This window comes from Castor canadensis, chromosome 5 (genome assembly GCF_047511655.1).
Source record: "Castor canadensis chromosome 5, mCasCan1.hap1v2, whole genome shotgun sequence".
Lineage (NCBI taxonomy): Eukaryota > Metazoa > Chordata > Mammalia > Rodentia > Castoridae > Castor > Castor canadensis.
Window position 1 is genome coordinate 139,123,450 of NC_133390.1, and position 61,374 is coordinate 139,184,823.

General features: G+C 43.3%; 1 protein-coding gene across 1 annotated transcript; it reads left to right on the plus strand.

Moving 5' to 3' along the window:
- Positions 1-21,357: 21,357 nt before the first annotated feature.
- Positions 21,358-56,079, plus strand: Ovol2 (ovo like zinc finger 2). Its single transcript, XM_074074276.1, has 6 exons — positions 21,358-21,600; positions 22,298-22,360; positions 22,598-23,134; positions 23,821-24,044; positions 39,288-39,477; positions 55,201-56,079. The coding sequence occupies exons 3-6, from the start codon at positions 23,035-23,037 to the stop codon at positions 55,515-55,517; spliced, it is 831 nt and encodes a 276-aa protein (XP_073930377.1). The 5' UTR covers positions 21,358-21,600; positions 22,298-22,360; positions 22,598-23,034; the 3' UTR covers positions 55,518-56,079.
- The last annotated feature ends 5,295 nt before the right edge of the window (positions 56,080-61,374 follow it).

The following is a 61,374-nucleotide window of genomic DNA, read 5'->3' on the forward strand; positions in this document are numbered from 1 at the left end:
CCAATCAGTTATTTTCCTGTTCTTTCACTATGGTCCTGCCTTACAAGGAATAGAACTTTGAAATGGCCAATCTGCTTTTTGGTTTTGTTTCTGTGTTCTTCAGCACTTTTCTGTCTATAAAACCAACCTCCACTGCTCGACCCACTGGAAAACTTATTCTGTTTTATGGAATGAAGTGTTGCCAAATTCATGATTCGAAAATAAAATCAATTAAGTTCTTTAAACTGAATTGTTGTATTTTGTCCTTTGACACTCTTAAAGACTACTTTAGGTGCTCTGAATCTTTATCCTCTATGGCTGAGTTCCTCTCTCCAAGTTCTTTACCTTGTACCCCTAACAAAATCTGCTCTCTCTGATAATCTACAGCAAGTCACTGTCATTTAGTCTGATAATAGCTAATATCAGAGATATTTGCATTTTAACTTGGGCGGGACAATACTGGCCTGGGTGGGGGGAGTATTATGTCTTAGTATTGGCAAGGTCATTGGTGGGTAGGAGTTAGTGGACTAGGAAAGTCCACAGTTTCCCTGAAGTCACTTTCAGGAAGCAGACTCTGTTTCATGTATATCTCAATTTATTATTTCGGAGCTCAGATTTCCCCAGAAGAGAAGCAGAGATCAGCCCCTACTCTTACTTGCAGTAGAAACCCAGGAGCTGTGGGCACTTTGTTTTGTTCTTATTTGAGTTCCCCTATGGCACTTCAGCTGAGCATACTGGCCACCCTCCCTCTTTCCCTTCAGGGACCAGAGCAGCCCATGTGGGTTTTCCTCCTATGCAAGCAGAGACCAATTGCCATTCTGTCTCTGTATGCACCTGGTTTGGCCCAGAGCCAAGGCAGGGAAACTTTTTCTTTCTCTTTCAAAAAGGAGACCCAGGGGGAAGGCCCCTTTCTCTTTCTGGTTTTATTGCATCCATTAGGAATCTTAGTCTCTCAAATTGGATTTAAACTAAAAAAAGAATGTCCTGGATCATTTAATTGAAAACTCTAGGGATAATTCTAGCTTGGAGCACAGTTTGATTCAGGGGTCAACCACTACCACAGGGCCTAGTGTCTCACTCAGTATCTAGCAATCCTGTCTGTTGGCTCCGTTTTAGATGGGCAAGAAAGTTGGCAGCAGCAAGCACAGCCTTCACCCTCCCAATATCACAGTGAGGAGGGCTACCTGCTTCTCGCAGCAAAAGTCTTCTTGCATCTTATTGGTTCTGTAAGAGTCACATGCTCCCCTTAAGCCAGTCCTGTGTCTGGTGAAAGATCAATGCTGATTCACTAGGTCTGATCCAAATGCTATACTCTGGAGCTGGAATGGAGCCACTTGGAAACATAAAGAGGGATCAGCAGGGAGGGATGTTTCAAGGAAATCAAACCCAGATGCTGGTACTGAGAGAGTGGGACTGGATGCATCTTAATGTAAGCTCCCCTAGAATCTGACCCTGAGTCAAGGACAGTTGTGTTTCATGTAACAACGGGGATACAGTCTGACAAATACATCCTTTTATGAGATTTGTCATTGTGCAAACATCATACATCATAGAGTGTAGTTTCATAAATCTAGATGGTGTAGCCTTCTACACACCTAAAGATAAAGATAGACTTTATGCTCTCTCTCTATCTATCTGTCTATCTACCTGTCTATCTCTCTATCTCTCTCTCTCTCTATCTAATGACCTATTTCTCCTAGGGCCATAATGAACAAAACTACACCAGATTAAGTCTGGCACAAGAGAAATGATGCCATCAGGGCTATGGATGTAGCTCAGTGGTAGAGTGCTTGCCTAGGATGTGCAAGGACCTGGGTTCAATTCCCAGCAACACGAGAAAACAAACAAACAAAAAACCCACAAAGGGATAGATAATATGGAATTCAGATTTCACATGACATTCTGTGCTTTACCCTATATTCCTAGTTACAGTTCAAGAACAGAGGCAGATAAACGAAGTGCTGGTAGTTCATGCCTGCAATCTCAGCTACTCAGGAGGCAGAAATCAGGAGGATCATGGTTTGAGGCCAGTCCAGACAAAATAGTTTAAGAGACTCTATCTCAAAAATACCCAACACGAAGAAGGGTTGGTGGAATGGTGCAAGTGGTAGAACACCTGCCTAGTAAGTGTGAGGCCCTGAGTTCAAACCCCAGTACCTCCACAAAAAAAAAAAAAAAAAGAACAGAGGCAGACATAGCAATTAAGGCACAATGATAACAACCCAGGCCAGTAGTAAGGAAGCCCTAAAACTAGTGTTTCATGGGGATTTTTTCCCTGACTAGCATGAGTGCAAATTCTCAAGAGGCCAGAATAATGAATATGAGAATTTGAAAAGCCATCACAGGCAATGAGAATAGGAGGAGGCTATGAGTCAAGGAAAGCCAGAAGCCTCTAAAATCTGGAAAAGGCAAGGATGTGGGTTTTCCCTTAGAGCATCCATAAAAAAACAGAGTCCAGCCCACTTGTACTCCCAGCACTTGGTAGCTGAGGAAGGATGATTGTGAGTTCAAAGCCAGCCTGGGCTTCATATAAATTCCAGGCAGTGTGGGCTACATAGTGAGACCTTGCTTCAAAAAGCCACAAGTCTGGAAAGTTGGCTTATCTCATCATACCCACAGCTAGGATGCTCTCTGTAATTAGAATTGTCCTGTTTTTACATGAATTAGAAGACAGCATCAGAGTGTCAGTGTTGGATTGTTTCCACCATCAAGTTCTTAAAATGTTTTGCTTCATAATATTAAAAAAAGTCAAGTTAGAGACCCTCTCCACATGAAAGGCTTACATATATTTATTTTTTTCTAATAAAGATCATCTATACAAAAGAAACAAAGCCACAAAAAAGAGAGAACGAAAAAGAAACATAGCCCCGATGACACCTTGATCTTAGCCCAGTGAGAACTGTGACCTCCAGAACTGTAAAAGAATAAGTTTGTATTGTTTTAACTACAGCATTTGTGGTGATTGGTCACATGATGGAAAACGAATACACAGCATATCTACATGATGTTTTGGACATCTTCTGAAGAGAACACTTGTCTTTTCTCAGTAATTTCTTCTGCTATTTAGAAAAGCTTATATTTTCATTCTGATAAATATATGTAACTTTACACTTTGGCTCAATTCTCAGTTCTTTTAGATGTTAGATTAGGAATTAGTTTCTTAATATGAACTGTGGTAAAATTAGTGTTTTTCCTCTACCTTTCAGAGGTAGTCAATAAAATTATCTTTCCTAGTTTTAACTTTACACTATAAAACATGCTATATTGGATTCAACTTATATGCCTTCCCAAATTCATCCTGTTGTCCATTCCAGGACCATTCCTAGAGCCACTGCCAATAATTACAGAGAATTCTGGCCTTACTTGTTCAGCAGCTGCCCCCCAGAAACTAGGTCAATAGTAACCCCAGGCTTTATCCTCAGCCTTGCTTTTCTTTAGAGCTAAGCAAGATCTCATTGCTCTGGCTCCTCCCACTGTTAATGGACTCTGATAAGCACAGTCTTGCAAGGCATAGGATCTGACTTCCCCACAAGAAGTCAGGGAGAGCTAGGAGTGCAGTTAATCCAAACAGAAGTTACCTGAAAGTTCCTTGCAAGGACTTTTGACAATAAGCTGTCTTGAAAGCATGAAATACTTTCAAAAACATACTCACAAACAAGTATGTACTCTTAAATAATTTCTCTAAGTTGGAAAAGAAAAATGGTATGAGTAAAGAGCTGTATAATTAAACCAGAGGCAAGGATGAGACTACATTAAGCCATCATTGCTCATAGCTGTGGGCTAGTGGGAAAGATACACAATCATATTTGGAGTTTTTAGTTCTTTAAAACTTTCTTCATTGTAATTAGCATCCTTTGCCTAGATCTTGTGAGCAGTGATAAGAATTGTTATACGGAGGATTTTAAAGGTATGATGGTTCAACTTACAAGTTTTTAACTTTATGCTGGTGCAAAAGCAGTATGCTTTCAGTAGAAACTGTCGTTTTATTGCCAGAGCTAAGAGGCTGGAGAGCTTTAAGAGACAGAGCACATTGAGATCTCATCTGGTGTTTCCAGGTTCTTTTAACTATCAGAGGAAGAATTCAGAGACCAGACAAAGTAAGGAATTAGGAGGAACTTGAATTACCGGGCAAAAGTGCACACTCAAAGAGTGAGTATGGGCTTTTCAAGAGACAGTCACATTGTGGAGATTTCGGATAGCTCATTTTATGGGCAAACTTTTGGAGGGGAGAATTATTCATGAATTAAGACATTGGGAGAGGAGGCAGGTAGAGAATTCCAGAAATGGGTGAGAATTTTCCCAGAATAGGGCTTATTCCCCTTTTCTGTCCTTAGGAGGGATTTTGTGGTGTGTCATGGTGTCAGATGTATGACAGCAAATTCTGTGAGGCTAATGGCAAGGAGGTGTCATTATAACAAAGCAAAGGACAGGTAGTGGTTGTCTCCATCTGCCTTGTTGGTCCTGGCCAGTTTTAGGTGGTCTTGTTTCTTTGCTGTATGAGCAGTCATGTGATGTCCTACTGTAATACAGCTCTGCAGTTGCATCAGCCTCTAGCCACCATGCAGTTTGCCTCTTTTTTCCCTATGCCTATCTAACCTCAGCTTGAATTTTGAATTTTAATCTTTTCCCAGGCCAGCAATATGCAATATGACACTCTCTTGGGATGCTGGACAGTGGCAGTGAGCCACAGCTCATAGTCAGATGTATGATCACACAAGGAACAATCGATATTCTATATTGTACTCTGTGGCTAAGATACAAATTCAGTACATTAGGTGTGTTCACCGTTTTGGTTTTAAACTTACAATCAGTCTATGGAGATAGAATTTTATCTTAAATCAAGGAGCATCTGCATTCCTAAATCCTTTCATATATAATTATTGGAGATCAGTCAGTATATTTTCTTTATCTCCTTTGTTTTTTTCCTTCCTTCCTGCCTTCCTTCCTTCCTTCCTTCCTGCCTGCCTTCTTTCCTTCCTTCCTTCCTTCCATTCTTTCCTTCCTTTCTTCCTTCCTTTCTCTCTCTCTCTCTCTCTCTCTCTCTCTCTCTCTCTCTCTTTCTTTCTCTCTCATCTTTCATCTGATGTTGGATTGAACCCAAGGGCTTTATGCATACTAGGAAAATACTGCACCACTGAACTACATCCCCCAATTCCAAAGAGTTTTGTAAATGTTTTGTTTTGCTTTGTTTTACTTGCTTTGTGTTAATAGAGAATAGGGAAGTGATGGAGTAGCTCTTGAAAAATCAGTGCCACCACTGAAAACAGACCATATTTTAAACAAAAACTTTGTTCAAAGACATTGGAAGGCTATAGAAGCAATCAAGATTAGAATGCTTAAGATTCTAAAGAGAAGAGAGCACAGAAAGGCAAGCTGTTATTCTGAAGCTGCCTTTTTTTCTCAGACATTTTTTGATTTGGAGCACAGGATAATAGGGAGATTCTGAGCCTTACATGGTTAGAGAGGCCTCTTTGGGATCCTAGAAGAACTTCAGTCTTTGGGATGCCAAGATTCAAGTGGAAGTGGAGGTAGAGAGAATTGAATCTGACACATGGCCAGTTTTTCTCAAGACAGCTGCCATGCTCTAATGCTGTTTGGAGTAAGAGTTTAAGAAGCCAAGCATCGAGTCTAAAAAGAAGAGGTTTTTTTGTTTTGTTATGTTTTGGGTTTTTTGCCAGTTTTCTGGTGCTGAGTAGACAAGATTAGAGTACAAGACCTGCCAGATTGATTAATGCACTAAACTCACAGTTGAATGTATTTGGAGTATATGCCTTTGTAACAAGGATAACCAAAGGAAAACTGAGCACTGCCAAAATAGTAACCCAACTTTGACTCAGCTTGTTTCCAGGAGAGATGAAGGGAATTATCCCTTACTCTATTTTTTAGTAAAGAAAAGAGCAAGTCCTCTTTAGAGAAATATACCCATCACAAGGAGCCTCTCATCTTTTGTACACAATGACTGCCAGTCAATCAAAACTTACTAGGTACTTCAACCTGAAAACAGAAGAATAAAGGAGCCAGTAGAACTACCCCAACAAATAATCTACATATCAGTGTTAGTACATAAAAGTTTGAGGAAAGTTGGATTGGGAGAGGAAGTACTGGCAACAGAGCTCAGGGCCTCATGTGTGCTAAGCTTGTTCTCTACCACTGAGTAAAATAAGTATGGTTGATATGTTCACTAATTAAGAGGGAAAGATGGAGACAACAAATGGTTGAGAATTTCAACAAAGAAGTGAAATCTATGACAAAATAATCAAATGGAAATCCTAGAACTGAAAAATGCAATAACTGAAACTAAAAGCCAATAGTTTTAGTAGCAAATTGAATTCAAAAGAGAAAATTAGTAAACTATAAAACATAAAACTATCTAACTTGAAACACAGAAATGAAAAGTAATGGAAAATGGTTTTTGGTGGGACTGGGATTTGAACTCAGAGTTTCATGCTCTAGTGCTTGAGCCACACCTCCAGTCCATTGCTCTCTGGTTATTTTGGAGATAGGGTCTTGTGAACCATTTACCCAAGTTGGCCTTGAACCACAATTTTCCAGATCTCAGTGTCTCAAATAGCTAGAATTACAGACATGAAGCACTGGCACCCAGATATTGGAAAATATTTTTTAAAGGCTCAAAAGAAATGTGAAAATGTTGAAAATTCTTCTAAGTGGAGTGTCAGAGAGAGAGAGAGAGAGAGAGAGAGAGAGAGAGAAGAGAAAGAGCAGAAACATTTGAAGAGATAATGACCCAAAACAGAAAACATCAACTCACAGATTCAAGAAGCCGCTCAAACAAAAGAAATATATAAAGAATTTATAAATCCATGGCATAGCACTTTCTAGTTTAACTATTTAAAACTAAAGAAAAAGACACACTCGTAAAATCAGCCAGAAGCACATGGAGATACTTTACCATTGAAGAAGCAGACTGACAGCTTACATCTTAGCAGAAGTAATAGAATATAGAAGATAGTGGAATGATATCTTTAGATAGCTAAAAGGAAAATAACTACAAAGTAGAATTCAATTTCCAGTAGACATATTTGTTTTTAAGTGTGGATAAAATATTTCCACACAATCAAAGCTGGAATTTGTTGCCAACATATGTGCAGGAAAAGAAAGGACTGAACTAAGTTATTTAAGCCTAGGGGAATAATACAAAAAAAGACCATTTTTAAAAAACCACAAGTATTTGGAAACTCAGCTTAACATACATAAATATGATCTAAGGAAAAGTTCACAAGAAAAATTAAAACTGAATATAGTGAAGATGTGACAGCACAATGTTGTAGAATGCAGCTAAAGAAATACTTAGAGGGAAATTTATAGTGTAAGTGAATATATTAGAAACAAAGAAAAGCTTCTGCCTCAAGAAATTATTTTAAAATAATATTTTTAAAAACCCAAAGAAAGTGGAAGACAGGCCATAATGAAGGAGAGGAGTGGTAGCAGCTGAATAGATGTTAGCAGGTTAGGGTCTAGATATCAGGAGAATCTGAAGAAACTCTACTAGATGTAGCCAATAGCCTTTGTCTTAGTCCATTTGTGCTGCTATAGCACATAGGGAACATAAATTTGTTGTTTACAATTCTAGAGGATGGGGAGCTTAAGGTCAGGTTGCCAGCATTGTTGTCTGTGAGGGCTGCTTTTTGCTGCCAAGTAGGCAACTTGATACTGTGTCCTCACATGGAAGAAGGTAGAATGGCAAGAAGGATGAACTATCTCTGTAGTGTCTTTTACAAGGTCATTAATCCACTCATGAGAGGGGATCCCTCATGACTTAATCACTACCCAAAAGACCCTACTTCTTAATACCACCAAAATTTCAACATCAAGTTTGGAAGGGACACCACATTCAAACCACAGCAACCTTGTTACACCCATCACCCTGTTGCAGAATTACCTTTTTAATACAGATTTGATCATCTACCCTCAGTTCAAAGCTTTTTGGATGGCTTTTCATTGCCCGGAGAATCAAGTCTGAATTTTTTTGCCTGTTGAAGGATCTTGAAATCCTTGTCTAGCCTAACTTCCTAGCTGTATTTCCTGACACACCCTTTATTATCTTTGTCAGAGGTGACTGGTGTTTTTTCCAAAACTTTGTGCTCATTATTACATAACGTGGAGTTGTCTTTTGAAGGTGACTTCTCATTCAGGGACTCCATTTCCCAGGCCTTCTTGCAATTGTGTGTATCTAGGTGACTAGTTCTTCATAATAGAATATAAGCAGGAGTCATATGTGTCATTTCTAGAATGGAGACTTTTAAATATTAGAAAAAAATCCTTTTTTTTTTTGCTCTTCTACTTGCTAAAAGCAAAGAATTCTGAAGTTCTAGTAACACAGAGCCATCAAGTACAAATATCCTGGGTCATGACATTGCATGAAGGAACGCTGTTTTGCTTGCCTCTGAGTTGGCTTCACTTTAAGTTTTGGTTTTCTTTCTGTGCATAGCCAAAAATAATCAGCAGCAGATTCAGGATTACAGTCTATTAGCTCATTAACTCCAACTGAAAGAGAGCTCCCAGTATCATTAGTTCTAACAAGTTATGGGCTTTGCTGTCATTTGGCTACCTTTGATCACATGCTAATCCCTAAGCCAGTCACTGTCTCTGAGGTTCTTTGGCTAGGCCTGGGTCATTAGTACACTTCTGAAACTGGAGTGTGGAATCAGCCCTAGCCAAAAACACTTGGCCAGGCATAGAGGAGAAATATTCCTCTCTGATGAGGAGGCAAAAAGGAAATACATCTATTCAGTACGGTCAGGACTTACAGGGAAATTTGTAGTCCTGAGGCTGCCTCAGGACTTCTATGCACAGAGGCTAAATATCTACATAATTACTCCAGAAAATGATTGTGGTTCCTTTCATCTCTGAATGAAGATGAGAGAATCATTATCCCATGACCATCTAGACTTTATCACTCCTTGTGCCATTTAGGAAGAACAATGTTGTCAGAGTCAGGTTGCTAAAGTTGTTGCTTTCCCCACCACCATTTCCTTTCCAAACATGTTTGTGGCCTGATGTTCCCACAAATGGCAGAAATTTCTGAGCTGGTGAATTGAGCTAGGACCCGAAAGATGACAAAGCAACAATGAGAAGACCATTAATAACAGAAGGCTTGAGATGAGAAGAAACTCGAGGTGTTGAAGAAACAGAAGAAGGCCAGTGTGACTGGATTGAGGTATGACTGGGAAGACAAGAATAAGATGGGCTTGAAGAGGTCTGATCATGCAAGACCTTGGTGAACTTAGATAAGGATCTGAATTATTTTCTACTCTTAGTGGAAAGTCATTGAAGGATTTTACGCATAGGAATTTAAAGTACTAATCTATTTTAACTTTCAGAAGTTCCCCTTTTCTTACTATGGAGAGAACGGATTGAAAGGTCAAGACTGGGAGTAAAGTGACCAATTGGGAGACCAGAGATGCTGGAGGCTGGGACAAGGATATTGGCAGAGCAGGTGAAGAGAGGTTGGAGCAGTTCGGTTAGAATGGACAGGATGTGGAGGGATGGTGGCAGAAAACAAAAATTAAGGTTGATTCTTTGGTTTTGTGTTGGAGTGGCTGAACAAGTGCCATTTCTTGAAATAGGGAAGTCTGAGTCCAAGACACGAGGAAGAGAAATTTAGGGGGAATGTCAACACTTTTTCAGACTTATTGGGATATTTATGAGACATTCAGATGGGGATACCAAATAAACAACTGGATCCAGAGGAATCCGGAACTCTAAGAAAAGTGTAGGTTGCATATATAACTTTGAAGATATTGGGATTTAACCCTGAAGAATGGGGGTAGATTTCCTTGGGAGAGAATGAAGACAGAGAAAAATAAAAGGGACCACGTCCAAGTTGTGAGGAAAGCTGAGCATAAAGGCCAGAATGGAGAGGGTTTCTTGGAAGAAAGAGTGAAAAAGTATAGGGAACATAACGTAAAATATTCATTGTGGTTCTCAAAAAATTATCATAATTACTGGCAGTCATGTAAAGCCCAAATGTCTGGACCCAGAGTTTCTTACTAAGTAGTACTTGGGGATGTGCATTTCTAACAAACTCCCAGCTGATGCTGATGAGAGCCACACATTGAGAAGCAGTGTCATAGTGAATACTTTCAATATATTTGTCTATGAATGGGGATTGGAGAGCTGGAAGGGAGTGGGCACACTGGAGGATTTTAAAAGATGAAAGATAATGGCATGTTTACTTGCTAAAGGAAGTGACCTGGTGGAGTGGAAGAGATGGATGATACAGACAGGAAAAGAAAGGGATAAGTGGAGGGTCCAAGTCACTGATAAGTCCCCAATACTTCAAAAAAGAGCTTGACCTGAAGCACCATGAAGGCTTTGGCTTCCAATAAGAAAATGTAAATTTTCTCCACAGAGATGAGCATGCAAAGGTTAGAGGATTAGAGGTGGGAAATTGAGGAAGCTTGCACCAGCAAGCTTCTATGTTCTCAACAAAGAATAGAGGGATAATCTAGGAGATTCTATATTCTTTATTCTCAAGGAAGAATGAAGGGAGGAGGGAGAAAATCATGGAAGAAATTTCAGGCAAGGGGCAAAGTTTATGAACTGGCTGTCTTGGGAAGCAGAAAGTTGTTTCCTAGACCAGCATGATAGAACTTTCTGTAATCATAAAGGCCTTTTAGGATTATAATGCCTAATACAGTAGCCACTAGTCACATGGGACCATTTATATTTAAATTAATTAAAATTAGATGAAAATAGAAATTTATTTCCTTAATCTCGCTAGTCACTTCTCAGCATCCTTAGAGAACATAGCTGGACGGGGGAGCTTGTGTTGAGCATGCATGATGTTTGGCACCAACCAGCCCTGGTACATACATTTCTTTCCAGCAATGTTCAGCAGCTTAGTGACAGGCCCAGAGAAGGCAAGTGATATGAATTTCTCAGGATGAGATTTTTCTAGACAGGTCAAAAAGAGAGAGAGAGGGCTACAGCATCCAAGGGTATTGGAGGAGGAAAAATTGTAATGCTGGGCTGGAAAATCTGTGTTGGAAAGAACAGTGAATGAGGGGTCTCAAATGTGTCCTATTTAAAAATGACCCTTCCAGAATAGTGCGTTTCTTACTTTTTCTATAAACTCCGTCTTAGGGATTAAATTGTTGATGAGGGGAAGTTTCTCTTCATATGAGTATTCCAGTTAATGAAAAAAGAATGATAAAATTAAAGTATCAACAGTCCCTAAGTCCTATAGGCAATGGTTATCAGCGGCTGCTAGAATCTCAAAAAAGAGGGAGAAGACATTTTGTTTCTCTTAGTGGTAGTATTCACACCCAAAAACATCAACCCTGAGTCTGATGAAGCTTCTAGATCTAACAAACAATCTTAGACAAAACAAAAGACAAAGGAACATGTTAGTACCAGGGATAGAAGATCAGGAAAATCCAGATTTCCAGACACTGGGAAATTCTACTACATAAACAACTTGATTTCTTTGAGAAAAAAATTGCAGGGAAAAATAGAGGTGGAGGGAGAACCCAAAAAAGATTTGTGACATTCCAACTATAATGGTATTGTGACATATTTTAGGAATATGTAGAAATAGTAATAGATGAAATTATATATCTAGATGTCTTTAAAGATAACGCCAGTGGTGGTGAGGGAGGTGTAAATGAAAGTAAAGGGAGCCATTCTATGGTTATTGTAGCTTGTGATGGGTATCCAGTGCTTCATTACGCTGCTCTACTTTACGTACACTTGAAAATTTTCTTAATGGAAAGGTTAAATAACACAGCTGGGTGCTGGTGGCTCATACCTGTTATCCTAGCTACTCAGAAGGCAGAAATCAGGAGGATCATAGTTCAAAGTCAGCCCCAGGCAAATAGTTTGTGAGACCCTATTTCAAACATATCCAACACAAAAAGGACTGGAAAAGTGGCTCAAGTTGTAGAGCAACTGCCTAGCAAGCATGAAGCCCTGAGTCAAACCCCAGTACTGCCAAAAGAATGTTTTTAAAAAAGTAGCACTGGATATTCTTTGCAGGTAGGTGTCTGCCACCCTCCTTCCTTTCATAGCCAACCATCTTGAAGGAATTATCTCTGCTGTTTTTTTCATGTCATTATCTTCCATTCATATTTCTAGCCACTATGGTCTTGCACCTGCCCATGTTCCTTCCCCAGATCTCTTCAGTCTAAGGTCCCTAGGAATGAGACTACCAACCCAGCTGTAGACAGCTGGTGGGCACTTTTCTACCCACCTCACTCCAATGCTACACCTTCCTTTTTAAACTCTCCACACTATCTGGAGTCAGAGAGTGAGGACTCACATCCAGGCTAATCATGTCCTGGCTTCATGTTCTTCCTGGTGAACCTCTAAGCCCGTATCATTCTCTCTCTAAAATAATGGTAGAAACTGTGTCTACCTGCCCTAGGAACCTATTAATGTATAACAACCCATCCCAAAACTTAGGATCCTAAGACACTATTATTATTCTGTTATGGTTCTGGGGGTTAATGGTCTCAGTTGGGCACCTGTCACTGGCCTCATGCAATTAGAGAGTGGCAGAGGCATGACAATGGCTTCCTCCAGAGTGAGCACGCAGAGAGACAAGTGGAAATTTCTTCTATTTACAACCTACATAACATCACTTCCACCATACTCTAATGGTTGAAGCATCACCGAACCTGCTAAGATTCCAAAGGAGGGGACTTAGTGAAGTACAAGGGAAGAAAGCCTTAAAGTCATTCCACTGTGAAAGAAACCTTACCCTCTAATATAAAATATTTTTCTCGATATTGATCTAATCTTAGTAATGCTTTAGAATCCAATGAGGTAGTGACCCTGGAGGTCATCTCTTCACACATACAGCCTGTTCTTTAAGAGATAGCACATATGTAATAATTAAAGAATTTGATGAAGGCTTTGAGCATCTTTGTGAGGAAATTCATGAATCTAGAAAGAAAATTTGGAGCTCCTCCAACTGTGACCCATCTTACTACTGTGTAATGCCAAAGCAAAATTCCTCCTGGTGATGGAAGAACAAGATCCAGAGTAGATGGAAAGGCAAATGGAAACTAGGACTCCATAGCTTCCAGCAGTCCAACTCAGTTGAAGAAAATTTTGCAAAAAGTTAAAGTGGTATATAGGCACCATGACAAAGCAAAGGAGGGTTTCACAGGCAAAGATGGTACCCAAAATGCTGCGGATGACAAAATCGAGAGTGAAATGGAGAAACTCAAGACACAAATACAGACCATAAGGAGAAAGCAAGAAGCAGCAAAGTGCCTCTGAGAGCAACACAGAATTGGGAAATAATGATTCAAGTTCTTGTAATATTGAGAATGAACTTGAATAATCCAGAAAGACCACAACAGGTACAAAGTTGAAATGAAGATTGGCTGCAATGGAGATGCTTCTAGCTCTCACATAATAGGTATTTTGGAGGGAAATGAAGCAAAAGCAAAAGAAATGTGTGCTCTGAGAGTGACTCAAGCTAGAGTTTCCCAGTTAGAGCAATCGCACTTCATCAGTAGTGAAAGGGTTTTGACAATTCCAGGTTTTCTTTTCTTTTTTTTTTTTTTTTTACTGCTTTGTGTGTGTTTGGCAAGCACTGTACCATTGACATAGGTCCCCCACCCTTGTTTTTTTGAGACAAGGTCTCACTATGCATCTCAGGCTGGCCTTGAACTCCTGATCCTCCTGATCATGCTGGGATTACAAGCATGCACCACTACTAATCATCTTAATTCACCTTGGCTTGTTCACATGACGGATGCAAGATAAAATACTGGAACTTTAAAGAAAAGTGTAAAAACGGTAGCATACTCATATTTAAACTTTTCTGGCATTTATGTACATGTGTAAAATAAATTACATATGAGGATAACTGATATATTAGAAGTTTGAAAGAAAAAAATCTCTCTCTGTTCCCTCCAGTATCATCTACATCAGGGTTAATCAAAAATTAATGTACGAGGTACTAATTTGGCTGCAAAAAGTAGCTCTGGCTTAAACAATACAAGGTATTTTTCTTTCAGTGTAAGAAATATGAAAACTGACAGTTACAGGCCTTGTTTCAGCAGCTCTAGGACACCCTCAAAGGACCAGCTCTTTATGCTGTGCCAACTCAAGCATCTGAATTTTCATCGTGCTGGTATTCTCATTGTTACAAGGTAGCTGCCACCGCACCTCCAGACATTCTGTCTGAGCAGAGTTCTACATTGCATGAAACAATGTCACCTGGCCTAACTGGAAGGGATGTTGGAAGAAAGAACTGGGCTGGATAAAATAGTATGCCAATTAAAATTACAGCTCCGTTTCTAAGAAAAAAGATGGGGAATGAATGTTTAATAAGTAAAATCTGCCTGCCACATTCTGTTAGCCACGTTGTATGTTCAGTGCTTGGTTGCTAGTAGGTATACAATGACATTTGAAGGATGGTGACCTTTGAAGATTGGCAAGTCAGGAATCACCACTTACTCTGAAATAGAATTAATAGCTACCTTCTCTGCCCAGCTTATGATTTTATCAAAACTCTCAGCAGACATTAAGACTTTTGGTTTTGGGCAGTGCTGGAATTTGAACTCAGGTCCTCATGCTTACTAAGCAAGAGCTCTATCACCTGCACCCTGCCTCCAGTTCTTTTTGCTTTAGTTATGTATCAGATAGAGTCTCATGCTTCTATCTGAGGACAACCTTGGACTGCAGTCCTCCTACCTATGCCTCCCGTATAGCTGGGATTACAGGTGTGAGCCACCATGCTTCTGCTGCAAGGCTTTTTAAAAACGTATGTCTGACTCCTAGACTGTGACTCTTGGAGGCTAGGGACTAGGATTTGTTCATCTTTGGGTCTCCATCACATAGCAGTTGAGGATGGGGAAATGAAGATGATATTGAGTTAAAATTATGGGGAAGGTTTGGGTAGTAGATGTTCTATGTCAGAAAAGCGAGGGAAACCAAACAAAATGGAAGAAACATCAGGGCAGTCATACAATTCTACTGATAAAGAGGCACCTAAGGAACATTGATTAATAAGTAAAGTTACTTTTGCTGATTCAGTAAGGAGGAGAGAAAAAAATATATAGAACATGATTAAAGAGAAAACAAAGAGGGGGGAGCACAAAAGGAACGGGGAAAACGTAGGGAGAGAGAAGTAGAAAGATACAATGGTTTTATTGATTTTGTATGGGTGCTATAAACTATGGTGACTTAAAACAACAGAAATTCATTCTCTCAGAGTCCTGGAGGTCAGAAGTCCAAAATCTGTGTCCCTGGACTGAAATCAAGGTGGCCACAAGGCCAGTCCCCCTAAAGAGGCTCTAGAGAAGAATCCATTCCTGCCACTTACAGGTTCCCATGGCATCCTTGGCTGTGGCCATATCATTCCAGTCTCTGACTCTGGTCACAAGGCCTCCTCCTCTTCTGTCTGTGCAATCTGCCTTTGTCTCTCTTATAACAACATTTATAATGTCATTTAGGGACCTCCCAGATAATCTGGAATAGTCTCATCTTGAAATCGTTAATTGCATCTGCAAGGACCCTTGTTCCAAATAAGGTTATAGTCATTTTCCAGGAATTGGGACATGCATATCTTTTTTTAGCCTACTATCGGCTAAAAGTGGTAGAGAACAAGGAGGAAGAGGAGAGGACATTGATATGTTAGCCTCTCCCACTTGAAAGGCCTCCTTCCTTCTGAACAGTCTTCCCACAAATCATTCTTTTTGATGTCCCCAGCAGGATTTTAGCTGTACGGAGGCACCACCCATTCAATCATAGGGTGGTCATGAGAATGTGCCACTCACAAGACTGGCCACAGGGAGTATGATGGACCTGGGGCCTCAGCCACTTCCCTTTGATGTCCATGTGCCATCACAGCCCTGAGGGTGAAGCCATGTTTCCCATGGCTACTCCAGCTAGCACTTGAGCTCCATTATTGCAACAAAATGCCTGAGGTGATCAACTTATAAAGAGGAAAGTTTTATGATTTCAGAGGTCTCAGTCCATGGTCACTTGGCTCTGTTGTTTTTGGACCTACGGTAGCACAGTACCTCATGGCAGGAGTATGTAGTAGAAGAGCTGCTAACCTCATGGCAGCCAAGAAGCAGAAAGAGTAGGCTCCCAATATCCCTTTCAAGGGCCTTCCCCCAATGACCTAACTTCCTCCCACTAGGCTCCACCTCCTAAAGGCTCTACCACTTCCCAATAATGCCATAGGCTCTGGACCAAGCCTTCAACACATGGGCCTTTGGGGGAATACTCAAGACTCAAATTATAGCAGTAGAGTACCAAGGTACCTATCATGACACTCCTCCAATGAATATGTGGTTGAGGACTCCCCAAAGGCCTTGATAAACTTCCTTAGAATTGTCTTGCTGCAAGAAGATTCCACCCAATCTCCCACTCCCACCCAATCTCCTTCCCTCCTACTGTCTGCTGAGCACTGGGAGCAGTCCTTAATACCAGCCTGACAGTTCTCCAAACTTCTCCCAACTCCCTCTCCATTTCTGCTCCTTAATAAACATCTTATTTAATCCTTTCTTGACATCTTCTTCTTAGACAACCTAGAATATTACCTACTTAGTACTTAACATTAAATAAATATATTTAAGAAGGAAATGTTATTTCACTACCAGAAATGGGAAGCCAATATCACTTTCCATAAGCAGAAGGAAAGCTGAAAAAAAACATAGATATAGACCACCAAGACAATATATTAAATCTTAGCCAGCTAAAATTTAGTCATTGCTTGCCTACTAGAGGACCAAAGTTTGAGGTTGGCTTGCTCTTGAACAGGAATTTGGCTAGTGTTAGAAAGGTGTTAAAGCCACCTGGCACCAAGTGCAGACTTTCTCCTGAATCTAATCAGAAGGATAAAAGATCAGAACTTTCTCATTTGACATTTCCATGTTAACATTTACCACTGTCTCATAAACACCCCTCAAACAGGCACGTCTCCATGCACATAGTGGAAAGGCAACAATAATTATTAATTATTGTTAATTATTGGGGGAAACCTTGAAGTGGAAAATTATCAAGACATTAACTTTTGTTTTGTTCTAGTAGCAAGTCTTCCTCACTTGGGCCAGAGTGGTAGCTCTTCCTTTTTGTTTTCTTGTCTCTGAGGAGGGCTGTATTGTGGGCTGCCATAGAGGCTCAAGTGGTAGAGTGCCTGCCTAGTAAGTGTGAGGTCCTGAGTTCAAACCTCAGTACTGCCAAAAAAAAAAGGAGGCTGTATTGAGAGGTTGAGAAGGCGAAGTATTTTGAAAGAACCTCTCTTGTAGTCTTTAAAGAGAGCCAAATTCAAGAGTGGGGAAGAGAGAGGTGTAGACACAGGTCCATGGAGAGAGAGAAGGAAGATTGTTCAAGCCTGGGAAGGGGACAGAGTTCCCAGGTCCAGAGAGCACTGAGACCCCTCACACCTGTCCCTAGGGACATGATCCAGAGGGGAGAGGGAAGAAGATAGTTTTGTGACAAACCTACCACAAAGGAAGGGACTACGGAGTCAGGTTGACGAAAAGAAAATCACGTGACATTACCTGCACAACTGAGTTTGTGGATCTGGATTCATACACACCTATAAGCCTCCTAAGCATATTGAATAATTCTTATGATGATAATCAAATCAGTCCCAAGCCATCTATTTTTACATTTTTTTGATGCCCCAAATGATGGAGATTTGTTGTTTCACATGCATAGCCTTCATTTACAGAACCAAACCCTCTTGCAGGAGGGTAAAAAGTCATTATGCCTCCATGGCCTTTGAAGAACTGGCTTGTAGTTCATTGGAAAAGTACATGTGGGCTTTCCCACGGGTCACTGGGAGGAAACAGAAAGAGGATCACAAATTCAAGACCAGTCTGAGCTACTCAGTAAAACCCTGTCCCAAAAAAACAGGGAGACCTGAGCACTGGGTGTGTTCATACCTGTAATCCTAGCTACTTGGGAGACTGAGATTGAGAGGGTCATCACAGTTTGAGGCCAGTAGGGCAAATAGTTCTTGAAACCCCATCTCCAAAATAACCAGAGCAAAATGGACTGGCAGTGTGGTTCAAGCAACAGAGCACCTGCTTTGCAAGCGTGAAGCCCTGAGTTCAAACCCAGATCCCACCAAACAAGCAAGCAAAAAAGCTGGGGAGGGAGGGATAAAAGAGAGAGGGGGAGGAGGAGGGAGAGGAAGATTATTCGACCACTTCATGAAGGATCCAGAACTATTATGAGGACTTAGTCTTGTGCTCTCCATCTCTTGTCTTTGCTCTGTTGGCATCATTATCAGGTGGCAAAGGTGGCTGCCTGCTTGATTGCATCCTCTCTTTACCCTCAGGGCAAGGGGAGTCTCCACTATTACTAATCCCACAGAGGTGGTTCTGTTTGGGTCTCATGTCTGCCCTTGAAGTAATCTCTGTGGTCAAGTTGACAGAAGGCACTAATTAGCTGGGTGAAATGCACACCTCCCCCAGGAGGGGTGGAGTCAGCCTGTCTAGAACTGTAGAAGCTAAGAGTGGAGAAGGAACAATTTTCTACAAAAATGAGACTGCAGTTACTGGTTGATTAGGGAATGAACGCCAGAGAGCAGGTGAAAACGCTAGGTGTCTTCCTCAGGTGAACTCCATGTAGGTAGACTCTTACTTTTCTGCCCTGCTCCAGTCTCAGAGCAGGTGTGTCTACATTCTGGGAAGGAGACATTGATCTTCTTTTTGAAAAATTCCAAGTGTGTTTACAGAGTGAGTAGACCTCAGATGAGGGGATCCCTGGCTGTGGAGTGGAGCCTGCTGGTTCCTGCTGAGTGCAGGCATCCTAGTGCATCCCTAATGAGGCCTTGGGAGACATCCATGCCCCACCGTTTTAATTTCTGTTGGCATTTGATCCATCAAGTCTATATACCTTCTCCTTCTTCAGGAATGTTTTGACATTCTTTAATATAAATTTTAGAACAAGTTTGTCACATCTCAAAAGGCCTCTCACCAGTGGGAATTTTTTTTTTTTTGGTGTGACTTGAATTTGAACTCAGAGTTTTGTGCTTGCAAAGGAGGCTCTTTACCGCTTGAGCCACATACCTCCAGTCCATTTTGGTGTGGTTATTTTGGAGACAGGGTCTTGTGAACTATTTGCCTGGGCTGGCCTCCCAATCTCAGCCTCCCAAGTAGCTAGAATTACAGGCATGAGCCACCAGTGCCCAAGTATTTTTAAGAATTGTATTAAGTCTAGAGATGAGGGTTGTAGTATAGTTCAGTGTTAGAGCATTTACCTAAAATGCATGCAGTCCTGGATTTGGTCCCCAGTATTGCAAAACTAACTAACTAAAAAGATAAATATTTTTAAAAATCTACAGAAGAACTTGGGGCTTTTTTTTTCTGAATCTTATAGTAAACTCATCAATATGATAAAACATCCCATTGATTAATGTCTTCTTTCGGGTATTCCAAAAAAAGTTTTCTAAATTTATCATAACAAGCTTATACAGTACTTTAAAAAGTTTATTTCAGGGAGCTTTGTATTTTCGTTGCTGCTGTAAGTCATTTTTCATTAGACTTTTTATTTTCCTGACTGTTAATGGCATTTAGAAATGCAATCAATACACACGTTTGAACACAGATTTTTCTATACCATTACCTTGTTGAGTTCTCTTATTAATTCTAGTAACTTATAAAAATAAATATTTTTATTTTTTTAGTTCTTTCTCATAGGCAATCATAATGACTACAAGTAATAATAATTTTGACTTTTTCCTGCAGAATCCTTATACCTTTATTTCTTCATTTTGTCTTATGACACCCGCAAGGAAGTCGATCCTACGTTGAGTGGCATGATGAGGGCTGTCTCGTCCTTGGGTGCTTCTTCCCCAGGCAGATTCCGTTTGTAAACACACACACACACACACACACACACACACACATACAGGTGTGGCAGTTCACATCTGTAAGCCCAACACTGGAGGTTGAGGCAGGAGAATTTCGAATTCCAGGCCAGCTTGGGCTACATAGCAACATTGTTGCAAATAAAAACAAAAAAAGGCAAAACAACAACAAAAACACCAAGCTGCATACTTCTGATTTGTCCACTTCTCTGATACTGTACTTCAACAAATTAGGACTACTTCCCTAACATTCTAATCTCCTTTTATAACTGTGCTCTAAGGATGTCACTGAGCAGGTTTGCTTCAGCCTGACTTTGCATTAGTGGAGATGAGTCACGAGAACACAGGAAAGGTGGTTCATGCCTCATTCTCCCAGCATTGGGGAGAATAAGGCAGGAGGATGGAGAGTTTGAGTCCAGCCTGGGCTACATAGCCCAGACAAAACAAAAACAAAGAACCCCAAACAAACAAGAATCCGACAGATCACTGTTGCTGCCACTAGCTTGAAGAACTCTAAGGGCAGAGGGGACTTAGAGGAAGGGGGCTCAGGGAAGATCTCAGCTCTCCCCAGGACAGAATGAGAGACAAGATGGAGCACAAGGAAGCAGAAGTCCACAAAGCAGAAAGAAAAACTTTCTAACATCAGTGTTTTCTCACCAGAGAACAGGATGCTATTTGAGATAGTGAGTTTCCCAGCTCTGGAAGCATCCAAACGAGCTGTATACACTCTACGGATGCCATACAGAACCTTCATCCCCCAAATTGGCCAGTTTGGTATGGACCAAATCATGTCTCTTCCAAATTCAAGCCTGAGGTTTTCAAAGAATTGGGTTCATTTTACATACTACTTTTGAGGCTGCAACAAAGGCAAAAAAGTTAGCTCTTTGCATATGTTAATAATATTGATAAGCACCTATCAAGTCTGATTAAAAAACAAAGGGGAATGAAAACACATTAGAAATCCTTTCTCCCTAGTTAAAACATCATAGGCACACATCCAACAATCATAGAATAAAAGTGTAACTGTCATTCTTCATTCTCAGACCCCTAAGATTGTGTTGTTTATGAGGCTGCTGAGCATATTTCACTCATTTAAAAGCGTTTCAAATAACAGAAATAGACAACAAAAATAGATCAAGTTTCAAAACCCCAGTACCGCCACAGAACAAAACAACAACAAAACCAAGTGATCCAGGCACTCTTTGATTTGAAATCCAGTAAAAATAATAATAGTGATGATGATTATGATGATAAAGTTGGCTGCTTCTTGTGAAAAAGAAGCAATTTTGAATGAAGTTTTGAAGATTTTTAAAGATGGGGGTAATTCTGACTCCATAGTTTTATTTTATTTTTACTCTTTCATTCAACCAAGCTCTTTCTTTCTAGCAAATCTCCACTTTGTTGGCAGATAAAAATACATCTCCTAGAAGCTGTGCCATTCAGCCTGGTAGCCAAGAACGACTTGTTTTATTGTGCGGCAATAGACATGTCTTCCTCCTCTGGTTCACCGGTATCAGAGGTTTTTTTTTTCACTCTTAGGTGGTTTCTCTCCGAGAAAATTTGGAGTTCATTGGTGAATGCAGCCAGGGCAAATCCTTTGCGGGCAGATCTGGAGCCTTGTCCCCTGCACAACCCCTACAGAGCTGCGCCCCCTCTCCGTGCGCCTTGGGAACACGCCAGCCAAGACGAGAAATCCGTTACCAGGCTGCTGTGTCCCCAAAGGCCATTCCAAGGCGGAAGAAGATCGGGAAAACCGCTGTGTTGATTCCCTGGCCGCGTGGGTTGGGCGTGCAGCGGGGTCAAGTTACAGACAGGTGAGGCAAGAGGTTTAGTGAGCTGCGGACGACAGGGCACCCCTGGCCGGTCGCGCCCCCACAGCCCACAGCAGCTGGCACACTTCAGATTACCTCCTAGATCCTGGCGCCCACGGCGATCCGGCTGTGCCCGTTGCCTGGAGCGCACCGGAACAGGGCGGCAGGAGGGGCCGCGCGGCCCCCAACGTGAGCGCAGCTGCCCTTAGAAACAGTATCTTTCTTTTACCAACCCCCCTTTCTTCCTCTCCCTCCTCTTTCCAGGAATAGAGATAGATAGGAGAAAATAAAAGACAAAAGTAAAAACAAAGCTTTTTATTTAGCTCCCCGGTAAGAGGAGGTGAGAGGTGTGCTTGCTTTCTGGAAAGGTATTTTCTAGACTCAGAATTTGGGGATGGGGTGGTTAGGGAGACAATAAAGGGAATGGCAAGGGCTTGCTTTGAACCTGCGTTTTCATAACCTGCACTTGGTTTTTGTTTCTATTGTGTGCTTATTTGGGGTGAAGAGTCTATTGGGGTGCAAGGTCCTGGGGTGGAACTTGCTTTGGAAGAGCCAGCCTTGTTTTTCTTAGCTTGTGTGGCACAAATGAGTAAAATAACGTGCCTTAACGATGCTAACTTTTAATTTTTATTACCGTATTTATTTGGGGGGCTGCTGTAGATGATGGGGAACTTAAACCTACAAATTCTCCCTTTACCAGACTCCCGGGGAGTCTCCCAGACGTCTCCCACTTCCGACCACCGAGATGCTCTGCAAGCCCTGGGTACGATCCACGAAGTCCAGAGGAATACAGCCATTTTTTTTTTTTTTTTTTTTGGCTTGCTTGTCAGAAACAAACCCACTTGGGGTGGAGGGGGAGGGACACAACTCGTGGGAGGCCCCAACTCTTGGGAGAGGTGCCTTGGGAAACAGACCTGCGGTTTACTTTAAAGCGTTCGTCCTGAGGTGCACGTTATGGGGGAAGGGGCAGGGGAGTTGATTTAAAATGTTCCTTTTTTAGAAAAAAAAAGAGGAGTGGGGACGAAGTAGACGTTAAATTCTTTTGCAAACATTCATGCCTAAGGAAGGGCTGGAACAGGCAGCCCCGGCCGCCGGAACCGGTCGGACAGGTAGCGAGCTTGTTGACACCGTTATGTTGCAGGGCGCATGCTCACTCCCAAGTTTCCTGGTGCCTTTTCTATTCCACCTTATGAAACTTTTTCCCCCGGCGTGGTCTCATCTGCGATTTAAGGAACAGGTGTCGCCAGCCCGGAGGCTGGGAGTCGCCGGGAGTGCGGGGGAGAGGCCTGGGTAGCGCCGCGGCGGGGGGTAGAGGAAGAGGGCAGGAGAGGCGGGAAGGTGGGCTCTGGACGCAGGGATCCAGGGACCCAGCCGCCGCCGCCCCTAGCGGGGAGCAGCTGAGAGTAGAGGGCCGCAATCGGGAGAGGGGACCCCATCATGCCCAAAGTCTTCTTGGTGAAGAGGAAGAGCCCGGGAGTCTCAGTCCGCAGTTGGGATGAACTCCCGGATGAGAAAAGGGCAGACACCTACATCCCAGGTGAGCGCCGCGCGGGGGCCGGGCCTGGGAGTGGGGCTCCCGGGGTGGGGGAAGGGGTGGTGGGGTCCTTTCTGCTTCTGGGCCAGGGTGGGGTTCCCCGGTTCATCTCCCTCTTCCGGTCGGGGACCCTGGGGTCTTTCAGGGGGAGGAAAGCGAGGAATGAGGTTGAGAAACCTGGGTCTCCCTCCCCCCCCCAGCGAGAGCCTCTAATTGCCCGGCGGCGGGACCGTTGGCTGCTGCGCGGGCCGAGGTGACCCAGGAAGCGGGCTACCCTCAATTCCGCGTCCTATTGGGAGTGCTTAAAGGTCCACCAACCCCCTCTCCATCTAGGTGGAAAGAGATCCGACTCCCCCACCCCCCTTCCCCGGGAGCAAGGGGAAACTTGGCGCGCTGGGTCCTCTGCCGCGCGTGGCCCTCAGTTGCTCGTGGGGCCTCGGGGTTAGGGCTAAACATCGGTCCCCAACACCCCAACTAGCTCAAGGGGCCAAGCCGGGGGCTTACTCGCCTACTCCCGCGACGTTGCCCACTTGGCGAGGTGCCCAGGGTCCAGGGCGGGGCGGCGGCGGCACCGCCCGCAGGTCAAACTGCCGCGGGCGCCCGGCCCTGACGCCGCGTGTGTGTGTGTGTGTGTGCGTGTGCGTGTGCGTGTGTGTGTGTTGGGTCATGGCCCGTCCCTCCCTCCGCAGTGGGCCTGGGCTGCCTGCTCCACGACCCCTCCGAGGACTGCCGCAGCGACGGTGGTAGCAGCAGCGGCGGCGGCAGCAGCAGCAGCACTGGAGAGCCTGGAGGCGCCGAGAGCAGCTCGTCTCCGCGCGCCCCCGAGCGCGAAACCCCTGAGCTCCACGACGCCGAGGGCCCACATGGACACCTGGCAGCTAAGCAGCGCCCGGTTGCCAGGTCAAAAATCAAGGTAGGGTGTCGACTCTGCCCCCGCCGCCACCTGCACCACGCCCTGGCGTCGGGCTCCCGGGGCTGTCGCCCCTCCCTGCCGCACCCACCCACGCACCCAGGCACCCGATCCCCAAGCGGGCAGGTCGCGCCACTCCTGCACCTGCCCCTGCCCCTGTCCCTGGGCGGCGGCAGGGCTTCTCCGCGCGTCCTTGTCTCCCGTGCGCCCCGGCGACTGGCTCCCTTAACGGACTCCGTAAGCCTGGGTGGCTCCGCCTGATGCCTAGGTTGGCCTCTGGGAATGCGGAGGATCGAGCACAACTCCCTCCCTTCATTCGATTCTGTGCGCAAATCCTGACTCAGAACCAGGCGGCCCGGAATACTGGAGTCGAAAAGGAGGGACCGGGATCCAAAGAAATATCCCCTCTGGAACGCAGTCCCTTGCGCCATGGTGTTCTGAGAGTTAAACATCCTCCTTTGTGTTCTGCCAGTGGGCAGCTTGGCACCCAGTGCCCCTCTCGCAACCACAGCTATTCCCAGCTATTCCAACATGGAGCGCCTGTTAGACGGGAGGCTTATGTCAGACACTTTGTAGATTTATCTTTTCTCTCAAATCTTTGTGAATTAAATTGATGGATAACAGGGTTTACCTGCAAATTTCTTTGGCGCCTGTAACCCAGTGGGTTGGAGTGTCTGTTCCCCTGTATTGTCGTGCTTCGGTGCTCCCTCAAGAATAATAGAATTGTAGGCAACATCTCATCTGGAGGCCCATCTGTGCTTTCTTGGGTAGAACTTCTATGACCACTTGCTGAAAAGGTATCCACTACCCCCAGAATTAAGGAATCCCTTTTCACTGAGTCTGCCAGATAAGGTAGGGGATAGTATTTAATTAATCAGATGTTCCCAGTTCCTAACCTGGTACGCTATAGTGCCACCTTGTATAACGTAGGTGATGGTTTTAGGACACTTCAGAGCGTCCCCTCTCTGCCCCTCTTCCTCCAGGCCTAGGTTGGGTTGGGGAAAATGTAGGCGTTGGCTGTGAGTTGAGAAAGTACCCAGTTACTTTTCAGGGGGAGGCCATTCCTTTCCTAAACACTTGCTTGGCTCCTGCTGCTTGGCCCAGGGGTGGGTAGGGTTGCATTTGCTTATGAATTCGATTTAAAGCTAAAGCTTTAGGACCTGAGGGTAGGACCTCTTTAAAGGATCTTACCAGCTACTCCTGCTACTTAGTTTAGAATGCTGCTGAGGTTCAAAGTCAGCTGGTCAGAGGCAAATCTGGGCCAGATGGGGTTAAGTGGGAGGGAGCAGCTTGCCTGAGGCTGGTAGCTGGTCCCTTAGGGAATTTGTACCAAGTGTCCCACTTGCATATTTATTAACAGACTAGAAAGACAATTGAAATGTTGTTTGGGGAGTGAGTGTAGCCAATCCGTCCCTTCACCCCCTTGCCTAGATGCTCCTGGAGAGAAATTGGCACAGATCCAGGTCCCTTAACCAACATTTTAGGAGATCCCTTTCCTGCCCCAGGCAAATGCCACCATTGGATCCCTGGATTAAGGGACTAAATTAACCTATCATTTCCAAGATCAGTCCCCTGTGTGTTGGGGAGGGGATGTGGTGCTATTTGCTTCTGGACCGTTAGCAAGCAGCCTTTTCTCCAAACTTTCCCAGGGAATTTTTATTTACTGATGATATTCAGGTTCCTTCTCTATCACCCCCTTCCCAAATGGGGCCATCTTTTTTTTTATTGTTTTATTATTCATATGTGCATACAAGGCTTGGGTCATTTGTCCCCCCTGCCCCCACCCCCTTGGGGCCATCTTAATATCAGTATACACCAAGCCTCTAGAGTTATTAGCTGTTGTATTGGCAGTTTTCAAATGACTGGTGAGATCGTCCACCTTGCAGCATGTGCTGTAATTCTAAAGTTCTTTACAAGAGCTACTGGACTCACAGGATTTCTCAAAGAATTAGCGGAGGAAAGCCACTCAAGGATGGGGCCCATTTTTGTTGTGATTTATTTTATTTCTGTGGTTTTTGGTGATCCATCCCAGGGTCCTGAGCATACACTCTACACTGAGCTATATCCTCAGCCCTATGCATTGCTTTAATGACTTAGTTTTTATAACTGAAACACACACTGGACAGCCACTGGCTCTTTAGGACCAGAGGAAGGACAGATTTTAGCCTGAGCCCTGCAACAGAGAGGAATAAACCACCCTACATTATGGAGTGCCTGCTGTGTGCAAGGTAACAGGGAGATAAAAACACTCCTATCCTGGTCTTCCTTCCAAAATTCTCCAGCAAGTAGCCGTTAAGCATATTAAGCTCTAGCTTTGTCAGTTCTTAGCTGTGTGACCTTGAGCAAGTTGCTCATCCCTCTGGGCCTCAGTTTCCTTATCTGTAAAATGGAGATAATAATAATACTACCTGATAGAGTTATAAGGATAAATGAGTTAAGGGTGGAACATGGTATGTACCAGGAACAATAGACATAATTTGTGTTTGTGGTGAGACACAAACATTAACTCTGTTGCAGAAGAATGAGTGCCAAACCAGAGGACAAGCAAAGATATGATTGCTCTGAGTAGAGAAGCTTTCTTCATATTGATTTGAAGGCTGTGGAAATGGGGGTGGGGGTGAGACAGGCATGAGGGTGGTGTGGGCTGAGCCCTGTAGCTCAGTAAGGAAAAGACTCAGCTCTGGTGACTAAAGGATAGGAAACATGCCTTCTGGAGTAAGGGCCAGTGTTGGAGGCACGGGGCTGGATATGGAGCCTAAAGCAAGGTGAGATGGTTAAGAAACCAAGCTAAGAAATGTGGATGCTCCCACAATGGACAAAGGAGCAGCTCTGAAAGATTTTTGGGAAGGAAAATCTTTGTAGGGTCCATCTTACGAGCTGTGGTCACAGATAAGTTATTTCCTCAAAGCCTTAGTGCACTGACCTGTAAAGTGGGGAATTAATAGAATTGGTCTCAGAAGTGTTACTTACCCACTAAGGTAATGGCTGCAAAATGTTGAGCACTTTTGTGCATGCGTAAACTGTCTTAGAGGGAGTCAGCTGATAAGTGACACATAGCAGGTTTTGTTAATGCCCAACGTCGTGTTGCCTGCAGTAGGGGCCTGGGATTGGCCAACCTGATTGTGTTGATGTGGTGAGTGGATCTGGAAAGAAGTCCTGGAGGCTGATTAGGAAATGTGGTCTATCCTGGTCTACCTGACTTTTGACTGTGGGCCTCAGGGCAAGTTGTGAAATTATCGCTTTACTACTGAGGGTTCTATCATTGTGGTGGGGAGATACATATATCTGGGTCCCTCTGGGAACCCATTTTCAGATCTCCAGATGTCGGATAGAGAATCCCAGGAAATGCTGACCACTTCTGTCCTTCAGAGTCTTATGGAAACAAAGTCTGGTGTCAAATTAGTTAGTTGACTGATATGGTTCATTCCCCACTCAGTATGGCTGGTAGGATCCAGATGCAAGTGGGAACTGGCAGGTAGATTTGTCCTCTTACCCCAATCCTAGTCTGTTCTTTCTTCCTTGGTCTCTCTATGGGTTCTTCAGAAGTATTCTCAACCTTTCACCTGGCTCTCTGGTGCGAGTCTTCCAGTGGTGACAGATGTTTGAACTTTTTTCCCCCATTACTTTTAATAATGGAGAGCTTCAAAGGCAGAGTGGTATGTATCTGTCACTTAACCCCAACCACCATTTCCTATAGCTGGTCCTGCCCCCCCCACACCCCCTTCACTGCCCCCCCATGACTTTGAAACAAATCTCAGACATCATACTATACTCATGTACCATCTAACCACAGACCACATATGTAACTGTGGTCTCAGATTATAATGCCTGAGACTTCTTAGCCATCTTAGTTTGTGTAAATATACTCTGTGACGTTTGTGCAATTGCTTAATGAGGCATTTCTCAGAATGTATCTGTCATTAGGCAATGGCTGACTGTATTTCAATTCTAAACAGTTAAGAATGCACCTCTAATGGATAAAGACCAAAATACTCAATCACACCCACGGGAACTATTGCTATTACGTTCACACTGTTAAATGTCCCATGAATTTCTACTCCCCATGTCCCCCAGTTTGCTCAATCAGGTCCACTCATTGTAAGAGATTGATGTGTTTTTCAGTTCTCTCTCTTTCTCTGGAGGTGGTACAGAGGATTGAACTCAGGCCTCATGCTTGCTAGGCAGACGCTTTACCACTTGAGCCATGGCCCCCTCGCCACCATCCCTCCTGCCAAAGTATCAGCATTTTGTTTTCTTGTACTAGGGTTTGAACCTAGGGTCTTCTGCATGCCATACAAGTGCTGTACCGCTGAGCTACATCCCCAGCCCCTGTCTCTTTTAATTTATATATTATGTCCTTACAAGTTCGTTGATGAAGATACAGATCGTTTGTTTTGTAGAGTCTGCATTTGATTGACTGTATTGCCATGAACATCCTTAGTCTCTGGATGAATGGGTAATTGGGTAATTGGAGCTATAGCTACACTGTCCAGTAGTGTAGCCCTTTTCCCATGTGACTTTTTAAACTAAGATGAAAAATTAAGTTCCTCAGTGGCAGTAGCCACATCTCAGGCTCATTCACCATATATGACTCCTGTATGCCACAGAACAGAATAGAGTGTTGTGACTACCATAGACAGTTGTATTTGCCAGCACAGCTCTATGTTTGACCAGATTTATTTTATTTTGGCCTGAATATGTCACAGTGAGGGTATGAATTTCCATCAAGAGGCACTGAATGTTCATTTATCTTTTTTTGTGATGTCAGGAGCTGAAGTTCAGGGCCTAAATATTTCAGATGATTACATATTGCAAAACAGTGATATTTCAGTTCTGCTCTTCATCTGTTAGCTGATATATTTCTTTCCTTTACTTTTTTTGTGCTAGGATTTGAACCCAGAACCTTGTACATGCTAAGGGCATGCTCTCCCACTGAGCCTCACCTTTAGCCCCCTAGCTAGCATATTTCTTTAGAGAAACACTTCCCCTCATCTATGCTTTGGTTTTGTGTTTTTTTTTTTTTTTAGAAAAGGCAGAAGAATGTCTGACTTCTGCTAGACATGGTAGTGCATAACTGTATTACCAGCACCCAGGAGGCTGAGGCAGGAGGATCACAAGTTCTGGACCAACTTAAGCAAGAACCTGTCTTGATTCCCTTTATTTACCTTTATGAATGAAGATAGTCAGTTGGTTGACCAGAATTCTCCACTGATGCCTCTTAGTCTTTCTAAGTATTGTGGGTTCTTTTTAATTAATTAATTTATTTATTTTGTGGGACTGGGGGGTTGAACTTAGGGCTTTGCACTTGCAAAGCAGATGCTCTCCCACTTGAGTCACACCTCCAGTCTGTTTTGTTCTGGTTATTTTGGAAATGGGGCTTTCATGAACTATTTGCCTGGGGTTGGCCTAATACTCCTGATCTTAGTCTCCCAAGTAGCTAGGATGGCAGGCGTGAGCCACTGGCCTCTAGCTCTAAGTATTATTTTGAATCGTGGACTTAAGTAGTTTTAAAAAATATATTGATTTTTTTTTTTTTTTTGTAGTACTGCCATTTGAACTTGGAGCCTTGTGCTTGCTAGTTAAGCCTTCTACCACTTGACCCGTAAATTTGTTGTTTCAAAGGAAACCTAAGCTCTGTTTCTAACCCCTTGCCTCCTGTCTCCTGTCTCCCAAGACAGAATTGAATGCCCCTTCTCTCTCTCCCACTGAAGCTTCCTGGCCTCACATTTGGCCAACTAGACTCCTCTTTGAAACTCTACACCTATCAAATCCAGGGAAATTTCCTACTGGGCTCTTTTCTCTAGCACCTGGTGCAGTGGTACCTAACTTATAGGACACAAATCAACACAGAACAAGAATTCAGGCAGGGAAGAAGGCAACAATCCCTAGACAAGGGGGACAGGATATAGAGGAAAACACAGAAAGTAAAAAAAAAAAGGGTGATCTGGGAAAATGAATGCTTGATAAAGGTTATCTTAATAAAATGGAGGGAAAGAGGAATAAGAACAATATGTGTTAATTGTACCAATATTTATTTATTTACTCATTTACTTATTTATGGTGCTGGAGATCAAATCCAGACCCTCACACATACTAAGCAACTGCTTTACCACTGAGCTACATCCCCAGCCCCTTGTACCAGTTTTATATTTAGATATAGGTGAAATGGATTTTTATCATTGGAAGGGACTGCATTGGTTTAATGCAGGCAACAGAATCCATTGCACCCTTTTAAAGCAAAGAATCATTAATTATATGGCACTAAGTGAACTAAAAGACCAAGCTGAGCTCCTAGAAGTGACTCAGAAGCCACAGTACTGAACCAAACCACCTATGCAGCTATGGCTGCTGTCCAGTCAGGAAGCTGCTGCCTTTATGGCTGCCTGCTCCTGCTACATGATGCTTCTGCTAATGCAGAGTGTAAGACAGTTGCTTCTCTGCCCATTTGCCCCAGGGCTTAGTCCAAATCTCCTGATAGTGTGTGTGGTTGGTAGAACCCAAGTTATGACTTAAACCCTAGCTTCAAGGGAGTCTAGAAAATGTAATTTGTAGGTCTCTAGCCTCTGCAGTACAGGAAGGCCAACTAATAAAGTTGGAATAAATACTGAAAGTGTCCATTTATAGAATCCATACCAGGAACCTTGGGGATTCATACGGCCCAGTCTTCTTACTTTCAGGGTGAGAAATGTAACATCCAGAGAGTTTTCATTGAGTTCTTCACAGCTGTTAATGCCAAAGTGCAACCCAAGTTTTCATTAAATTCCTCTTAGCTGTTAATGGCAAACCCAACCCAATGATCTTTGTTTCAACATTGTTGTAGTGCATTGCAGGATACCAACACTGTCCAATATCAAAATGGTAGCCTTAGTCAACATGTAGCTTTGATAGGAGAAGGGGACCAGGAACTAGAGAAAAGGTTAGATCAAAAAGAATTAACCTAGAAGGTAACACACACGCACAGGAAATTAGTGTGAGTCAACTCCCTGTATAGCTATCCTTATCTCAACCAGCAAAATCCCTTGTTCCTTCCTATTATGGCTTATACTCTCTCTACAACAAAATTAGAGATAAGGGCAAAATAGTTTCTGCTGGGTATTGAGGGGGTAGGGGGGAGAGGGAGGGGGCGGAGTGGGTGGTTAAGGGAGGGGGTGGGGGCAGGGGGAGAAATGACCCAAGCATTGTATGCACATATGAATAATAAAACAATAAAAATCTAAAAAACCCAAAAAAACATGTAGCTTTGACATTTTTAGCCATTATGGAGTCTGACATTAAGGAACCATGATATGAGGCAAAATACAAGGGTTCATTTTCCCTTCCCTTCCCCCATCATAGCCAGACCCATGAACCTGTCCTGAGGGAAGTACAGGCATAAGTTTGCAGATGACAGAACACTTTCAGAATCTCACTGTGGGCACCTACAAGATGGGTGGCCACAGGTAGGTTCACTGCATGTCTTTGAACCTCAGTTTCTTCTGCTGCTTGGAAGTTTGTATTCTCATCATTGTCTCTCCATTTGAGAAGGTTCTCACTTCTGCCATGTGAGGGAGTTGTGAAGCCTCAGGAAATGGTTATGTGGAGGAGGAATCTGAATCTTAAAGGAATTGGGGAAATACGTTTAGCACATTTTGAGCATTCAGAAATAGCTAACATACATGTCTGTGGAAATCTTGTCCCAGTGGGTGCCAGAAGGTAGCCTTGGACTTGGAGTGCCCTCCCACAGGAAATAGGACCATTAATAATGAACTGGTTTAGTGGAAGCATCAACAGAAAATAAAGGGCTCTTCCCCTTTTTGTTGGTATTCTTTTAGACATTTGACATCTTAGCCAACTTTGAAGTTGGTTACAGAGCCAGCTGAGGCCTCTATTTCCCTGGATGCTCCTGACATTTTCAGCAGTCCTGATACAATGATTAGTTTGTTTCTTGCTGTAGAGGCCTGTTTTTGTTTTTGCTTTTTCAGAAGAACTTAAGGGAAATTTTGCTTCTTTTTTAAAATGAAAGCTGAGATCCTACAGAGGACAGGACAGCAAAAAAAGCACCAAGTCTGGGGCTTGGAGAATTGCTCATCGGATCTTCATCTTTCTTGCCCTGAATTAATTTCCAGACTGATGTCATTTCCCACCCTCTATGGTGGTTTCCCTGCTTCATTAATAAGCACCTTGCAAAGTGTTAATTTTTGATTAAGAGGAGACTATTAAGCGTTTTCAGAAGGTATCATGATATAAATACCTCTTCTGGCAGGTCTGCATTATGATTAAATGCATTAATAATTTCTGTATCAAAACACATGAATATTGGCACTACATGGAGTAAAACCTATGCATATTTTCACATTGGCTTGGGTCAGATGTCACTGCCCAGGAAGATAGGAGAGAATACTGGTTGCCAGAGCTTTTTAGATTACAGAGTTGCACATGAAGAACTTGGGGCTTGTGGCTCACACTAAAGGTTAGTTCTCTTTTTCTTCCATCAGAGAAAGAAACTCAAAAGCAAATTGAGGAACAGTGAGATTTTGACCAATTACTTTTTATTTAGGATTGCAGGATTTTGGAGATGATCTGACTATAATAGGGCTTACTGAGTGCCAGACCCTTTTAAAGTAGATTTTCTTCTTCAACTCTAATTTATATCCAAGAGGCAAATACAGTTATTCATATTTTATAGGTGATGAAATTCAGACTTAAGAGGTTAAGTAATTTGATTACATCCTCTGACTCTAAGTGGTGGAGCAGGAATTGAATTTAGGAATTTGGAAAACAGGCTCTGCTCTTAACTTCTTATATTGCTGAAGAGACTGTGTAGTACCATTTAATATTTTTACGAATGAGGAAATTGTGATGCAGAGATGTTAAATGACATTTCACATCACACAGATTGCAGGGCAAGGTTTTTATCAATTCTTTAGCATTTCTTATTTCTCTGTTCCACAATCATTTTATAACTAACATGATCTAAGTTTGGGTTTAAGAGGTGACTTTTGTCTATTACTTGTAAGGTAATAAGGTAAGACTAGTTAACTCTTTCTTGAACTTATAGAAGGTAGTGTTAGGTACAAACCTGAATAAACATAATAAAGGTGGCCCAGTGAGCAGATGTGTGATCTGGGGAGATAGAATAGGTCCTCTGGCCCATGGAACATCCTTAGGAATCATATGTGTCTTCCATCCTGAGAGAGAACACCTACAGATGTGGCAGATCTGGCTTGTGGGGGTTTCCATCCCCAGCACCTAAATAAATAAATCATCAATAAAAGAAATGTGGCAGATCTGATATTCTGAGTGAGAATGTGATACATTTATTATTCTTCTAGTTCATTTATTCCTACTGCACAGATAACCCCAAATCTAGAAGCTAAAATCCTTTATATCAGGCTGGAGGTGTGGCTCAAGTGGTAGAGTGCTTGCCTAGCAATCACGAGGCCGTAATTCAAGCCCCAGTACCACCAATACACACACACACATATATATTTGTATATATATATATCATATTACTTATTTCTGTGAAATGACTGGGCTTGGCTGAGCACTTCTTGCTGGGGGGGTTCTTTTTTTTTTCCTTTTTCTTTTATTATTCATATGTGCATACAAGGCTTGGTTCATTTCTCCCCTCTGCCCCCACCCCCTCCCTTACCACCCACTCCACCCCCTCCCGCTCCCCCGCCAATACCCAGCAGAAACTATTTTGCCCTTATTTCTAATTTTGTTGTAGAGAGAGTATAAGCAATAATAGAAAGGAACAAGGGTTTTTGCTGGTTGAGATAAGGATAGCTATACAGGGCATTGACTCACACTGATTTCCTGTGTGTGGGTGTTACCTTCTAGGTTAATTCTTTTTGATCTAACCTTTTCTCTAGTACCTGTTCCCCTTTTCCTATTGGCCTCAGTTGCTTTTAAGGTATCTGCTTTAGTTTCTCTGCGTTGAGGGCAACAAATGCTAGCTAATTTTTTAGGTGTCTTACCTATCCTCACCCCTCCCTTGTGTGCTCTCGCTTTTATCATGTGCTCAAAGTCCAATCCCCTTGTTATGTTTACCCTTGATCTAATGTCCACATATGAGGGAGAACATATGATTTTTGGTCTTTTGGGCCAGGCTAACCTCACTCAGAATGATGTTCTCCAATTCCATCCATTTACCAGCGAATGATAACATTTCGTTCTTCTTCATGGCTGCATAGAATTCCATTGTGTATAGATACCGCATTTTCTTAATCCATTCGTCAGTGCTGGGGCATCTTGGCTGTTTCCATAACTTGGCTATTGTGAATAGTGCTACAATAAACATGGGTGTGCAGGTGCCTCTGGAGTAACAGTCTTTTGGGTATATCCCCAAGAGTGGTATTACTGGATCAAATGGTAGATCGATGTCTAGCTTTTTAAGTAGCCTCCAAATTTTTTTCCAGAGTGGTTGTATTAGTCTACATTCCCACCAACAGTGTAAGAGGGTTCCTTTTTCCCCGCATCCTCGCCAACACCTGTTGTTGGTGGTGTTGCTGATGATGGCTATTCTAACAGGGGCAAGGTGGAATCTTAGCGTGGTTTTAATTTGCATTTCCTTTATTGCTAGAGATGGTGAGCATTTTTTCATGTGTTTTCTGGCCATTTGAATTTCTTCTTTTGAGAAAGTTCTGTTTAGTTCACTTGCCCATTTCTTTATTGGTTCATTAGTTTTGGGAGAATTTAGTTTTTTAAGTTCCCTATATATTCTGGTTATCAGTCCTTTGTCTGATGTATAGTTGGCAAATATTTTCTCCCACTCTGTGGGTGTTCTCTTCAGTTTAGAGACCATTTCTTTTGATGAACAGAAGCTTTTTAGCTTTATGAGGTCCCATTTATCTATGCTATCTCTTAGTTGCTGTGCTGCTGGGGTTTCATTGAGAAAGTTCTTACCTATACCTACTAACTCCAGAGTATTTCCTACTCTTTCTTGTATCAACTTAAGAGTTTGGGGTCTGATATTAAGATCCTTGATCCATTTTGAGTTAATGTTGGTATAGGGTGATATACATGGATCTAGTTTCAGTTTTTTGCAGACTGCTAACCAGTTTTCCCAGCAGTTTTTGTTGAAGAGGCTGCCATTTCTCCATCGTATATTTTTAGCTCCTTTGTCAAAGACAAGTTGGTTATAGTTGTGTGGCTTCATATCTGGGTCCTCTATTCTGTTCCACTGGTCTTCATGTCTGTTTTTGTGCCAGTACCATGCTGTTTTTATTGTTATTGCTTTGTAATATAGTTTGAAGTCAGGTATTGTGATACCTCCTGCATTGTTCTTTTGACTGAGTATTGCCTTGGCTATTCGTGGCCTCTTGTGTTTCCATATAAATTTAACAGATTTTTCGATCTCTTTAATGAATGTCATTGGAATTTTGATGGGAATTGCATTAAACATGTAGATTACTTTAGGGAGTATCGACATTTTTACTATGTTGAGTCTACCAATCCATGAGCATGGGAGATCTCTCCACTTTCTATAGTCTTCCTCAATCTCTTTCTTCAGAAGTGTATAGTTTTCCTTGTAGAGGTCTTTCACATCTTTTGTTAGGTTTACGCCTAGGTATTTGATTTTTTTGAGGCTATTGTAAACGGAATTGTTTTCATACATTCTTTTTCAGTTTGCTCATTGTTAGTGTATAGAAATGCTAATGATTTTTCTATGTTGATTTTTATATCCTGCTACCTTGCTATAGCTATTGATGATGTCTAGAAGCTTCTGAGTAGAGTTTTTTGGGTCTTTAAGGTATAGGATCATGTCATCTGCAAATAGGGATATTTTGACAGTTTCTTTACCTATTTGTATTCCTTTTATTCCTTCTTCTTGCCTAATTGCTCTGGCTAGGAATTCTAGTACTATGTTGAATAGGAGTGGAGATAGTGGGCATCCTTGTCTGGTTCCTGATTTTAGAGGGAATGGTTTCAGTTTTTCTCCATTAAGTATAATGCTGGCTTAAGTTTGTCATATATAGCTTTTATAATGTTGAGGAACTTTCCTTCTATTCCTAGTTTTCTTAGAGCTTTTATCATGAAATGATGTTGGATCTTATCAAAGGCTTTTTCTGCATCTATTGAGATGATCAAGTGGTTTTTGTCTTTGCTTCTGTTAATGTGGTTTATTACGTTTATTGATTTTTGTATGTTGAACCACGCTGGGGGGGGTTCTTTGCTGGTTGCAGTCAGATGGCAGCTGGGGCTGGGGTCTTCCAGGGCCTTCCCTGGGCTGGGTATCCATAGGCTTAGTCACAGGGCTGGCAGTTGATACTGACCAGCACTTCCCTCTTATGTTTCCAACTGTTTTGATTGACTCATTCCTTTTTTTTTTTTTTGCTATTACAAACCAAATTTCCAGGCACAAGATAGGTGAAAGACACCTTTTGGGATAAATTTCATATGTGCAGGTTTATCCTGCAAATATCCCTTCTCTTCTGAGAAGTGAAATTGTCTGGCAGAACCTGACTTTATCAGCTATAATCTTTTGCTACTTAATTAACCTTACATTTTCTTTCAACAAGATTCTTTTAAGGATCTGAATATAATTTGTTAATACCTGATGGCTGGATTGGTCATAGGGCACATGCACCTTCATGGATTGGAGGGTGTACCTCTGGATGACTTTCCTAAATGAACCACTTTGTGGTGACTCAGTTTTCTGTGCTGTAAAACGGTACTATAGGCAAAAGCAGAGAGAGAAAAGAAAAATTTTCCTTTGTTGAAGAATACTTGCAGAATTTCTACTTTTGTTTTGAGGAGATCATAGGAAAGGTCACCCTGGGAATGAGCACCCCCCCATCTCTTCTCCCCATTCCATTTTCTATTTCAAAAAGTTTTGGGCCAGGCACTGGTGGCTCACACCTGTAATCCTAGCTACTAAGGAGGCAGAGATCAGGAAGATCATGGTTCAAAGTCAGCGTGGGCAAATAGTTTGTGAGTGTCTATCTTAAAAATACCCACCACAAAAATAGGACTGCTCAAGATGTAGGCCCTGAGTTCAAACTCCAGTACTGCTAAATAAATAAAGAAATAAATTTGGGTATCTCAGTTAGATGATCTGCTCAGACAAATTAAGTTCCAAGTAAATGAGACTGAACTAGAGGAGGAGGCTGACTGGAAAACCCTCTTCTGTAGTCCCATGGCTCTCCAGCCTTCCCACATACTGCCACGCACCCAGGTGCCCAGCAACACTGAGTGACTTTGCATTGCCCTGGTCCAGGCTTGGGACACAAGGGATGGAAGGCAGCAGTGTGAGTGGTCCTCAGGGCTTGAAGTGAGGAAACCACATAAACTCTGAGGGACCACGTGTGGGTAAAAGCTCTATGGAATGAAATGGTGTAATGTATAGTCAGCCCTCTGTATCCATGGGTTTCCCATCCACATATCCAACCAGCAGCCAGTTGAAATATTTGAAAAAAGCATTGCATCTGTACTGAACATATACAGGCCTTTTTGTCTTGTCACTGATACAGTATAATGACTACTCACTTAGCACTTACATTGTACTAGGTATTGTAAGTAATCTAGACAGGATTAAAAGTATATGGAAGGATGTACACAGGTTTCAGTATCTTCAGGGGTCCAGGCACCAATCTCCCCTGAATGCTGAGGGATGACTGTACTGAACTCTAAGGGCTTGTGGCCTAGCTTCCCTCTCTTCCTCCCTTCCTCTCTCCTTCCCTTCCTCCTTCCTTCTTTCCTTTCTTCCTTCCTTCCTTCCTTCCTTCACAGTGCTGAGGATGGAACTCGGGTCTAGCACATAGTAGGCAGGTGCTCTACCACTGAGTTACACCCTAGCCTGACCTCATTTCTCAGTTGCAGAGATCATGGAATGGATCTGGTTAGAAATGTAGCACCTCAGACCCACCAGACCTCCTACCAGAGCCTGCATTTCATGTGGGGACACTAGTCTGAGCACACTGGTGGAAGAGGAGACCTGTTTGGGTATTTGCAGAAGGGTGTGAGAGCAAGGGAGCAATTGAGCTGGGCCTTAGGGGAGGTGATACTCAGGGTGAGTAAATGGAGAATGGTATTTGAGACTAGGAGAGTGTAGAACAGGAAAGGGCCTGTTCTTCTGCTAATGATGTTTGTGTGAGGATAAGTTTTTGCTGTTGTTGTGCTGAGGATAGAACCCAGGATGGAACCTGTAGCACAGCTAGGCAAATATTGTGCCACATCCCCATCTCTTAGACTTTTTACAAATAGAATCTTGGCAGAGCAGTTGGACCCATCTTCTAAAGGATCTGATGTGGTAACCTGTAAAGATACCAGATCTAGCATTTCTCATCACATAGATATAGATTCAGTTTTTGTTTGTAGGAGTAGTCAACGTCATTGAGAGAACACTGACGGAATGTCCAGAGACTGGAATTCGGTTGTGGTCTTGTTGATTATGAAGCTGTGGGATCCTGACCAAGTCACTTCCCTAAGTGATAATTTTGCTTATGACTTTGTGGTTAAGAATTGGGGTATGGCCCAACTGAGCAGTTCTACTCTGGGATTGACTGGGGCTGAGTGAGTGGCAGCCCTGGGTTGGTTAGAAGGACCAGTAAGGCTTTATTCGCATCTGGCACCTCAGCACCTCTCCACGTGGCCTCTAGCTCTCTGTGTGGCTAGCTGGGGCTTTCTCAGCATGGTGGCCTTGAATGTCTCACATGGCAACTGTTGTACAAGAGGGAGCCGATGAAAGCTGCAAGGTCCCCTACAACCTGGAACTGACACATCCTTGCTGCTGTTTGTTGGTCCAAATGGTCATCAGCCCTGCCAGATTCCAGGGGAGAGGAAGTATCTCTGTTTCGTGATGGCTGGAGCAGCTGTTGGTGCAGGGAGGAGGGAATTGATTTTGGCCATCTTTGGGGACTGTCTATAGAGGACCCAGACTTCTTCCTTCTGTTCCTTCATCCTCAGCACTGGCTTCTATCCCAAGGTCCAAAGGTGGCTGTAGGGGACTTGAGCCTACAGGAATCACTTCTCCCCTTTAAGAAAATTTCTATTTCATTAGCCAGGTAGTCACATGGCCATGTCTTCTTAGAAGGCAGTTGTAGGACAATCTGTGTGAGCAGCTAGAAATCAGAGATGGTGGGGGGTAATGATGGGAATCAGAGATGAGAAACACCTGCCCATTGTTCTCCCACCTTCCCCAAAGCCAAGCCCACTTAGAATTTGGAGGGGACAGAAACCACAGCTACCTCCAACCTGCAGGCACAAGAAGGAGGGTCCCCCATGCAAGTCTCCTATAACTTCACTGCCTTTCTCTGTTCCCAGTTCACCACAGGCACATGTGGCGACTCTGTGATTCACAGCTGTGACCTGTGTGGCAAGGGCTTCCGCCTACAGCGCATGCTCAACCGTCACCTCAAATGCCACAACCAGGTAAAGAGGCACCTATGCACCTTCTGCGGCAAGGGCTTCAATGACACCTTTGACCTGAAGAGACACGTCCGCACACACACAGGTGAGGTTGGGCTGTGTGCTTTGCTCTTAGCCACGTTTTTCTGGACAAGAGTCCCTGGTTCTTTCCCCAGCAGCCAAGTTGGGAGCATGGTGCAGGATCATATTTCTGGAAGGGTCACAGGACTGGGCATCTGTGGTCAGCCCATCTGAACTCACCTCCTGATTCTGTTACCTGTAGCCATGTCACCTCAGACCAGGCAAGGCACCTTTCATAGCTCGTTTTCCTCTCTGTAAATAAAGAGCCTCAAAGCAAATCACTGGCAGGGAATATTCAGAAAATCATGATATCACAATGCAGCCCCTTGGTCTAGGCTGTCAGAATGTGGTATTTGGTACCACTGTAAGTATTTAATGCCTCTGTCTTGGGAAGTAAGCCCGTATCGGCATGTAGCATTATATTCCTCCTGAGATGCCAGAAGAAGAAGATGCTTACGATGCTCACTTAGAGCTGACCTGAGCATCCCACTTGAGCATGTGTCTTCCTTTGGATTTTCCTCAGTTTCCTGAATTTATTTGTTTGTTATGTTTTGTTTGTGTGGTGCTGGGGGTAGAACCCAGGACCTCATGCATGTTAGGCAAGTTCTGTACCCCTGAGCTGCACCCCACCCTATTTCCTGATACACATAGTGTGTATCTGAGTCTTCCCCTGCTCCATGTTACAGATAGTCAGGGGGACGCCCTTTGACCTTACTCCCAACCTTACTGATTGGTCACAAGCCCCATTAGTTTTATCTTAGGAGCATCTGGCCTCCAGGCTTATCCAATAAAGGCCTGGTAGTTTATACCTTTGCCCCAGTGAGCCCTGGAGGAGAATTCTAAAGATGCCACTTCTTTGCTAAAAAATCTCCAACTCTGGGCAGATTGAAATCCCAACTCCGCATCTCTTATCTTTTTCTCTTTTCTTTTTTTTTTTTTTTTAGCGGTGCTGGGGTTTGAACTCAGGGCCTCATGTTTGCTAGGCAGGCACTGTACCACTTGAATCATTCCACCAGCTCCCTCATCTCTTATCCTGATGGGCCTCCTGTAAAGCCCTTCATGATCTGGATCCCTATTCTATCCCAGCCCAACTGATCCCATCACAGCCTGTCCCATACTGGCCCAACCCATTTTAGCTCATCCTATCTCATTTAAATACATCCCATCCTAACCCATTCAGTCCCATCCAGGCTGCTACCCAACCCTCCTGACAGCTGCATAGTGCAGTTTAGGGTTTCGTCTGGCATTTTGGTGGGGATGGGAAAATGTTCACTCCTCCTTCCAGATGATACTCTCAGCTCCTCAACTCCTACACAGTGACTTTCTTAAGTCTTCTGTATTCCATTTTCTTTTCTAATTCTTATCATGCTTTATTGTTCTTTGGGTACTGGCTTTGAGCTGTCTTTGTGACCTGGGAAGAGGATTACCTGTATTGGAAAGTGCATTGGCATGCTGAAGATATCTTTCTTTTTAAATATTTCTAAAGTGAGCTTTTCATTTAAGGGTAGCATATATCCAGAAAACTACACATATCAGGGAACTTAGGAATTTTTACAAAGTGAGCACACCCATACAACTAGCACCAAGGACAAGAATCAGAATATTTTCAGCCCCTTCCCAGAAGCCACTACTCCCTCCCAGTCACTATCTCCTTTCCTCCAAGGAGAGTCAGCATCATGACTTCTCACAACGTAAGTTATTTTTGTAGTAGATATAAATGGAATCCTATAGTGTATACCCTTTTGGGTCTGGCTGTAGGCTTCTTTTTCTTTTTTTCAAAATTCCACTGATCAGTAAAAGTTTAACCTCTACAAGGCCATCCTGGCCATTATGTTAGTGTGGGAAGAATACTTAGGGAGTGATAGGGGTTCTTAGGGATGCTTAGGGATTCTTACAGGTGGTGGTGGAGTCTGGTAGGTAATGGGAGGTCCTGGTGCAGGGATCACAGAATGACTGCAAAGCTGGGCCTGAAGGTAACTGGCCCTGGGGACTATTCATTAAGTTATTTGTCACTAGCTGCCTAAAGAGTTTCTCAGCTTTTTGCCTCTATCCGAAGACATCCCCAGGGCTATGGCCTAGTTCTTTTGTGCCTTGCTTGGTAGAATCTGCAGTCACTCACCAAATCCTGACCTCTAGGACAAAGTGCAGGGTGTTCAGGGAGCATGGTGGGCTGTTGGTACCTTCGGTTAAGTGAACACTGAGCCAATGGGAGTTGCCTCCCCTGTGAGTTAATACCAGGGACTGACCACTTCTCAGAGAAGAGTTTATAAGTTGAGTCATTTACTAGTGTCTAAGTTTGGGGATGTAGCTCAGTGGTAGGGCCTCTTGAGATGCACAAGGTCCTGGTTTCAGTCCCCAGCCCCATAAAAACAAAAATTCACATGTAAGTCAACTGGCTGTGAGATGGTCACACTGTCTGAATTACTTATTTTTTTACCTTCATTTTTTCATCTTTAAAATGGGCGCGGTGATTTTCATACCTATCACCTAGAGTGATGGTTGTGAGTTTCAGGGCAAAAATTACATATTAAGTGCTTTGTAAATACTAAGCATTATTGGTAGTAAAAGTTGCTGTCATTGGCAGAGGTTTCCCAAAGACCCTATGTCCTCTTCTGTGAGCACTCTCTTCTGTGTTTTGGAGGTCTCAGCTGACAGAGAGAGAAGTGACTCAAACATCTATCTGCCTGTGTCACAAGAGAAACAACAAAGATGACAGGCAGAAGAAAAAGTGGCATATACCAGGGCATCTTGGAAGGTGCCTTGTTTCTGATGGAGATGGTATTTCAGCTGGGTCTTGGAGGATGAGCTGTAATTTGTGTGGCCTGATAGGAGGAGGGTGGGCATTGCAGATAGTGAGTTGCTCCTGAGGCAAGCCTCAACACTGATTTGAGTATGGGCAGTTGGTGTGGGGGGTGATCCCAGGAGGCACATGGTGAGTTGGGGGGTGGTTGGGAGGGGAAGACAGCTAGGAAGAGTGTGGTAAAATGAGCAAATCATTACTGTGAACAACTGATGCTTGATTCTGCTGGAGACCCTCTGAGGAATCATACAGAACACGTCCCAGGTTGCTCCAGGAGTGAGGAAGCTGGGATCTTGATCCATCAGCCTCCATCCCCCCTTGTTTGGGGGTCCATCCTGAGACTGTCAACTTCAAGGCAAACACACACACACACACACTTTGCAGACCTGTCATGTTCCTTGGGGAGTACCTTCAGGCAGAGAGTTGCGGGACTTACCTGAGACACAGTGGTGGACTGGGGATATGGGTGGAGATTCAACAGCATCTGCCCAGGGAGGCAGAAGACTTAACAAGTGAGGAGGGTGACTGGTCAGAGACTGGGAGACTGTTCAGAGGGGTTACCACAGTCCCTTCAGATATATGGTCACTGCCATGACATTGATCCTATCATCTTGAACAACTCCCATGAGCCATTGCTATCATCCCCCATTTTACAGATTAGGAAACCAAGCTTAGGGAGCTCAGATGACTCATAAGAGGGAGAGCTGGGAACCATGACATGCTCAACCTGAAGTTCAAAGTCATTTATCTTCTACAGGATCCTGGTCTCTGCCCCTTTTACCTCCTAGGGCCTCTGACATTCTCCCTGAAGCTGGGACCTCACCAGCCTGCCCCATAGCAATTTCTAGAATTCTGCCTGCTTCTGGAAGAAGATGAAATAAAGGGAAATTTAGAAGAAGATGAAATAAAGGGAAATTTAGACCCAGCACAAACCACACATAGCAGCATGGGGTTTAACAGGTTACAGAGGAGCCCGTGAGTGTATGTGTTCAGGGATGTCAAGATTTTCTCTGGCCATGGTGAGAGCAAAAGGGGGGGTAGCCTACACCCATTGGGTCCACAGGTTGAGGTGCTCACGTCTCCATCTCATGTTCCTCAAAAGTGACATTTGTAGTGACTCTTTTGGGAATACTGAAAATCACTTAGGTTGATGAGAAATGCAGACCCACTGATGCTTTTGCAAAGGGCTTCACACAGTTGTCCTACTGGGGGAGAGGCCAGTGCTAGGGGGCATCTACAAGTAGAATGCCTGGGGCTGCACCTGGTGTGGCTACTGAGCCTCAGAAACAGGGCTCGTTGGAATTGAGCTGTGGTTTAGGACACTAGATTTTGAAGACTTAATGAAGAAAAAAAAAAAGAGAAAAAATATCAATTTTAATTGTGAATTTCACATTGAGATTGAAATATTTTGGATATATTGAGTTAAAATATAACATTAAAACTAATTTCACCTGTTTCTAAAATTTTCTGTTTAATGAGGCTACTAGAAATTTTGTTTGTTTTTTGAGGCAGGGTCTGTCTATGTAGCCCAGGCTGGCCTCAAACTTTTGATCTTCCTGCTTCTGCCTCCTGGGTATTGAAATTATAGCCGTGCACCACTATTCTGGGCTGCTTCTAGAAAATGTTAAATTATGAAATAGCTCGCATTTTTTAGAATTCTTCATGAAGTTTTTATTTAGCTGCATACATGTGGACAGAAGATAGTTAGTATAAGGGCTTTGTAGTTCAGTGGTACAACACATGTCATATTTCATATGTGTGAGGCCCTGTGTTCAGTCTCCAAACAAATAACTCTCTCTTTTTTTGGACTTATCCTTTTTTGGTAGCACTGGGATTTTAACTCAGAGCATCATGCTTGTGAGGCACTCTTACCACTTGAGCCACTCCACCAGTCTTCTGTTTCTTGGGGGTGGGGTAGGGGGTGGTATTGATGTTTGAACTCAGGGCTTTAAGCTTACTAGGTAGGCACTCTACCACTTGAGCCACGCCTCCAGCCCTTGCATTTTGATTTCTACTGGACAGCACTAAGACAATTGAAATCTATAGGTAACCATTTAAAATTTTTTAATTATAACCCTTGCTCTTAAAGTGGTTAACAATAGCATTATGGAAATGACTGGGACTTCTTTTCCCTGCCCTGTTGTAATTTTTTATGGTGATATCCCCCTAAGGGACACTGGACCTGAAAGAGGAGCCAGGGTACTAGTAGCTGGAGGAAGAGGCCAGGCCTGCCACCTCCTGAGCGCAGTACAAGAGCAAACATTTGGGAATTCTCAGACATCGTTTTAGTTCATGTGATCCAGCCTCACTGGATTTGAAAGGCCTCACTGAAGTTCAGTGGGAATCTGGTCTTGCCTTTGGCTGAGCCGTAAATGTTGGGGTTTAGTGTAGTAATATTGTAAGTATTGTGTTTGGGCCTGAAACAAAGATACAGGTACTTGACGTAGAGATAGTCGACAGACAGTTGAGGTAGGTGTGTGTTTCCCTACTGTCCTTATAGAACAGGCCATGATAGGTTAGAGACCTGGCTGGAGCCAGGCAGCAATTGCTCACGCCTGTAATCTTAGCTATTCAGGAGGCAAAGATCAGGAGGATCGCTGTTCAAAGCCAGCCCGGGCAAATAGTTTGTGAGATCCTATCTTGAAAAATACCCAACATAAAAAAAGGGCTGGAGGAGTGGCTCAAGTGGTAGAGCACCTGCCTAGCAAGCTAGAGGCCCTGAGTTCAAACCCTAGTACTGCCAAAAATTAAAAAAAAGACCTGACTGGGATCCCAGGAACCCTCCATTAGAGAAAGGTGGCCACAGGGTTGATGAGGTGGACAAAAATGGAGATGGAGGATCAGGGTTAAGCCATCTGCCCCTATCCCTCTACCATCACCGGTATCTCTTTCCATCCAATGGAACCACCGAGGGATCAGGGCATCTAAGGAAACACTCAAAATACAAAGGAGACTTCTTGAAAAAGAGCCAAGGAAACCAGAGTCTGAAATGTCTTACATCAATATCCAAAGAGATGAAAGAAATGATTTGGACTCCTTTTTTGGAAATGACTTCACCAAGAAAAGAATAAAGAGGTATGAGTCAAATGATCTGATTGAAGATTGGAGGAGAAAAACCGACTGGAGTAGAAAAATCTTCATCACATTTTATGAAAAGACGTCAGTAGCCAGGCATGGTAATATACCTCTGTAATTCTAGCAACTTTAGAGGCAGAGATCAGGAAGATCTCAAATGAGGGCTAGCTGGGGCAAAAAGTGAGACCTTATCACAAGAAGACCCAATACAGAAAAGGACTGGTGGGATGATTAAGTGGTAGAGTGCCTGCTTAGCAAGCATAAGGGTCTGAGTTTAAACCCCGGTACTGTGAAAAACAAAGCAAAAGAGTTCCAGGTCAGACCAGGAGCTGGTCGCTCATGCTTGTAATCCTATATACTTGGGTGTCAGAGATTGGGAGCTTCTTGGTTTGAGGCCAACCTGGGTAAAATGAAAGCGAGATCCTATCTCAAAAATACCTAACTGGTAGATCACCTGCCTAGCAAGGGTGAGGGCCTGAGTTCAAACCCCAGTACCACCAGCCTGGGCTACATACTGAGGCCTTGTTAAAAAATAAATAAATAAATAAATCAGTACACAAATGGTTTGTAGAGGGAGGGCTTTTTTTTTTTTTTTTGTAGTACTAAGGTTTGAACTCAGGGCCTTACACTTGCTAGACAGGCACTCCCAAAGTAGGCATTCTACTGCTTGAGCCACACCTCCAGCCCATTTTGCTCTGGCTATTTTGGAGATGGGGTCTTGTGAACTATTTTCCTGGGCTGACCTTGAGTCATGATCTTCCCAATCTCAGCTTCCTGAATAGCTAGGATTACAGGCATGAGCTACTGGGCTATTTTTTATTTTTTTGAGGGAGGGCTCTTGAGGGGAACTTTTCAGGAGTGAAGGGAGTGCTCTGGGATAGAGGAAAGGGCTAAGCAGGGATATGGTCTCAGCTGGAAGCTACCTTTAACTTCATGGTGAGTGAATCCCTCAAGTTGGCCATTCTACAGGCCAACGGGGGATCTTTCTACACTCATTTCAGTCAGACGTGAATGAAGACAACATCTCCCCTGCGTGCCTGGGAGGTCAGTGGCCAGTGCCCTCTCCTCAGAGAAGGGGATAGCCAGGAGCTGTTAGATGGTAGCAGACAGGACAGATGAGGATGTGCATCAACCCAGGACAGTGGTCTATGTGGGGAACCAGCAACATATCCTGTACACATCACAGAGGGAATTTTTCTATTTCAGTGGAGTGGATGGGGTCACTGAGACCATAAATGACTGCTGTTGATCCACTACAGGTCAAAATAAAGAGGAACTGTGCACTTTATAAAGGGGTCGAGGGGATAAGTTATTGACGTAAATGATTTTCCTTTGGTAGAGGGAAGAGCTTTATTTTTGAGTAAAAAATAATAAGCAGCCCTTGAATGTGCTGGACTCTGGCTGAGTGTCTACATCCTCACTGCTCAAGGTGTGTTTCATGCACCAGTAACACCTAGTGCACATTGAAAGTGTAGAATCCCACTCTGAGTGCCCCTGGGTGCCAGCCTCACCATTGAGATATATTGCATTTATTGAAAGCATTTTATTTTTCTCATTGGTAAAATGACTGCTTATTTTGTAAAAGACTTTAAGTGACAGAAAATGCTGTGAAGAAAAAAGTGTAAGCCTGCATAAAGGGTTGGAAAAGGTTGCCAGAAAAGTGTTGCTGCTCAGTGTTTGGGCAAGTATGGCCCTGGGAGGTGATAAACTTAAAACTCCACCTGGAAGATAGTCCGTTTAAGCCACTGAAATCTGTTGAGGGGAGCTGAGGAATTCAGATTTGAGGTCTGGGGGTGGGGAGGGGGCACTGGCCAGAGCTGCAGTGTGGGCCCTGCCCACAGGACAGGACGTCCTCTTGCCTTATCTTCCATCAGGGACTACATTGAGTGGGGACCAGAAGGCAAACAAATCCCATCTTGATTAAAGAAGAGGAAACAATGGTGTCTTTGTTCCAACCTAAAGTGAAGGATTGACTGGATTGGGAAAAATGCAGAGCAGAGAATTTGGGAGTTGGGATCTGGGTCAGAGGAAAGAGAATAACCGCCCCCCCAACCAGCCTGGGCACTGCTTGTGTAATTGCCTTGTCCTATCTCACTTTCCTTGCTGTGTTACTTTTTATTTTAACTTATTTTTTAGTTAAAAAGCAATATATTCATAGGGAGAATTCAAAAGAAAAAAACAAGTTCTTCTTACCTGCTGAGCCCCAATTCCATTCCAGAAACTACATCATCATTTTTTTCCCCAAAACTTTAAAATTTTTTTTCACTTAATGTATATCTTGGTGTGTATTTTATACCTGCACATAGTAGACACATCTTGCTCTTTGTAATAGTTGACAAAACATTTCTTAATATACAATCATGACAAAATTTCCAACATGGAGACCCAGTCCTTTTTTCACATCCTCAGTTTCCATATTCAGGGCTTTTTCCTCCCAGGATTTTTTTTTAACTTCAGGAGATACTACCATGAATTTTCTTACATATCCTTTGTTTACCTGTGTGAGTCTTTCTATAGCATAATTTCTCGTAAGTGGACTTTTGGGCCAAAGGGTAGGAACACTATGATTTTTTATGGGCGTTGCCAAATTGCCTTCCCAGGAGCTGTCCCCAACGTCCACTCCCACAAAAGGAAACCTGTAAAAACTTCTTGCTGCAGTTCACATTTGGATCAGGTTCAAGAAAGGAGAATTTGAACTATAACAAGGAAAGCAAGCAGAAAGTTCTAGTGATGAAACAGAGTTTCATCCCTAATGTGATGAGATGTGTGAGATGAAACTTGATTTGGTATTAGGAATAAAAAGGTTGAAAAGAAGAAATCTTGTTTTGACAAGAGCAAGGAATAATTTTTAGACTATGTAATAAAGGCCTATATTACATTCAAAAGGGTAGACAGTGAGGGAAGTCTCTTCTCCAGCCGAGTGGCCACATTTAAAAAAATCATTCTTTTTATTGTTGTGAAATAAATAATACATGCAAAAGTGCATACAAACACAAAACATGTACAGTTGATTTTAGGTCTTTTTTTGGGGGGAGCAGCACTGGGGTTTGAACTAGGGTGTTGTGCTTCCTAGGCAGGCACTCTACCACTTGAGCCAGTCCACCAGCCCCCAAAACATGTACAGTTGAAAGACAAATACTTAGTACTTTTGTTGAGCTGGATCGTAAGCACTGAAATTGTGTCCCATTGAGTGCTTAGTCTTTGCCAGGTCCTGTGTGTGAGACGTCTCAGTTAATCCTCTAAGCAGCCATATGAAGGGGTGTGGGTATTATCCCCATTTTACCGGTGAGGAAGCTGAGCCGTGGAGGGGTTAAGCAGGTGGACCGTGGACTCAGTTAATGAGTGGCAGATGTGCGATGCCTGGCTTTTCAGTGGCCTTGGACTTTGGTATTCACGTACATGTCAGTAGGTTAATGATGTCTGGCACACAGATAGTGCTTTTCAGTTCCCAAACCCTGCTTTAGATGAGGACAAGATTGGCCCTTGCTCAAGAGCACTAAGATGGGTGAGGCCTCGGGGTTTGAGGACATTGGCATCAGTCTCCCTTGCCTAAGGCTCCTGCCTGTCTATCTTTATCTCCCTGAGTGACTGGAGGATAGGGGTGCTCTAGGAGGGAAGGGCTTGTTCCCAAGTGCAGAAAGGGACAAGGAGTTTTGGCATGACAATGTCTGCTTGCACCAGTGAGTTTACAGAGGGGAAAGCAAAGGCAAGAGCACTGGGGCAGGGAGTAGATTTACAAGGCAGAAATGTCATAACTATAGCTTTTAAGGCTATGTTTCCTTTCCATGTTTGTGTCTATGTCACCCGGCCTCCAAACCAGACTTAACTCCCCCGCCCCAGAAAAACTCATACCACAGTCATCCCTGTTGTCTCTTATCTGAGTGATGCAAGACTTCTAGTCTTTGCTCACCAGGCCTGGCTGTCTCTGCACATGGAAGACATAGCAGATGATCAAAGGATGTGTGAATGAGGAGGGGAAGGAGACATGGCCCTGTGCACACTGGGCCTAGTGTTGTGTAGCTATCCTCTCTCAGGGAGCATATCACCCTTGGTATAGGAACCTCTGTGGCTGGGATCAGAAACATCCATTTGTTGTGATAGATTTATACAATGAAGTATATAAAGTATATAAAGAAGAATCATGCCGTCTGCAGAGAAATGGCTGGAACTGGAGATCATCATGTTAAGCAAAATAAGTCAGACTCAGAAAGGCAAATATTGCATGTTTCCTCTTATATGCAGAATCTAGATTTTTAAAAACCACATGAAAATAGCTGGGCCCCTGTGTCTCATATCTGTAATCGCAGCTACTTGGGAGTCTGTAATTGGAAGGATCAAAGTTTGAAGCCAGCTGGGGTAAATAGCTCATGAGACCCCATCTCCAAAATAATCAGAGCAAAATGGACTGGAGGTGTGGCTCAAGCAATAAAGAGTCTGCTTTGCAAGCATGAAGCCCCAAGTTCAAAACCCAGTCTCACCAAAAGAATAAAAAAATAAAGAAGACATGAAATAGATCATTTAGGAAGATAAATGGGACCATTGGTGGGGAGAGAGGAACAAGAAATGGTAATGGGGAAATGAATATCATTAAAGTATATTATATACAAGTGTGAAAATGTCATAATGAAACCCATTGTTTTGTACAATTAACAACACTAATTTAAAACAATAAATTTAAAAAAACCCATCCATTTCTGGAAATTCAGAAGTTTGTTGATCCAGGTGGAAGCCTTATGTCACTCTGCTGGTTTCCCTGTATTTTCACTCTGGGCATTTTAAAATAGCAGTGGGTTATTTCCAATAACTACTGAAAGGAGAACTGTCCTGTGGGTGAATTTGTCTGATGAACTATAGGTTTGCTGCTTGATTAGCCAGGGGTTATGGGAGCCAGCTATCTTTCTCTCCAGAAGGCCTGGTAAAACAAGAGTTTAATTATAGTGTAAACGTGATGCTAACGTAGGTGTACTCCTTTGGACAGACACCCACAGCCCTTAACTTTGTAGAAAACTACTCCTGTAGATGTGACCTTTCTTTCTCAGAGCCAGTCGGGTTCATTCACTCATTCATTTAAAAATTGTCTATTGTAACAGACATAATGGTGCACTTCTGTAATTCCAGCCCTCAAGAGGCTGAGGCAGGAGGATTGTGAATTTGAGGTTAGCCAAGATTACATACAGAGCCCCTGCTTCAGAAAAAGAAAATGACAATAACAACAAAAATCTATTTACTGAATACCCGTTATGTTGTTGTTGTTTGTGGGACTGGGGTTTGAACTTAGGGTTTCATGCTTGCAAAGCAAGCACTCTGCTACTTGAGCCACCTCCAGTCCATTTTCTGGTTATTTTTGGAGCTGGAGTCTCATGAACAATTTGCCAGGGTTGGCCTCAAACTGTGATCCTCCATTCTCAGTCTCTCAAGTAGCTAGGATTACAGGTGTGAGCCACTGGCGCCCAGCTAAATATCTATTATATACACCAAGCACTGAGCACTATAAAGGAGTTTCTTAACATTTGGCATTTTTTCAAGAATGTGTAGAATGTAATAAAAGCCTACATTCGTCTTGATTAGGCTCTGGTAACATCTTGTCAGGACATTGTTCCAATAATATTTCTTGTGTGAGTGTTGTAGGAAATTAAGTCTATTTCTGGATGTGTACTAGAAGAAAAATGAAAATGACTTCAGTTGTAGTGGGATGGGGCAGGAGCGATTTTATTTTTCTTTTCCATTTTGACCTCCTGTATCACCTGTATAAACAAGAAATTTGTGAGCAGAAGTGGCTAAGTGGCTCTTTCAGCACAATTTCCCTTTCCCCCATCATGAAGGAACTAGGTTCATTCAACCTTGAAGAGACTTGGCTGTCTTCAGATGACTGTGTCTGCTGTCCTTAAGCTTAATTTTGCATTGTTTTGGGCCTGTGATTTTTTTTTTTTTTTATGAGACAAGTTCAGTCTATGTTGGCTTCACATTTGTGATCCTCCTGCTTCAGCCTCCCAAGTGTTGGGGTACTGCAGCACCATATCTAACATTTTTAAAAAAATAAAGACAGGGCTGGTGGGGTGGCTCAAGTGTAAGAGCACCTGCCTAGCAAGCATGAGGCCTTGAGTTCAAACCCCAGTGCTGCCAAGTAAATAAATAAATAAAACCAAAATAAGATTTAAATTTTTTTGTGGTACTAGCATTTGAACAAGATTTTTAATTTTTTATTATTTTTATTTATTTACTTACTTAGTTATACTGGGGATTGAACCCAGAGTTTCATGCATGCTGGGCAAGCCCTCTACCACTGAGCCACACTCCCAGTCCTGGCCTGTGATTTTCAGAAGATGGTCCTGGCAGTCTCAATATCACTTGGAAACTTGTTAGAAATAGCAAATCTCAGCCCCACCCATCCCAGAATAAAAAATTCCAGGGCTAGGACCCAGGACTCTGTGTTTTGATAAGCCCTCTTCCCTGATGCATCCTCAGACTGGTTTCAGATCTGTGGTCTAGGTTGGAGCCTCTGTTAGTCATCAGCATCATATTGAAGGCACTTCTGGGTTTATGACAACATGGTAGAAAAGTAGAAAGGGAACTGGTCACATGCACAAACTTATAATCCTAGCACTGGGCAGCTGAGGCAGGAGGATCATAAGCTCAAAGGCAGCATGGATACACAGTAAGTTTGAGGCCAGCCTGTACTACCAGAGAGACTCTTATCTCACTCCCCTCTACCAATAAATGAATAAATAAATAAATAAATAAAAATAAAAAACCCTACTAACTTGCTCTCAAGAGAACTAACTGTGAGAGCTGCATCAGTCCCTAGGTGAGGGTGAAGGCTCCATGGCATGACCAAGCCTCACCCCTAAAGGTTCCACCACATAAGTGCCACTGGGAACCAACTTCCAGTGCCTTTTAGAGGCCATACTCAGCCCATATCCAGACCATAAAGCAGAGCCTGAGATTCTGCAGAGTCTCAGCTGATGTGATCACTGTTGGCTCATGAACCACACGTGAGCTAACCAGGTCACGCAAAGTGGTGTCTATGATATGAACATGTGTCTGGAGTAGCGGTTCCTTGGTCTTCAGTTTTAAAGATAAGGGATTTGGGCGCAGCTATAGAACAGAACCTCATGGTACTATTAAAAAGGATTGTAATTAAGCTGTAAGCACCAGAAATTCTCCAAGTATTGGTAAGGGAGAAAAGTAGATGCTGAAAATATCTTCTGATAAATTTGATAGCATTAAAGCCAGGATAGTAAAAATTCCACTTTGGAATTTATTATAGTAAATTTTTTAAAAGGTATTTAAACATTTAAAAAGGTGAGGCTTCTGGGCACCAGTGGCTCATGCATATAATCCTAGTTACTTGGGAGGCTGAGATCAGGATGTTCATGGTTCGAGGCCAGCCCAGGCAAATAGTTTGTGAAACCCCCATCTCCAAAAAGAACCAGAGCAAAATGGACTGGAGGGGTGGCTCAAGTGGTAGAGTGTCTGCTTTGCAAGCATGAAGCTCTAAGTTCAAACCCCAGTCCCACCACCGGTGATTCTTGCCTGTAATCCGAGGTACTTGGGAGGTTAAGATCAGTAGGATTGTTGTTCGAGGCCAGCTTATGAGACTCCATCTCAACCATTACCTGCCCTCAGTGGCATACACCTGTCATCCCACACTACATGGGAGACTGAGATCTAGAGGATTGAGGTTTCAGGCCGGCCAGCTCAGGTAAACAGTTTTCGAGATCACATCTGAACTAAAGTTGAACATGGGGGCAAATGCCTGTCATCCCAGCAACAGCAGAAAGCTTAAAATAGGAGGATTGGGTTTAGGCTGGCCTGAGCAAGAAGCAAGGCCCTATCTCCAAAATAACCAGAACAAAAAAGCCTGGAGGCGTGGCTCAGGTGATAAAGTGCCTGCCTATCAAGTGCAAGGCCCTGAGTTCAAACACCAGTGCTACCAGAAAATAAAAAAGGTGAGGGGGGTTGGAGGGGTAAGTGCTGGGAATGGAACCCTGGACCTTACCCATGCCAGGCAAGCACTCTACCACTTGAAGGATATCCCAGCATCTGACAGGCCCAATTGAATTGATACCTAAGAACATAAACATTACATGTACTTATGGGGTACCATGTGGTGTTTTGGTATATGCATATCATTGTGGTCTTTTTTTGGTATTAATTTCAATTTTTAAAACATTCTTTGTCTTGATTAGTAAGTTTTTGTTGCACCCCTGAGTACCTCACTTTCCTCAGCCTAATCCAGCCTAGAAGAATCTAAAGAGAAAAGTTGGTAATCCAGCTGTCCAAAGAGCCACAGTTAATATGAGAACTGTTGTAACTCTGGCGGGGAGGGGGAAGGGTGAGATGACAAAGAGTACAGACAGGGGTACAATGGCAGGCATAAGCCACACACTCCAGACCCCTTTCCAAAGCCCCATATTCAGGCTTCAGATGAAACATCTGAATGCCAGTGTACACGTACATTTCTTCAAAACGTTCGTTCTCCTACTTAGCTGCAAAGTAGAGTCTCCTTCTGAGGAAGCTTTTAAAATTCTGCTCAGGCCATGTTCACAGTAATTAAATATATTTCCATCTTAATGTATATGTGCCTATATCTATACGCATGTGTATATGTAACTAGGAGGAAATGTGAAGAACCACAAAGAAATGTTGAGAGAACTAAGAAGAAAAATGCTTGGGGTGAAAGAAGGATCTTTTATTGTTTATTTAAAATTTTTAATGTTATTTTTTTTCACTTAAACCTGGTTCTATATTACTTTTAAATTGAGACAACTATTTTGGTATAAAAATTTAAATGCTGCTTCATAGTGTCTGGGATCTCTTGTATAGGCCCAGGAATCTGTCCATGGCTTTGGGGATTCCCCCCAAGGGACAACCATTCTGTCTCCTAGGCTCTGAAACAAGGGCTGTGGTGATGATTCCTTCCTGCTTCATGTACCCTTAGCATCCTGTTTACCTCTGTAGGATGCTATGCTTATGTGACACATTCCTCCTTTACAGCCACGATCCTCTTCTGAGAGCTTAAATCAGACCTCACTATAGTCTTTTTGTTGATGTTTTTGGCAGTGTTGGGGATGGAACCCAGGGCCACATGCATGCCAGACAAGTGCTCTACTACTGAGGGCCCTGCCTCTTCCTGCCCACTGTGGCTTTTTTTTTTTTTTTTTTTTTTTTTTTTTTTGGTGGTACTGGGGTTTGAACTCAGGGCCTCACACTTGCTAGGCAGGTGTTCTTCCACTTGAGTCATTCTGCCAGCCCTGTTTTGCATTGGATGTTTTCGAGATAGGGTCTTACAAACTATTTACCTGGGCTGGCTTTGAACCTTGATCCTCATAATCTCAGCCTCCTAAGTGGCTAGGATTACAAGTGTGAGCTGCCAGTGCCCAGCTTGTTATTTCTTAATTGTGTTTATTCCCTTGCACTGTTCTACGCTGTCTCCAGTGTTACCAAGCAGAATTGGACCCTGATTGCCTTTGTAAAGACTGCTAGGTCACTGACCCAGTCCTGGCCTTTCCCCTTCTCTGTCTCACTTCAATCCCCAACCCCTGCTTCCTGAGTGGGCCTCTCAAATAAATTGCTTATATTGGAACCTTTGTCTCAGGGTCCATTTCCAAAGTACATAAAATAAAAACAAAGCTTACCCACTATACAATGAAAACAGTAAGGCAGGTGGTGGAGTTTGCTCTTTTGGCATCCACATGTATTGGTTTGCTCTTGTGAACACGGTCCATTGTGGACAAGCTTGTACCCTGTTTTAATCATTTTCCTCATGTTGCCATGAATCCTGGCACATGGTGGTCTTTAATGGCTTTAGAGGTGGGAGACCGTGACTTGGCCATGACCAACTGGTGATGTGTCTGCCCTTTGACCTTGCAGGCATTCGCCCCTACAAATGTGACGTCTGCAACAAAGCCTTCACACAGCGCTGTTCCCTTGAGTCGCACCTGAAGAAGATCCACGGTGTGCAGCAGCAGTATGCCTACAAGCAGCGTCGGGACAAGCTCTATGTGTGTGAGGACTGCGGCTACACGGGCCCCACCCAGGAGGACCTGTACCTGCACGTGAACAGTGCCCATCCAGGCAGCATGTTTCTCAAAAAGACATCCAAAAAGTTAGCAGCTCTTTTGCAGAGCAAGCTGACATCCACACACCAGGAGAACACCAACCTGAATGAGAAGGAGGAGAAGAAGTGAAAGGAACAGGAAGGGGATAAAAGACACCAGTGCTGCCACGTTTACACGGATTTTGGGGTCTGAGGGTGTCTCTCCACCCTCTGCCCCACTGGTTCTTTTTAATGACAGGTGTTCAGATCACCTTTCAGTCCTTTCAGGACATCAGCAGTAGGATTCCCTTCCAAGGTTGTCAGTTATTGTGCTATGTCTGACCTTGTAGCACATGTCCTGTTGAACTTGGTGGCCTTCACCAAAGTCTGTTTTCCACACTCCTGATCACTGAGATCACCATGTTTTTGGTTTTTGGTCTTAAATAGGGTTTCACACATGGACAGAAGAATGTTTGTAAAGAGACCTTCATTTTATGGTGCCTTGAAATGCTACTCAAGCAAGGAAAATGAATATTATTCTGAAAGAGTTTACAGAAATTATTTTAATAAATGAAACATTTACGTGAAACTTCTTTAAAAAAAAATCGTGGAGGTGTGGCTCAAGCAGTAGAGCACCTGATTTGCAAGTGTGAAGACTTGTGCTCAAACCCCAGTGCCACCAAAAAAATAAAGACGACAACAACAAAAACAAAGTCTTACAGAGCTGTAGCTCTTCTGTTTAGGGTTTCTCCTGTGACATTGGACTCCAGATCACTTGGAGGGAGGTTGATAGTTTTGTATTAGTGGAGTGACTTTGAGGAAGCAAATCTTGATTGTTGGGTATAACAAGTGGTTGGCGGCAAAATCCAGCACAGAGGGTCAGGCTGCTGGGCAGACACACCTGGAGTTAGAATACCGGGGAGTTTGCCACTGCGGTCTCTTGCTGGCCCTTGGTTTGCCATGCAGATCTTTGGCTTTCGGGGCTAGAACTTGCTGGACAAAGGCTTTTTTTTTTTTTGGCTGGTGGTGGTACTGGGCCTTGAACTCAGGGCCTCATGTTTGCAGTCAGGCACTCTACCACTTGAGTCATTCTGCCAGCTCTGGATGAAGGCTTTGTTTCCTCCCTTGAGTCCAGTGCTGAGTGAAGCTTGTGGCAAATCCTAGAATATGAGGAACCTGCTTGTCACCAAGTGCATCTGCTGAAGTGCAACTGCCTGAGGCACAGCAGAGCATCAGGGTTTCCTTCAGGGCACAACGATGTGTGAGTGCAGCCACCTTTAGTGATCTCTCTCTCCTTACTTTGGGTCCATCCACATAGGCAGGGGAAGTTAACAGCTAAGCCTACCTTGAGACTAGACAGGCCAAAGGAGGCAGCTGGCCAGGGGGTTGGTGAGGTGGTTTCCATGGCACTTCCATGATGGGCCAGGCAACAGGAAGGCTCAGACCCTCCCTTGGGAAGCCCCATAGTCAGAAGTCTTGACTCAGACCCATGAGCTGCTGTCTGAATTGAGTAAGATGTGCTGACCACTGCCTGTCCCTGTCCTTTGGGTACTGCTTGAGCCACTTCTTGGACTAGAGAAACCTTGGGTTGATGCAGCCATTTTTTTCCCTTCTTCCTTACCCCACAGTCTCCTTCCTCCCCTCTTCCTTTCCTTTTCTTCCTCCTTCAACTTACATCTCCTATCTATACTCTGAGCCAGGTACTATGCCAAGATCTGGACATTTTAAATGTAAGTTACAAGTTCTCTTCCAAATCACTGCTCTTCTTGTTTTCCTTTTTTTGTTTGTTTGTTTGTTTGTTTTTTTGAGACTATGTAGCCCCAGGCCAGCATGGAACTCTTGATCTTCCTGCTTTAGTCTCCTAATTGCTGGGATGGCAGACATGCAACATTACGCCTAGCACTGCTTTTTTGGTTTTGGAGGAGGAAAGGAAGCAAACCCTTTTATGGAGCTCCTGTGATGTGTTAGGCAGTGAGCTGGGCACCCCTCACTGCACTGATATTCTCTGGAACATCCACTAGGGTCAACAGCCCTGGCCTTGTGAGCAGACAAGGCAACAATTGAGGTGTTCTAGTCCAAACACCTCAATTGTCCCCTTTCTCCTCACCCTCCCTTCAAAATAGAGAGAAAAGACTTCAGGTTCAACTAGGATCACAGAAAGGCAGGTAGGAAAGTAAGGGTGGCTTTGGGTGAGGCTCAGGCTACTGGCGCCTGCAGAATGAATGTGGGTCTGTCCTGCCTCACCTGGAGCTCCAGGTGCCTGGGCTAAGGCTTTGGTGCCACAAAGGCATCATAGTGGCAGGGGTCAAACTTGGGATTCCAAGTGGCTCAGGACAACCCTGAGGGCTCAGTCTGACTCCAGAGGACAGATTGCTGATTTTGTGTTGTCTCCTAGCTCTTGCGAGAATGTCTAGAAGGTGACTGACTTGCTTTCTCCTATTACCTTGGCGATGCAGACATCAAACTGAGCCTTCCTTGCAGGAGTATCTGGCTGGCTGAGCCTTTTTTGTGAAGGGAATGTGAAACAATTAATGTTCTTGTTAGGGCCAAATTTTTATTAAACAGAACGATTTTGGTTGCTAGCAACAGAAACCTAGTTTAAAATGGCCTAAGAGAGAAGGAAAGGTGTTCTCTGAAAAATCTTAAGTTTCCAGTTTCAGGAGTGGCCAGATCTAGCACTTAAACAATAGCATCATTTCTCTTCTTTCATTGTCTTTTAGCTCTGTTTTTCCCATGGTGATCTCTTTTTCAGGCAGGCCCAAATGGAGCCCAGATGGCTGCCCACAGCTCTGGACTTCTATCCTACAGTGCAGTAGCCCAGAGCCTACTTTCAGTCTGAGATCTTGGATTTGACTTTGGGGCCCACCGTGAACTGTCACTGTGCTCTGAGATATTTGGTGCCCTCCTGGCCCCATCCTCTACCACATGCTCCTGCCTCCTCCAAATCAGCAAGCAGGTCAGCCACACCCCTGGGAAAGTGATTCCCCGGCAGCAAATCAAGGTGCTGGGACCTGAACAGGAAATGGATGTTGGGCAGGTGTAGTGGTTAAGATAAGTCACAAAGATACCCAGCAAAGGAACTTTGGGCATGGCTTAAGTGGTAGAATGCTAGCCTAACAAGCATAAGGCCCTGAGATCAAACCCCCCCCAAAAAAGAAAATACTGTATTTTGGGGTTGGGGCCATGGCTCAAGTGATAGAGCACTTGCCAAGCTAGCGCAAGGCCCTAAGTTGAAAGTCCTAAGTCTCCAGAAAGGAGAGAGGGTTGTTTCTCACGTGTTGGTTATAGATGGGGTTGTCATTCCCTAGGCCATCACTGAAGAACCCGGGTTTCTCTTCTGTGTCATTCTGTCATGTGACACATTGCTGTGTCCTAGCATGTTGTCAATATATGTATGGTTGCATATATTGGAGGTGGGTGGACTATGGGCCTCAGTGTAACTGTCTTGGTTTTGGTTCCTCAAGATGATTCTGAGGCAAGGGTTCAAGTTCCAGTAGACTGCTTAGAGGTAATCCCAGGAAGCTGTTTGTAGGGCCTGGACAAGGGTGACAAGAAAGAAAGTCAGTAAAGGGAATAGAAAAGGGAATTGCTGCTGTGGTAGCTGGAGCTAAATCCCCAGGGGATCTCTGGGAGGCAGTGCAGGAGTCGCCCACTGGTAATTTAGTGGTAAGAAATTGTCCACTAAACTCCCATCTATCTTCAATGGAGGGCTGTTTCCATTGAGGGTGTTCATTTCTTCCAACTTGCCCATGCTTGTACTGGCCAAGCATGCTTCCTGTGCCAGGAAAATCCCTCAGGCAGAATTATGGCTTAGTCAGAAAGCAGATTTCAGCACACAGATCTTTGGAAGCTGACAAAATACAGGCAGGGTGACAGTCGAGTCTGGTACAGTAACAGATCGTACTCACTACCTGAAAGTTGTGAGGCACACTTTTCCACTTACACCAAGTGGATTTCTGGGGAGGATTTAACTATGTTAACTGGAGGAGGGAGAGGGAGAATGCAGCGTGCCTTTTCAGCCACATTTTTGTGTGACCAAGTGGAATGGATTATGGTGGCCAACTCAAGGTCTCTGCCATGGCAGGCAAAAACCAAAGGATGTCCACTCTATTTTCTGACCCCCACCCCATTTCAACCCTGTGTGGCCTGGCCTGCCCAGCCATTTGTCAGGCAATCCAACCAGTGTGTCCAGACTTATGATTTGGGGCAGTGGTTCTCAGACTGATGGCCCTGGAACCTTGGGTCTGTTGCCAGTGGAGATAAAATCCAGTGATCTGTTCTGAATCTCCCAGCAGCACCTCTTTGGGTTGGTGTAGGTCAGTACAATGCAGTAACACTGATATTGGTGCTAGGCAGAAGTGCCTACTGATGTTTTTTGGAAAAGAGATCTATTATCCATCAGTATGGTTTATTTTGTGGATGATTTAGGTTGGGTCCTAGAAGAGGATGAGATAGGGATTCTGGGATAAGTGACTTACTGAGGGAGGCTCTTAGAAGAAAACTGTAAGGAAGTGAGGGAAGCAAGCCTGACAGAATAGAAATGAGGCAAGGATTTGGGGTCTGCTGAAATTTAGCTGCAGCCTGGTCCTGAGAATGCTAAGGAGTGTGAATGACACCATTGAACTCCCATCTTGAGCAAGGGGCAGTTATATGTGACTGACACCTTCATATATGTGAGGGATAGCATAAGCATTTTAGTAACTGCAGATGAGATCTTTAGTAACCAACCTTCCGAGCAGCTGGGGGGCTGGTTCACTTAGAGGTCTCCAAGGCCAGGGAGAGAGAAATCACAGGGATGGATTCTTAGAGGTGAAAAAGATTGATATCCACAGGCTTTGGCTCTTCCTTCGAATACTGGTATTTTGATAAAGGACTTGCTTTTGGAACTAAAAGGTGAATTGGTTATTGCAAATTATGTCGTATTTTCAGAAGGAGATTTAAAAATATTTACATAATTATGCAGGGAAATGTCACCCCCCCACACACACATTGGTCCTTTATCTGCTGCCGTCATAGTTAGCCACTGTTATTAGCTTCTTATGTGTTTTTTCCTGAGTTTCTTTGCCCATATATAAGCAAATAAGAATATCTGAATTCTTGCTTTCCACTGTTTTCTTTTTTAAGTTTCGGCAGAGTGAATACTTTACATACTATTTGGTACCTTATATTTTTCTTTTAATAATACATCCAGAAGTTCTTTTCAGAATAGTAAAAAGTGTTCTCATTCTTGATAGCTATCTAGTACTATGTTGTATGGATGTACCATAATTTATTAGTCTTCTGTTGATGGCCATTTATGTGGTTTCCAATGCTACTATAGATAATGCTGCAATGGATAACTTTATATTTATGTCATTTGCAATCATATCTGTGGGATAAGGATAAGTTCCCAGAAATGCAATTGTTAGTGCTAACAATTTCATGTGATTTGAGATCATTTGTATTTCCTTTCTCTGTGAACTGCCTGAATGTTCATTTTTTCCCATTGGGTTATTAGTCTTTTTTTTTTGATGGTGATGGGGATCAAATCTAGGACCTTGTGCATACTAGGCAATCACTCTACCACTGAGGTACATTCCCAGACTCTCTGCTTAGTTTCTAGGAGTTGTGGTATTTTTAAATATATTTCAGAAAGTGTGGCCCTTTTTTATGTAAGCTGCTGGTTTTCTTAAGGTTGGTAGATGGGGCTCAATTACCCTACAAGGAGATTGTGCCAATTTGCAATGTGTGAGAGTACCCATGTCCTCGACAGCCTGCCAATATTGTATTTCCATGGTTTTGGAGTTTCGCCCATCTGATAAGGGAGAAATAGTTTTTAAGTGTCATTTCTTTTACATTTCTCTTACTATGTGGGAGAGAAAGATTGAATATCTCCTCTTAAATGATTACCAGCCATTTGTAGTCCTGTTTCTGTGAATGGCCTAAATGTCTACTTTCCCACTGCCTTTTTTGGTCTTTTTTTTTCATTCTTGCCTGATTTCTTGGAGTTTTTTTGTTTACTTATTTGG

What these genes read in the sequence shown, in the direction of transcription:
- Ovol2 (XM_074074276.1), top strand. Translation starts at nt 23,035, where the DNA reads ATGCCCAAAGTCTTCTTGGTGAAGAGGAAGAGCCCGGGAGTCTCAGTC. An exon ending in GGCAGACACCTACATCCCAG is followed by an intron (nt 23,135 to 23,820) that starts GTGAGCGCCGCG and finishes CTCCCTCCGCAG; the next exon opens with TGGGCCTGGGCTGCCTGCTC. An exon ending in ACACGTCCGCACACACACAG is followed by an intron (nt 39,478 to 55,200) that starts GTGAGGTTGGGC and finishes TTGACCTTGCAG; the next exon opens with GCATTCGCCCCTACAAATGT.